The following is a 53184-nucleotide window of genomic DNA, read 5'->3' as shown; positions in this document are numbered from 1 at the left end:
AAAGCAGCCACAGATGAAGTACTTTTTGAAAAATGTGACCCATAACTTAATTTTCCTTAAAGTTTGTCCACCGTTAGACCTGTGACTGAAGGGACCACAAAGGGGTATTAGAATTCAACTCATAAGTTATAGAAAACTGTAACAAGCAAAAATAACTCTGTAAGTTCATATAACTGAAAAATTCAGAGGTGGTTTTGACTTAAGGTTTGGCAGGCCTCAGGAGCCCATGTGACTCATCAGACCTTGGTCTCTGATTAGCTCTAGTTTTTCTCCCAGTTGACATTGGACCAGCCCCACAGTCAGTGGGACAGTTTCCTTTCCCAGTAGTTACAGCAAAAGCCCTAGGGAAGCCTCTCATTGGCCTGGATAGGATCATGTGTCTATCCCTGAACCAATCACTTTGGTGGGGGTGGAAGACTGGTGGAGAAGTGTTGTGATTGGCCAGGGCTGAAACATGTCCACCTGTAGTTGCAGAGGCAGGATCAACACTTCCCAACCTGCAGAATGTGAAGAGAGAGGGGTGGTTCCCAAAAGAAAAACCAAGGTGTTATCAAAAGAAGTCTGTGGTGGAAGGAGCAGACATCCAACTTTTTGGAGGGGCCATGTAGGCAGCCTTGGAGCTACAGTTTCCCATTCCCAGGCCTGCTTAGGGAGAGGGGTTTTCTAGGTCTTAGCAGCCTGTGTTAGTTCCCCTGAGCCAGCAAAAACACCAACAAAAAAACCAGCCTCACTCCAGAGAGCTGAAGCACCTTGCCCACAGCAAGTGAGGCAGAGCCAGGCCTCTCACACACGTTCTCCCAGCTCCTGAATCCCGGGGGGCTGGGAAATACTTTCAAAACCAGAAGGAGGTGTGCTGTGCATCAGGTCTGAGAGTGTGAGGGCCATTTGTGGGACGGGGTGTTGCAAACAAGTGCCTATGAGAGCGGGGGGAGGGGGAGCTGGTATCTCCTGAGCACTTACCATGTGCAGACTGTGAAGAGTTCTCTGCACTGGGACCCATCTGGCAGTCCCTGCGGCTCTCTGGGAGGGAATACCCTTAGCCCCGTTTGCAAATGGGGAAACAGGCACAGAGGTCATGTACCATGCCCAAGGTTACAAAACAGGTAGATGGCAGGGCTGGAATCTGAGCCTTGATCTGCTCCAGAGCCATGGTGCTCTAATACCCGCCCGCAGCCGCAGTGGAGGGGCCAGGACAAGGGAGGTGGCCAGTGAGACTTGTCCTCTGTGAGCAAACAGCAACACAGCAGGATGAAAAACAGCAGCCGACACTGATGGCCCGGAGACATCAGGCTCAAAGGCCGGCTGTTAATCAGCTGATTAACAAGGAGCTGGAAATCCAGGTTTTTAAATGCTGGTTCCACACCAGCATTTTTAAACATACCTTGGGCAAACGAGACAGGTACGTGTGGGCGGACTTCGGCCTTAAGACTCTCCAGCTGGTGCGGGGGATGGCCGGTTTTTGTGGACTGTGCTGCCACCTGGTGGTGGAGTGAAGCATGTGGCAGCGCAAGGCAAACGGATTTCTAGTTCAAGGGAATGTCCTGCCTCGTCCTCGCTGGAGCACCTGCCCCCAACTTTAACCACCCCGACTTTTGATAAACCTAAAATTTCAAGTTCCCCTCTTAAACATTATTTTGTAATAGTAATGCATGTATAAGGTAAAGAATGAGAATCAAACAATACCAAAGGGTCTAGAGCAGAGAGGTCAGCTGCTAGAAGGCCAAATTGGGCCAATCTGTTTTTCTTTGGTGCGTGAGCAATTTTTTAAGTTGGGGGAAAAAAGATTTCCTAATACATGAAATTCCAATTTTAGTCTGAATTCTAACCTTGTGTTGGCACACAACTATACCCATCCGCTTGCATTTGATCTGACTGCTTGTTCAGTACAGCAGCTGAGAGACCAAGCGGCCTGCAAAGCTTGAAATATTTACAATCTGGCTCTTTACGGAAAAACTTAACCAACTCCTGGTCTGGAGCAAAGACTAAATTGCTCCCCACTCATGCTCCCCGAAGCTCCCATTCTCCAGAGGCCATCGTTCCCACAAGACCCTCGCAAGTCCCTTGTACAGGCGGAGAGGCATGTCTGTCCACTTTCTCAAAGCAGGTAGAGTATTAGAGAAACACAGTTCTGGTCTGCACTGTGCCTTTTCTCACTCTGCTTTGGAGGCAGCGTCACATCAGTGCTGCCTTACTCTGTGTAGCATTCCAACTTCAGGATGGGCCTGCCTCTTTAAACTCACCTCGTTGGATGTTGGGTCGTTTTCAGTCTTGGGCAACACGAACTGCTGCTGCTGTGTGCACCAGAGAACGGATGTCTTTGCCCATAATGGCCCACAGACCTGAGGGGTGCCCCCTGCAGAATGGCTGGGTTGAGGGCGTGTGTTAGGTTTCGAGAGTTCACGCCACATTCTCTGCCTTCCACCAGGGCCACGCCCATTTAAACTCACGCAGCTGTGAAGGGCGCCAGTTCCCTCACTCCCTTGCCAACACGGGGTGTTATCGCGTGTTTTGTTCTTTGCCAATCTGATAGGCGGTTTTAATTTGCATTTCTCTTACTGTATTTCATTGAATCTAAGATATCATTGATTATTAAGATGCATCCTGATTTCATGGAGGTTTGAATGTAAAAACTGGCCCTTCAGAATCACTGAAATACAATATGTTAAATGAGACGGGGTATCTTACCTAATTTCCTTACTCTGTACATGTCCTCTTCCTGTTTTTCTTGAAAGGCAGGACAGTAATGGTTAAAAGTTTGGGGTCAAATCCCAGCTCTGCCACTTACAAGCTTGTGACTTTGGGCAAGTTACCTAACCTTTCTGTCTCAGTTTCCTGCTCAGTAAGATGGGATAATGACAGTACCTACCTCATAGGGTAGTTGTGAAGATTAAATAAATCAATATGAGCTAAACACTATGTTTCTGGAGCATACTAAATGCTCCTTAACTGTTTGCTATGATTATCATCTTTCTTTGGGGTTGTTTATCTTTTTTTCTTAATGAGTTGCAAGGGCTCTTTATAAATTTATGAACCTTGTCCTTTTTTGCTTTCCTCCCACTCCAGAATCCTGGTCTCTGATTCCTTTTTCCCTCACACAAAAGTAACAGCTGACACAAAAACTGACATTACAGAAATAAACTGTATGGGAGGAAGCCAATGGAAACAGCCCAGATGCCTGGCAATAGAGTGAGTGAATGAATTGTACGACTCCCTGCCCACCCACTCCAATCCTTTTCTGGCTGTATATTTAGCAACTACATGAAACATTAAAGTATCTCAATGTCATACTTCAGACACACCCCGGGGGGACATAACTCCACGGGTGTGCCATGAAGTGCCACTAGCAAACGTGTCACACACCCTACCAACCACAGACCCCTCTCCAGGTATCCTACCCTCTGTCTCCCGGGTGCCCATGCCACCTCCTGCAACAGTTCATCGCCTTTACTTCTGTAGTTTGTGTTGTAAAAGCCACGGCATGAGTTGGGGGGCTTCTTAACCATAAATTGGAAATATAAACAAAATTATATAACGTTGGCCACAACCTTGCTACTGCTCGAAGTGTGGTCTGCAGGTCAGCACTGGCAGCCCCTAGGAGCTTGTTAGAAATGGAGAATCTCAATCTAGTTTCATGGAACCAGAATCAGCATTTTAAGAAGATTCCTGGTGATTTCTGTGCCCATTAGAGTTTGAGAAGTACGCATTGCTCTAAAAAATAATACTGTACATTTTGTGAAGCATATTGCATTTTTTATATTTTCAATATGCTTTTTCAAACTATTCGGGCCTTGCATATCCCGGAGGTTCCAACACTGCCCTCAAGTTTTCCCACCTCACTGAGAACAGTGTTTTGGAGTGAACATGGTGGAACAGTCTATACCCACGGGTCTCTCTCTTGACTGGAGCACTGAGCCAGCTCCTTGTAACCATTAGGCTTCCTTTTGGCTACACACAACAAAAACCAACCTTTCCGAGCAACTGCCCCAACTGGGTAGCTCTGTTTATTAGAGTGTCATCCCATACGCCAGGGTTAAGAGTTGGATGCCCAATCGGGGCATGTACAAGAATCAACCAATAAGTGCATACATACATGAACAACAAATCAATGTTTCTCTCTCTAAAATCGGTAAATTAAAAAAAGAGAAACTTAAGCAATGAGGCACTTACTATCTAATGTCTTAAGAAGCCTATAGGTCGGCAGCCCCGGGATTCATGCCACAGCTCAAGTACCTCATCCAGGTTCTTGCTCTTGTCACCTTTCTGTGCTGTCATCTTCAGTGTGTCGCATTTTGGGCCTTAGGGTCATGCCTCGTGGTTTCATCATGATTGTGACAGCTCTAACCATAACAACCCCATTATAGCAGAGATTTTCAGCCAGTGTGTTGCAAGAGGCACACTGGTGCGCCACAAGAATTTTTAAAACATGCAATACCTATTTGGTCAGGAGCACTAACCTCTTTTCCTGTCTGGCGTAAAAGAATCAAAATTATACCTTTTTTCTCTTTTGTCAGATAAGCAAAATATGTATATATTTTGGGGTGCCCCACAGAATTTTAGTAATTAGTTTATGTGTGCCTTGAGAAAATTGCTGTGTCATAGGAAGAAAGAGGACAAAAAGGCTATTATTGGGGGAGGAAAACTTTCCAGAAATGTCCCCTCCCCAACTCATTGGCCAGAAATAACTAGGCCACAGGCACGCCACGGGATCCATCAATAGCAAAGGAGATGGCAGGGCCCACTTCCAGCTTGGATTCACACCTGGCCCCTGGACCTTCTGGCCTCCTAAACAAAACGGAGCTCCCTTGAGCACAAAGGGACGCGGTGACTGGACTGACGATCATTGGTGCCCAACACACCTCTCAACTCCCCACCTCCAGTCTTGGCAGCTGCCCAGTTTGGTCTCCCGGAGGCCGTCAGGGCAGCACTCGTTAAAAACGCAAAGCTGCCCACGTTTTAGTTAAAACCTTCCCAAGCTCCAGCTCCCTCACCAGAGGCAGGTGCCCCAGGACTAAGAGAACTGAATTCTAAGCCTGATTTTACTCCTTCCTTGTTGTGTGGCTCTGGGAAAGCCATGTAACTCCTCAGAACCTCAGTTTCTACATCTGACAAATGGAAACGGTAGTGGCTACTTTTCAAGGGGCAATATGGATTAAGTAATATAATGTTAACTTAACATATAGCACTCCCTCTGTGCCAAGCCCTTTTCTAAATTCTTTAGTTCTATTGACTATTTTAACCTACCCAACAATCCGATAAAACCGGACTCTCTAATCCGCATCAACTGAAGTTATCTGCTCAGCAGAGCCGAGCGCCGGCTCAGGCAGCTGGAGGAATCTTGCCTTGGGGACTAGCTGTGACCTCAGGGGAGGGGGCGGAGCCTCTCCGAGAAAGTGTGAGCAAGGGGCGACTACAACTCCCAGAAAGCTCCGCGACACCGCAGGACTACCATAACCAGCATGCCCCGGGCCATTCTGAGGGATCTATTCCCTCCTGCGCGGTTCTTTGCATAGAAATATGCTTTATTGTCGATTTTGCTTGCCAGAAATTCCCTACGAGAACGAAGGCATCTATGCAAGTAAACATTTATGAGCATCGTGGATCAGAGGCTTGTGTTTTAATCCTTTCTCCATCTGCTAGCTCAGACTCGGTTTCTTCATCTCTAAAATGGGGATACTCCTATGAGTTGTCACCTTGAGTTGTGAGGATATAAAAGCTGGATATATCTTGGTAAATATCAGTTCTCCTACTGTCCCCTCTTCCCAGTGTGCCAAGCATTTTAGCAAAGCATCTTTATTTGCACAGCTATCCTCTGGGGATGATTTGCTCATCCTTCTTTTCAAAAGGGGAAACTAACGCCAGGTGAGGTTCAAGTCTCTTGTCTGGTCACGCAGCAAAGTGAACGGTGAAAAAGGACTCGAACCCAGAAAATTACACACCAGAGTGGGGTCCACCTTAGAAGCCTAAATGCTTTCCCACTTACTCTCTGATGCTATATAGTGACCCAAAGTCCAGGGCAAATGTTTCTGGTTCTCTTCAAGGTAAACTTGAATCATGTGGTACATGGAATAATGTCAAGGTAATCATGTGTGGCCAGTGATGGGAAGGAGATACATGACTTCCCGAGAATCTATTATTCAAATCTGAATTTGACCTCGATTGTCAAATTCACGGCATGATGCTATGAGAACTGGAGAGTGAAAAGAGCACAGTCCAAGGCCCTGAGGAGGGAGGAGGTGTTCCAGAGGCCTTGAAAAGGGGCAGTGTAACTGGGGAGATCAGCCAGTCTCAAGAGGCAGTGAGATGGAGGGGGGGAGAAGCGCCCAGGGTGCAGATTTTAGGGAGGCACTCATAGTGTTGTGCAAGTGCAGTGCCGGGGCTTCAGGATGAAAGCCTTCTTAAATTTGGTGCCTTAGACATCTCCCTGGCCCCAAGTGCAGGGTTATGGATAGGGCGGCCATCCATCCTGGTTGGCCCCGGAGAATCCTGGTTTCTCCTTGTTGTCCCTACAAGATTACACTAGGCCAACTATCATTCTAATGATAGTCCTTGTTGCGTGATACTTCTATGGTCACCTAATTTGTAGTCTGAATTTTTATCCTGAGGGAATAGGGAACCATTGCAAGTTTTAGCAGAGGGGCTTGAGCAGACTCTGGTACCATGTAGAGGACAGACCAGGGAGGCAGGAATAAAAGCCGCCGGGGTCATCTGAGTGGATGACAAGGGCGGCCTACCCTAAGTAGGAAGAGTGGATGGAGTTGAGAAGTGCTCAGGAAGCACTGCTGTCAGAACAAGGTGATGAACCGGATGTGCTGGGTACAAGGGCTTCCAGCTTCCTTGTTCCTCTCTACCGAAGGTTCTAGTCCTTCGTCTGCCGGTGTTTAGCTGTGTGACCTTGAAGCAGTCCCTTCACTTCTCGCAGCCTGTTTCCACAACCATATAAAGGCTTCTCAGACCATTTACAGTAAAGGAGGAAATATCTACTCTGGGCCTGTAATCAAACCGTTTCCACTCCACCTCCTCATCATTCAGGTCTCCCTTGAACTATGCGCACCTCAAGAGTCTTTCTGAGCACCCTCTGCCACCCCTTTCCTGGTTTACTCTTTATCCTATCATAATTATGCATTTTTCCCCTTTGTTTCCTTGCTCTGTCTCTGACTAGAACGCAAGCCAGTAAGAGTGGAAATTTTCTTCTTCAGGGCTGTATCTCCATCCCCAGCACCTAGCGTGGTGCCTGGCACATAGTAGACACTTAATTATTTGTTTGGATGAATAAATGAATTGATGAGTGGATGAATGAATGGTTTCCCTGCCACCTTAATGCCCTCAAACCATTTATCTGCGCCGTTGACAAGCCTCCACTGGCCCGGAAGTACCAACTCAGGAAGCAAGAGCATCTGGCCTGGGTTCAAATTCTGACTCATTTACTTAACAGCTGAGTTTAGATAAATCATTTAACCCCTCTCAGCTCCATTTTCCACATTAATTCAGACCTGGTAGAGACGTGGCGAGGATCCAACCAGACAGGAAAATGCCCGAAGCGAAACAGACGCTTTTTTACGGCTTCCTTCCCTTCTGTTTCTTATACAACTGCGTCCTCCCAAGACGGATCACTCCTGCCCTCTCACCAAGCACCTCAATTCCTCCTCCGCACCCGAACTGGGAAGGACTTGCAGGTTGCTGGGCCCTCGCGTACACAAATATTTCCTCTCTCTAAAAAGGCAGGAAAAAAACCTCTTCACCGCGTCGGGTCGCGTGGTCTGCGGAGCGGGCGTCCGCGGCGGCGTCTGCGCGTTCGCGCACGCCTGCGCAGAAGGGCCCAGGAACGGGTGGGGGGTGAAGAAGGGGCCGGCCTTCGAGCGACAGCGACGCAAGATGGCAGCCACCACGGGCTCGGGTGAGCGGGGGTGCCGGGCCCGGCGGGTTAAGGGAAGGCGGGCCCGGACTGGGGATCGGGGACTCGCAGAGGCCCTTGCAGCGTGACCGGGACCTTGGCGCTGCCTCTGTCCCCCGGGCTCCGCGGCGGCGACCCGGCCGGCCTGAAGTGGGGAGGAGGAGCAGGCTGCGGCCGGAAGCACGGGCGGGGGCCTGAGGGGCCTGTGGGCGGCGCGGCGAGGCCCAGAATCTCCCTTGGGCGGTGTGAGGGCCCCGCTGAGAGGAAGGGACGGGCCCCGCGGCGCTACTGAGTGGCCTAAACGGGACAGTGGCGAGCCTGGAGGCACTCTTGAGGAGATCGGGGCTGGCGGCTCTTTGAGGGGGAGATCGAGGGGTTCCCCAGAGGAGGAAGAGGCGCCCCAAAGCTGATGGAAGTCCTTTACTGGGTGCTGTGGGCCCGGGTGAAGGGGGAGCCTGAGGATGTCGGTCTGGCTGGGACTTCGAGAAGCCCGTCGGGGTGGGTGGGAGGAGGCACCGAGATCCTGACCCATTGGCTGCGCGGACGGTTCCAGCGCTGGTTCTGGGGACCGGGTTAGCTGAGGAAACGTCTGTGTTCATCTGGAAAGGGGAGCCTTAGGGGATCTCTCTTTTAATCAGAAAAGAATGGGGAGCCTTGGGCTGGCCGCTTCCTGGGCGGGGGGTCCAGGGCGTCTCCACACGGTCGGTGCGCGGGGTGGGGGTGGGAAGGATCTCGGATTCCTGAGGGTGCTGGCCGGTGCGGCCGGTCGTGAAGTGCCCCTGTCGTCAGCAGCCCCTGTTTGAGGACACAGATGCTAGGAGGCAGGCTCCGGTGGCGCGGGAGCTAGGAACCTGCGATATTGGGTGAAAAGCAGGTGAACTGGCAGCCGTGAGGGTTTCAGAGATGTGTCTGTTAGAGGAGGGACATTCCCCTCCTTCGTCGGGGGAGGGAAGCTTGCCCTGGACGGGTCTGTTTTAGGGAGCCCCCTCCAGACGCTGGGAAATACGCATGCGGGGTCCGAGGGCCTAGTGCGACGGGACGTCCTGCGTGGCTGCTCGGGGAAGGGAGGCCGGCGAGGAAGCCCCCGCTTCTCCGGGATGGGCTGCAGGGACTGAGGAGTCCCCTTGGGGAGGGGGAGTCCGCCCGGCCCCTGGGAGACCAAGAGAAGCAGTGCTTACGCTGAGACGGGGTTCCTTGCTCTGCACCCCTAAGCAGCCCGAGGAGCGGATCCCGCCTCCCGCAAAGACCCGTTTCGGACTTAGCCTCCCACCGGACTTAGCATCCCACCGTCGGACCTGGGATGGTTAACATCCCGAGGGGGCGGGGCGAGGGTTGGCTGGCCGAGGTCCCCAGAGGGGCTGATTCCGGAAGTGCAGGGTTTGGGGGCGCCGGTGTCCCTCTTTTGTTGAGAAGGCTGTGCCCTGGAGTGCCTGCCGGTGAGGGTGGCGGAGGAGGCCCTCCCAAGTGGGGGCGAGCTCGGAGGGAGGAAGTGAACAGGGCCACTAGCCTGGGTCCTGAAAGCCTCGGCATTTGCGGCTGCAGCTGTAGCAGCAGCAGCAGCACCACCACCACCACCAGCACGGTTGGGGCTGACGCCCTAAAAGGAGCGGGCTGAGCGGAGGCAGTGTGTCCGGGCTGGTGTTCCTCTGGTATCCCAGGGAGCCATCCTTGTCTGGCTGTCAGTGGGAATAGGAGGCTGCGGATGGAGGGGTCTGACCAGCCCGACCTCCCACAGGCTGCCTTTTACACTAGAGCAGGGGGTCTTCCGGGAGGGTAGAGGAGACCACAGGGTCTTCCCAGTCTGTGGTTTCAGTGGAAACAGTGCTGAGCCAATTTGTCACCCAGATAGCGCTGCAGGCACTGTCGGAAGAGAGAGGCCGGGGCGGGCCAGTCTGCTGTGGGAGACTTCTCCCCAGAATGACACCCTGCCAGGCTGCTCAGAACTGGGGACGGGAGGTGCAATGTGCCCGTGGCCGCCAGCGTTCTGGCGGCATCACATCCCAGCCCTGTTGTCAGTCATTTAACACTGGCCACCTCTAGTCCGGAGTACCAGTGACCTGATCCAAAGCCCCTGAGGCCCTGCCCATTGGAGAGCGCTTTGGAAGAGCAGTGGTGGTCCGCCGAAGCGATGTCAGCTGCTGTCTGGTGCAGTGCAGGGGCACGCGGCATGGTTTAGGTAGCAGGGGTCAGGCTTCCAAGGGCCTCAAAGTAGGTTTCCCCACACTCCTCTGCCAGTGCCTTCGGCAGACACTGATTGAGGGCCTGCTGCCTCTCATTGTTAATAGTGGGTAAGCATAGCCCCTGTCCTTGCGGAGCTTCTCCGTTAGTCAGGGAGAAGGCCATTAAGGAGCAAATAATAGAGACAATTTCAGATAGCAGTAAATGCTGGGAAGGAGACCATGCCATGTGGTAAAGGGGTGGTCAGGGAAGACTTCAGAGAGGGGCATTTGAACTGAGACAAATGATGGAAGGAGCCACTGGCAGGAAGGGAGCCACAGGCAGGAGAGGGGGGAGACAGTGGGTGCAAAGGCACTGTGGCAGGACCGAGCTTGGCATGTTGAAAGAAGAAAACAAAGGCCTTAGTGTGCAAGAGAGGAGTGTTACAGATGGTGAGCTGGAGAGACCTGGCTTTGGATTTTGTTCAGTGTAAAGGGAAACCAGTGAACTAATGTGTGGTATGAAGTACAGATATTCAGTAAATATTTGTTCAATGAATAAGAGTCTGAGAAAGAGGGAATGACAAGATCTGACCTGCGCGCCTAGGCACTGGAAGGAGCAGACAGCACTAAGAGTGGAAGCTGAGAGATCTGAATTGGGCTGAACTAAAATGAGTGTACCGCCCTCTTTGCTTTCTAGCCCTGGGAAGTCTTTGAGGTGTGGTCAGGGGACCCGAGGCCTTCTTTAGTCACGTTTAGAACAGGCCCCTCCATTGATCCACCCCTGGTTGCCAGGAAACAGCTGTGAAGTCTCTGGGTTCCTGTAAGGGCTTCGTTTTTATGGTCACTGCTTTCACTTCTGGCTGCAGCCCCTTCGCACCTCCCTTCCTTCTCTGCAAGGTATGGTTTCTGCGTATATCTTGGGGGGGGGGTTGTGAAATGCCCACTAGAATCCCTCCATGCACCCGTGCCGTGACAGATGACCTTCTCCTGCCGTGTCCAGGCTTGCAGGACCTCATACCCTGGCTCCTGGCTGCCAGGTCCTTCTCACCCAGCATCCCGCAGGCTTCCGTGACTAATAACCGGAAACTGGGGGCCGGAAGAGTAAGCCCTAGCTAGGTATGGTTTTAAATTTGCATACATTGGCATGGCCTCACACACACATGCAACCTACGGAAATTTAACTGTGTGGGCAGTGGAGGTTCCATTCCATTCAAGGGTGTTTCCCAGACTGAGGTGGAGACGGGAGATGGGGACCTGTAGGCTCTTCATTGGTCTTGTTCCAAAGTGTCTCACTGTGTGCGCATCTCGTCGTGCCTGTTGTAGCCCAATGCCTTTTGTACCACGTGAGCCTGACTTCAAGAAAACTGCCCCATCCAGTGCTCAGCTGATACAACCTATTGGTTCTCTCGGAGATGGCCAAGGTTGATTTTGAAGATCATTATTTTCCCCTTCACAGTAACTTTGAAACTACCCCTTTCCACCAGCCACATTCTCTTTCTTCCTCTCTTTACTTGAATGTTGCTTACAGTAATATGAAAGTGGAATACAGAATGTATTCCTGGCCCCTTGATATTCCATTCTGAGTAATGTGAGGTCCATTTCTAAGGAAGCTGTTACTTAGACCTTACACTCAATAACTCATGCTTGTGGGGCTTGGGGACCCCCCTCCATATCATGTGCAAAGTACATGCAAGCCCTTCATACTCCTTTCTGAGCTGTACTCCTGAGGCTTGCGACAGGCTAGGTGTGGTGGTGAGTACATCATCTCATTTCTCAGAACAGCCCTGTGAAGCGGGTAACTGTTATGAGGGTGAGGAAACTGAGGCGCAGAGCCAGTGACTTGCAGAGCCAGGGTACAAAACCAGGACGGTTCTGTTCCAGGACCTGGGTTCTTGGCTGTGTTTCCATCCTTTCAGTCCCCGTTGCCTGTTCCTCGGCTCGGCATCTCAAGTTCCTGCCGCCACTGGCAGGTCTGTTGAAATTTCTGCCTTGGCTGATTCTTTCTTTCATGCACAGGTAGTGATGACCGTTAAGTAGGATTCCTTCCTCCTCGCTATGTTCTTCCCATCACAGAGCCAGTAGGTGTGACCACACAGCAGGTGCCAAGTCTCCATTGTCATCCTGCCCAGCCAGAACCGTCTTTCTCTTGCCTAGAGGACTGCAAAAGCCTCCTGCTTGCAGTCTTGCCCTTTTCCAACTGAAGGAGTGTAGATTTCAGTTTGCATGCGTTGGCATGGCCTCATACACACACGCAACCTACGGAAATGTAACCGTATGAGCAGTGGAGGTTCCAAATTTCCTCTGTCCTCTCCTTCTCTTACTGTCCCGACACCCTTCCCACGTCTTATTCTTTGTCTCCACCCCGTCAGAGGAAATCTGATCTTTGGCCTTGGTGTCCCTCGCAGCAAGAAAAAAAAAAGCGCAGGGTCTTGCATTTTTATCATCAGTTGTTTGTTGCAACATTACGCGGACTATGAAGAATGATTGTCACCGTTTCTTCCCTTACAGCAGTGGTTCTCACATGAGTGTGCATCCAAATCACCTGGAGAGTGTATCCGCTCGCTGGGCCCCACCCTCGGAGTTTCAGATCCGAAGTTCTGTGGTATAGCGCAGTAGTCTGGTGTGTGGCCTCAGAATTTGCATTTCCAGCAGGCTCCCAGGTGATTTGTAGGTGCGGGCCTGGGGACCATGCTTGAGAACCCTTGCTGCAGAGGAGAGAAAAAATGTGCTCATGGCAGGCACTAACCAGGCAGCCAGACCACACTTGCCAGTTGCTCAGAAATAAAAGTTAACTTCCCCTAATTTTATATCCGCTTCTCGGGAACATTAAATCCAGGTGCATCGCGTTCTAGGCCTCCATATTTTCCAGCCAGACTCCTAACTCAATGCACTGTCTTCCCTGAATGGCCAACCAAACCAGTTTTAGTTAGCGGCTTTCTTTCAGGAGAAACCTGTGAAGTTCTGCCATTTTAAATCAAGACATAGGCCAGGCCAGGTCTGTGGGACAGGGGGTGTGGGAGAATGGGTGAAGAGGTGAGGAGATTAAGAAGTACAAATAGGTAGTTACAGAATAGCCAGGGGCATGTAAAGGACAGTCTAGGAAATGGAGTAGCCAAAGAAACTACACATGGCCCATGGACATGAACAGTGGTGTGAGGGGGGCTGGATGGAGGAGGGCAAAGGGGGAAAAGTTGGGACAACTGTAATAGCACAATCAATAAAATACAATTTTTGAAAAAGATTGGCATGCTGTAATAGCTGCTGCTTTGTAGTCCCGATTTCCCCCAAAGCTATTTCACAATCCTTTTTGCACCAGAAATATTTTAACCTGTTGCTGTGTTTCAGATGACTGCATTAAATGTTACACTATAAATAACTGCATTCCTTAAAAAAAATAAATGCTATACTATGACATGGCATAAAACCCTATCAAATATTCATGCTTCTTCAGCCTACTTGTCATACATGTATTTTCTTTGTAATATCCTGCAGCTGCTGACTTTGCAGTTTCTATTCAGCCAGGAGGATAACTGGCTGGCTTTTGATGCCGACACAGATCCAGGGAAAATCCTGGAAAGAAGCATTCTGAAGTAACAGGAACAAATGTTTTCTTTTTTTAAAAAAAAATCTTGGATTTTCTGTGATATTTTAGCACCTTGGTGAAGTAATCTTCACGTTTTCATAGTTAACTTTGTAATAGTTAAAGTCTATCAATTAGCAGCAATCTACTTTACCTCCTCTGTGTCCATCACCTGAAGTGTTTCTCTAGCTGCCTTTTAGGAGTCAGATTCACGCGTTAGTGTTGGGGATCTTAACATTTAGGTTGATTCCGTGGATGAAAGCGCTGTAGGAAGAAAAATATGTCCGTGTGTATTTGATCTGCTATGCTTCTGGGGTTTGGCATACGTGGATTTAATTATTCAATATATTCACGGAAGCCTTTGTTAAAATTAACGTATCATAGTTTTGAGCTTTTACTCTCCATTTGGGGTGGAGTGGAACCCTCACTTGTGCCTAACACTGGCAGGGTCTCGGTCTCCAGGGTCTCTGAACTCCACCGGTGTTTGGGTTTGTGTCGCTGCGGTGCCTGTGGGTCCCAGAACGAGGATGTGGTCGGGCCATTTGGAGTAAACGCTCTTGCTTTGTAGAAAATAGTGATGCGTTAACTTTATATTCAGTTTCTAAATGGTTTGGAGTACCAGGAGCATCCTTTCATATGCATTTTATGAAACAAAGTTCATTTTACAGTGAAGAATCCTTGGTTTTATGGTTTGAATGAAAACTCACTTTTCCCTCATTAAAAAGTAATTTTCCCAAAAGTCTCGATTATACTTTAAAAAAAAAACAAAACTAAAAAAGATGAAAAGAAAACTAGTTACCAAGTAATAGTCACCTCAAGCCAGAAAACAGTCTCAGGGCCCGGTGTGCACAGCAGACCCCATCCGCATGCGCAGTAGGGACAGAGGAGATGCCCTTAGCCCAGGAAGCACGTATTGAGCACCTTTCCGAGCCAGACAGCACGCCGGATTCTGGGGCGGGCAGGATTGAATGAGTCACACCTGTGCTTGAGAAGCTCAGAGAGTGAGTCAGACAACACAAAAGAAAGAAAATAAAATTTAAAGAAAGAGAAAGTACAGCACAGAGACAGTATGAGGGTAAGGGTGTGTGGGGGCAGGAGGGCTCTGAGAGGACCTCTGCAGACTCGCTTCTAGTTTAAGATTTGCATTTCTTTATGAGATCATTGTATTCAAATTTTAATATATAACTTTTTTCAGGCTGTTTAAAATTCAACTAAGCCTGTTTGATGATGTTTATAACATTAGACTTCTTTTAATAGTACTGTGAGTTTCCTTGCTGTATTTTCAGAAATAAACCAGAGTTAGAATTTTGTGACATTGAGCACCATTCTGAAATATTATGCCTACGTTAACACCAAGTCACTCACTCACTCACCAAGCGTTTGAGTGCATACGCTGGGCAAAGCACTCATCAGGGTATTGAAGTCAGCAGTACACAAAACAGGTGAAGTTTTACCCTCATGAAGTTTATGTTCAGATTCGACAGACAAATTAATGCCAAGTGGTAGAGAGTGCTGTGAAGGCAGAAAGCAAGATAAGGAACAGATAGTTACACCTTAATGAGGATTAAGGGAGCCAGCCAGCTACTTAGAGCTCTGGACCGAGAAATCTAGGGTGAGGGAACAGGAAGTGCATAGGTGGAAAGGCGGTTTGCTGATTCAGAAACTTAAGGACGATATGGCTGAAGAAGGCTGTGGAGCAGGGGAAAGGGTGGCAGGAAGTGGTGTTGGAGAAGCAGGTGCATCACTGTAGGGAGGTTGGGAGTTTGGGTGTGTACTGTGTGCAAGGGGGGGCGCTGGGGAGGGCTCTGAGTAGGAGAGAGGTAGATCTAACTTACCTCTAAAAGGCTCACTGTGGAGAAGGTAGACCAGGTAGACCAACAGGTATGTGGAGGAAGCATGGACTGCAGTGGTCACAGTGCAGATGGGGAAAAGGATCACATTTCGGGTGTATTTGGAAATGGGTTGGCTGTGGGATGTAAGGAAAAGATTTCTTGTTATGACTCCAAGGTCTTTGGCTAGAGCAATATGGTTAAGCGTATGATGCACTGAGATTGAGGAGTGGGTAGGTTTTGGTTTTTGAGTAGTATAAGGGGTTTTGGACGCGTTTTAAGTTGGAAAGATCTGTTAGGCATCTAAATGGAGATGCCTAGAAGGCAGTTGTTTGAAAATGTAAATTGAAGAGTCATCAGCTTCCCTAGAGCAGACAGAGGAGCCTGGTCTGTAGGTTGTGCCCTGAGGCCGGCAGCTAGTGTTGGGAGGTTAGGGAGGTGGGAAGAGAGCCTGGAGCTAAGGGAAGAGTTACAGGGGGAGTGATCGGGCGGGCGCTGCTGAGAGGTCCAGGAGCTTGGAGTGCAGACTGAGGATTGACCTCAAGATGTTGGCTAGAGAGTACTGCTTGGTACCCCTGACAAGAGCAGTTTGGTGAGTGACTAGGTAGAAAAGCCTGATCGAAGTAGGTGCAAGTAACACGAGGAATTGAAGGCAAGGAAGCTACACAGCCCTTGTGAGGTTTTTTTTGCTAAGAAGGAACAAAGAAATAAGATGGTAGTTAGAAGGGGATAGAGGGTCACAAGAGAGTTTTTTAAATCTTATAGTGGATAATACAGTGCTGATGGAGGTGGTTCAGTAGTCTGTGCCAGGTATTGCACAAGGTGCTTGGAAGGTTTCCCTTCATTCCTTTATCCCGCCACCTACAGGGGCAGGAGGTATTGAGATCCTCAGTATTGCTGAGGCTCTAAGGTATTGCACAGTCTCACAGCTAGATTGCTAGAAAGTTGTGGAGCAGGGATGTGAGCCTGTGCTTTTAATCCTCTGCTGAGAAATTAAAGAACTTTCTCTAAAGTGTACTACACTCTGATTCTTATTTGTGAAAGATAACTTAGCCATTACCCTGACCAACCTTTTTAAAATGGAGTGGTAGATCAGGTATCTTATTTGTGGTCATAAAAATTATTTAAAGGTCACCCTGGCCAGTGTGGCTCAGTTGGTTGGAGTGTGGTCCTGTTAACCAAAAGGCTGCAGGTTCAATTCCCTATCAGGGCACATGCCTAGGTTGCAGTTCGGTTCCAAATCCAGGTGCCTAGCTCCCCAGTCATGGCACGTCCAGGAGGCAGCTATCCAGTGCTTCCTGTCGCATCGATGTTTCCTCTCTCTAAACAGCAGTGAAAAAGTGTCCTCAGGTGAGGATTTTTACAAAAGTATCTAAAGTTCATTTATGTGAGTATATACTTACACAGAAGCCTGGGTTGACTTTGTATAGTCTTCGTATAAAAGATTCCCATCTCTCTTAAAATGAAGTTTGCATATCTTTTTATCCTTTGCTTTTTTTTTTTTAATTTCAACAAATATTTATCTGAAACCTATGCCACATAGTATAAATGGCATCTACCCCCACGGTCATTCAAATTAATATGCCCTGCCTTAAATCTCATAATATTCCTTCTGTTTTCTACCTCTCTAGGCCAAACAAAGAAGTTTGTTAACTTGTGCTGTCAACAGTATTTGCTGATGCCTCTGGTTTTGGAGACTGTTGGTATTACAGTAGCACTTTGCTAATATGGCCTCTAGGCCTTCCAGCCCATGGTGAGCGATACCCGGAGTCTGGCCTTATCTCTCATTTTACTCAGAGCCTCTGCAGCTCTGCACTGATCACCTCCAGGACAAAGTCCAGTCCTTACTAGTAACGGGGCCCCACCTCTTTGGCTTTCATCAGATTCAGAGGGGTCTACAGCCCCCTTCAGAGGTTGAGAAATATGGCCCTGTGATGGATTATGTTTTGTCATATATTTTAATAGTCCTGTGTTATTGAACTTGGTGTGTGTACATCTTGTTTCCATAGTGAGACCTAACCTTCTGATTGGGAGGCCCCGTTTCCATTTCTTTCACGGCCCCTCTGAGGTCTAGCACCGTGTTGGGTCATTACTACACGGAAAGAACATGCGTGCGTGTGCGTGCACATGCACATGTGTTACTGACAAATTTACATAAAGGGAAATTTGGACAAGCAGGTTAAAAATCCTAGCAAACTTTTTTTTATTGCAGTTCTGAAATGTGTGGATTTTTTGCCTGTAAATGTGAGATGAGCTTGTATTTGTACACGTTAAACACGGCAAGCCCTCAGACGGCCCCTACCGAGTTGAGTTCAGTACGCCGGCCAAACTGGTGCTAGGTAGCACCTGCTGTTTCAATATCAGAAAAGACTAAATGAATCACTTCATACTCTGTAAATTTTTTGTAATTCCTTATTTCTGCAAGGTGTCTGGTCCCCACACTTTGCTTCTAGTGGATATTTGAATGAAAGTAAAAGTTTATGCCTTAGAAAAATGAATTAAAAAATCAGTCTCCTTCATGCTATCTACTGTGCGAACTTAAATTCAAGATTTAGCCCAATAAAGGTTCACAAAGCACCTAACGGCCTGATGCTGAACCAGCACAGTGCTTATCAACCTTTATTTACCCTTCTCACAAAAGGAAGGGTTTAAAAACATCTGCTGAGCCAAATCTAGGATGTTAGAATTGAAAGGGGTTTTTGAGAACATAATTAGGTGACCTCAGAGGCTGCAAAGTGTTGACCGTGAGCAGAATCTCACCTACAGACATTTGGCCAGAGAGAAGGCATGGCTGTGCCCTTTGGACGGGACACGCGTTCTCCAGCTCACCTCCGTTCTAAACATGTTTTAAGCCAGACATGAGAGAAATTTGCAAAGTCATACCACTCGTCTCACAAATTTTCCTTTGTTGTTTGGAAAATATAAGATATGTTATTTATCTTAACACACAGTGGTTTGTTGTGATTAGTTTAAATGAATTAAATAGTTTAAAAATCTGTTTAATTTCTAACTCAGTATATATTAATAGCTATAACCCACATCAACAGAGAGGCTCTATAAAATCTTTAGTAATTTTTAAGCATATAAAGGGGTCTTGAAACCAAAAAAGTTTGCGAATTACTGTTCAAATGGAATAGATGCTCATTGTAATTAGTCAGTGTATATAGTACAGTCGTGCTGGCGTTTAAATGTATATTCCAACTCTTGCTTGGAGTGTTTCGAGACTCTGCCTAGTAGGTGCTGAGTTAATGAGATGGGGAATCTGATCCCACAGAAGTGTCTGTTGGACGTATAGGGTTCATTACCAATATATTTTCCCCTACTTCACAAGTAGGAGTGAGATATCAGAAAAATACAACTTGAATTCATCACCTGTTTTGAAACTAAAAGTAATGAGCTTGTATTTGGATTGGGATGTTCTAATCAGATCTGGTTGTTAAATGAAGAGGTAACATTTTTAGCTATAAGGATGTTCTTTGCCAAAGTTTACAAAGGAGTATTATACCAGAAATAATCCATCCTGACTTAAATTTTTTCTGATACAAGGAAGTAGCACGTTTATCTTGCCCAAAAGAGCAACTTCCATTCAGTAGTGAAGGACCTAGCTACTGTTGTACTTTGCTGTTGTTCATTTCACCTAACAAGTGAAAAAACACAGTCACTTAGGCAATACCATTAAGTGAGATTCCCACTCCCTGAGAGCCTGTGGTCCTTATTGCAGTCAGGGGTCACAGAACTGGAGCCCGGAGAAGGGGAGGGGCCCCGACTGACAGATGTCTGGGGAAGAGAGTTCCAGGCAGAGGGACTGGCAAGTGCTGAGGCCCAGAAGTAGGACCTGCCCACTGCGTGGTTGGCGTGGGTCCTAGTGTGTTGTTAATGTTTTGTTTGCCCTGCAAATAACAAGTAGTAGAAGAAATCAGAAAAATACAGAAAAGGGGAAAAATCACCCATAATCTCTGTACCCAGAGATAACCACTCTTACTACCTTGATCTCTATCCTTTCCAACTTAAACTGAAGATGTCACTCAGCATCCGTACTAGCTGACTGGGGCTGCCGGAACAAAATGCCAGGCGGTGGCTTAGACGGCACATTTACTCACTTGTCAGAGTTCTGGCACCTCGAGGTCAGAAACTCCCAAGTGCAGGTAGCTGCCTGCTCACCATGTCCTCACACGGTCGTTCCTCCATGCACGTGTGCATCCCTGCTGTCCCAGTGTGTCTCAGCTTCCTCTTTTTTAATTTAGTTTTGTTATTTATTGGGGTGATATTAGTTTATAAAACCACACAGGTTTTAGGTTGACAGTTCTACAGCACCACACCTGTGTATTGTGTTGTGTGTTCACTCCCCCAGGTCAGGTCTCAGGTCACCGTTGATCCCCCCTTCACCTTCTACCTCCCCCAGGCGCCTTCCCTCTGGCGGTCACCGTGCTGTTGTCTGTGTCCCTGAGTCTGTCTTTCTTTCTTTTTTTCCCTTAATCCCTTCACCCTTCTCACCCAGCCCCCACCCCTCCCCTCTGACAGCTGTCAGTCTGCTTGTTCTGTGTGTCCAGGAATCTGTCCAGTTTCTGCTTTTTGTAAGGACATCAGTCACACTGGATTAGGCGCCACCCTGGTGGTCTCAGTTTAACTTAACCGTCTCTTCGAAAGCCGTGTTTCCGAGTACAGTCCCATTCTGAGGCGCAGGGGTCGGGGCTTCAACAGGAACAGGACAGAACGCAGTTCAGCCGTTGCTCCACCTGTGGCAGGTGCCCCAGTGCCTACCGGTCTTCTATCAGTATGATCTGTGCTCCTGGAGTCTTCATTTTTATTAGTTCTGGTTTTTAAAGGAACTGATAGTGATGCACAGTGATTTTTTCCCCTAAACCAAATTAATTAGGGTTATTAAAGATTTAGATTTACCTCTTTCTGAACAAAAGCTGTTGTATTCTCTGGCTTTTTGCTCATAATGTCGTCAACATCCTTTAGTGTCGTGTTTGTTGGAGAGATTTAATTCAGAATCACTGAAGAATCCAGTTGGCTGTCCTGTGGATAAAAATGCCAGTGTTTCCCAGACAGGCCATTTAAGTATGCGTTCAGGTTTTGCTGTGCTGTTCGATATTTTTTCAATCAACTGACTCTGGTGCTTACATTTATTTTACTTTATTTATGTCCTCCCCTGAGGACATGCTTGTTGATTTGAGAGAGTGAGAGAAACATCGGTCAGCTGCCTCTTGTGTGCAGCCCAGCCAGGACTGAACCCGCATCCTGGGCAGGTGCCCTGATCGGGAATCGAAGCCACGATCTGGTTTACAGGACGAGGCTCCAACCAGCTGAGCCGCACCAGCCAGCGCCTACATTTCTTTTAAAAAGGAGAATTTTACCATCGGCGTAAATGGGATGTTAGTATATATTACTTGCCCTGAATCAGTAATTCTTAAAAGTAAATACGTTACTGTAAAAGCAAGCATTCACTCATGTGCCACCTAAAATCGTCTAAAGCGTTGCTCAAACCAAAAGCCTGGGAGCCATATTGACTCCTGTTTCTCTCATGCTCCACAGGCGGTCTGACCGCAAATCTTACTAGCTCAGACCTCGAAATATCCGGGATCGTGTGGCTTCTCACTACCTTCACTGCCGTCATCCTGGCCCAAGCCAGTGTTCTCTTTCGCAGGATTCTGACAAGAGCCTGCTAGCGGTTTCTGCCCTCACTCCCCTCACTGTGTCCATCACACAGCAGTCAGAGGGATCCTGTTAGAAGCAAGTTGGGTCCTGTTACTCCTCTGTTTAGAGCCCCGGTGGCTTCTTTGTGTCACTCAGTAACAGGTGGAGTCCCTAGTTTCCTGCTGCAGCTAAACTGGCATCTTTGCTGTTCTTGGATGCTGTGTACAAGGTCCTGCTTCGGGCTTTTGCACTTGCTCTTTCCTCTGCCTGGAACACGTTCCCTGCGGCTCTCTGTAAGTCAGGCTCCCCGATCTTCAGGTCATCAGTCATGACACCCGGTTGTAATACGACTTTTTTGATCACCCTATTTAAAATTGTAAAACCACCCCCCTCGTTACTTTATGCTTCAGAACACCACCGTCTATCTGTACTAGATAGATGTGTATTTTGTGCCTTTTTTTTTGGCCAATTATGTGTGTCCCACTAGAATGTAAGCTCCTTCGGGGAAAGGCATTTTTGTTTTGTTCGCTGCTTATTCCCCAGTGCCTAGAAAAGTGCCCGAGGTAGATGCTTAGACATGTGGCCAAACTGAATTAATAGTAGCTTGCACCCCACACTTTGGAAATACTGAGACATGCTGGGAATGGGCCTTCTGTTGTCTTGAGTCCCTCCAGGGGATCTTTGGTCACAGTCACATGTTAGGGCTACTTGCCTTCAAGATTCTAGCCAACTGGGGGCTCAGCACTTAAGGCCAAGAAACCTCACCGTTTGCCTGGATCCTGAGAGTTAGCCAGAGGAAATAGGCCAAATGCCAGAGGAGGAGGAAGGCTCGGGGGGCTGGGACAGCAACCCCCAGAGAGTTGCCCTGTGCCCTCCCACAGCCTTGTCCCCTCTCTGGCCCCAGGACCGAGGCCCTGTTCTAGAAGGCCCCCAGGAACAGCCCAAGCCTCAGCCTGCACTAGGGAGGGGTGGCTAGGACCTGTGAGATGTGGTACGTCGTTGTTATTTGGTACAACCAGGGCAACTCTTCCTCCTCAGGCAGCTTGAGTCGCTCCCCCAAATGAGCACGCTCGCCCCCTCAAAAGTGTGTATTAAGAACAAAACAGATCGCTCCTCTTCTTCCAGGGCACTTTGTTTGTTAGCACTTGATATCGATGGTGTTCATCTCAAATCAGTGGACCCAAACTAATCAACATTCCACATGTACACGCTTGACCAAGTTTGTCAAAGCCATGGGGGCGGAGTGGGGTGTCTTTCTCGGTTTGGGCCTCCAGCCCTGTTCCGGGCATCCCTTCACCTGTAACAGCACCGTGTGCTCCTCGCTGGTCGTGCCGGTCAATTATAAGTAGCTTCGGAAAGCAGCGAGTTTGAAGCACAGCGACTTTCGGCGATTACCTGCATGTTAGCATCTTCATCCCCAAATGGTTGTAATGAGCAAGTAGCTCTAGGTTTACAAGTTCCCCTGGAGTTGCTAGTATCTTGAATTTCTTTCCATTTATTTTAGGAGTAAAAGTCCCTCGCAATTTTCGACTGTTGGAAGAACTCGAAGAAGGCCAGAAAGGAGTAGGAGATGGCACAGTTAGCTGGGGTCTAGAAGATGACGAAGACATGACACTTACCAGATGGACAGGGATGATAATTGGGCCTCCAAGAGTAAGCGTCGAGCTACGGCTATAAATGTCAATGTCTTAAATTCACTGTGCCTCCTTTTAAAAATAGTAGCCTTATCACGGAAAAAGCTCACCAATGGTATATTTTCTGAAATGTGGCTATTCTTTTTTGACCAGTTTCAGTTTATATATTTGAACCTCCTCTGATGCAGTTTAATCTCTCTAAATGGTAAGCAAAAACCTGTTTAGACTCATAGTGTGAATTTACATGACAACATAGATTAGACAGTGAAGGTTGAGGTGATTGTACCCTCGGATGTAGTTTAGAACAAACTCCTGGGCTTATCAAATAACCAGGCTGCAGATACAGCCAACGTTCCCGAATACAGTGTTGAAATAAACCTTGGAAAGCCTTCCCGGTTGTGGTTTTTATTCATTGTTTCCCAGGTCCGCCATGCCATCTGTATCCTGAGTTTTGGGGCCCTTTGACGAAGGGTTGTTATTGCCTACCTGATCCGCTCTGGTCCATCTCAGGCACCGTTAGGCCCAGAGGCCTTTGCAGAAAAGAAGCCAGTGGAAAGCGACCTCTCTTTTAGCACTTTGTGTGTGATATGTGAGAGTTCCAGTCTTCATAATGCCAGCTAACCTTTTTTATGGCACGTAGTAAACACCCCCAGAAATGTCATTTCATTCTCACAAGAACCTCTGGTGAAGGTATCAGTTGCATTTCATTGAACTGATGAGGAAACAGGCTCAGGGAGGCAGAGTGACTTGCTCCGTGGCTCATAATTCCCAAACTGGTCTTGCCCCCAGAGACAGTGCTCTTAACCACTTTGCCACATTGTGTCCCTCCTGTTTATATTTTGAGTTTTCCTCTGTCCCCATTATAGAGTTGCCCAGTGTTAAGTGGTGTGAAGTAGGAGTGAAGAAATAGATTCCCGTACTGGGACACCTTTTTCAGACACGCAGTAGGAGATTCAGCTTCCGTGCAGCGGGGCCTCTCCTGTGTCTGCTTGTGCCTGAGGATGCCGGTGTTCATTCTCCGCGCTGCATGCGAGGCCCTGCGCCCTCTCTGGGGGCTAGAATGTCCCAACCAGAGCCCGGAAGTGTCGGCGCACAGAGCGTTCGGACAGTCTGACATTGATCTTGGACTGCCATAGACACTCGGCAGATGGCCAGCACTGCTGTCTGATGTTACTTCTTGACTCATTTTTTAACATTATAGTGTTGTTTGGGTTTTGTTGGGGTTTTTTTTAATACCCAATTTGCTTTTACTCATTTCTTGATCTTTTTTTAAACCTATAAAAACCAGGGTTTTCTGGATTTGTTACATACTGGGGAAACACGATCTGGAAAGCTCGTTCCTTCGTGGAGATGGTGGTTCTTGCTGTTTCTGAAAGTCTGCTGGGTGGTGACAGCTCCTTTCACTCCTCTGCTTCTCTTTCTAAGAGTAGTTTAGAGTTCTGGGGCATGAGAACTAGCGTTCCCTGCTCCTCCCTCTGCAGAGCTCCTGGACATGACCCAGCGTGAACGGGCTCACTGTGCAGTACATTTGTTCATCAGCAGGCTGGTGTTCGGGTTCCGACACCTTGACAGTGAGCCGGTGCCAGCGTCATGGGTGCACTCGGGACCAGAGTTGCCGTGCTTCCCCACGCACGGGCAGTGCCCTCCCACGTGCAGTGCACATCCACATTCTTGGCCCAAACTTTCATGGGAAAAAGTCTTTTAATTTTTTAATTCAGCGTATTTATTTATTTATTTATTTATATTTAGATACTTGTTTTTTGTATTATAAAGGAATTTGAGCATCTTTTTTGAACATATTATGGTACAAGAAATTTTATGTAGCAAATAATTATAAAACACAGGAACAGATATAAGGTATTTCATGAATAATGCACACCCTTATTTTTCCCTCAAAAATTTGGGCAGCAGAAGTAAGTATTATACACTGCAAAATACAGGTATGCACTTAAATAAGTGAACGAGTAAAATAAACCACTAAGGTCTGTTGAAAATATCCCGTTCTGCCAAAACACTTTAGATCACCTCGAGTTTTAGTTTCTCTCTTTCCGAAAGTGGCCAACATTTCATGAATGACCTCAGTATGCAAGGTGCTTCCCATACAGCCTTTTAAAAAAATAACAGCTTTACTGAGATGTAATGCACAGACTATAGAATTCCCTTACCATAGAATACTTTTAAAATGTACAGTTCGGTGGCTTTTGTCATACTCAGAACTGTGCACCTACCACTAATCCTGAGACATTTTCATGACCCAGAAAGCAGAGACCCCGCCCCCCTGGCAGTCACGCCCACTCCGCCCCGCACCGCTCTCACCCTTGACAATCACCGATGTAATTTATCTCTGTGAGTTGGCCTCTTCTGGACATGTCATGTAAATGGAACCATATATGTGGTCTTTTACTTCGTATAATATTTTGAAGGTTCATCCGTTTTAATAGCACTTAAAATTTTATGACAGAATAATATTCCATTATATGGTATACCACACCACATTTTGTTTATCCATTAATTAGTTGGTGGACATTGGGATTTTTTCCACTTTTTGACAATTATGAAAGACGCTGCAAACATTCGTGTATAGACTTGTACATGGACATACGTTTTCAACTCTCTTGGGTGTCCGCACCTAGGGCGGACTTATCGGGTCCTTTGGTAACCCTGTGTTGGGCATTTTAACGAACGGCCCCAACTGTTTTCCACAGTGGCTGCACCAGGTTACAGTCCTACCAGCAACACAGTAGGGCTTCAGTTTCTCTGCAGCCTCGCCTGTTCTTGCTGTCGTCCCTCTGTGCACCCCTAGTTCTGACTGCCCTGGCTCCCCAAGGTTAGAAGCAAACTGATAACAGGAACTGTCTGCTTCTAGGTGCTTCCTGTGGCCAGTCTGTGTAAGATGAGTTTACAAAGTCCATGCCGTTACTGAAGCATCTAGATAGAGCATTCGAGTAACTCATCTCCCTATTATAGTTCTGTTACTGTGTTATTCAAGAGACAATCCATCAAAATTGAAAAGATGTATATACCGTATTACCCCGAAATTCTGCTAGGAATTTCCTCAGCTTTTCTTGAATGTGTTGCCCAAAAGCAAGATTAAAAAGATTGGAAATCTCCTCAGGGTCTTTGGGTTGACAGTACTGTACACTGTTTAGCTAGCTATCCAGATGAAGAAATAAATGTATGTGTGCTGAAGATGGGGTGATCTCCATGGTATTTAAGTGGAAAGAGTGAGGTGCAAAGCTGTATACAGAATATGCTACCACATGTGACAGGGAGCTGCGGGAGGAAGGGAAGAGGTCACACGCAATGCACGTGCTCTTGTGTGCTTAGGGTACTTTGGAAGAACAGAACAGAAATTGATGATGATGGTTGCCTTCTTCAAAAGGGATCTGGCTGGGTGGCTGGGGCCAGGATGGTCATGGGACTTACTTCTTACCATGTGTACCTTTTCTTTTTTTTCTCTCTTTTTTTTAGATATTATTTATTTACTTTTAGAGAGGGGAGAAGAGAAAGAGAAAAAGAGGGAGAGAAACATCAATATGAGGGAGAAACATCAATCAGTTGCCCCCTGCATGTGCCCCAACCAGGGACCAAACCCACAACCCAGGCTCGTTCCGCAACCCAAATCCAACTGGCGACCCTTTGCTTTGCGGGAAGACGCCCAACCAGCTGAGACACCCCAGTCTGGGCTACCATGTATCTTTTCGTACTCTTTGAGTAGGCTTTAATTATATATGTACGTTAGCTATTTAAATGCCTTTTTTTTTAATGCCTTTTTTTTAAGAGGAAAGCAAGTTCCCTAAATCCAGCCCATCCAAGTGCCCCTTGCTAAATTTGGGCAGATGTTCAGCTGTCCACAGCATTAGGTGTGGAGTTCTCTTCGGACTACGGAGTATTTCTGTCTAACCTCTGGGCTCTGGACCTCGTGCTGGGTGACACTGACAAACAGGAAGCAAGTGGAAAGGAGCGAGCGCCTTGCTTCTTTAGCAGTGTGGTGTGGTTGGCTTGACAGTCCAGTCTTTAGCTTGTAGACTGTTGCTGTGGCCCTAGGGTTGAATTAGGGAAATGAGTGGTTGCTGTGGCCTCTAGATGGGTCCCCTGGCTCCCTCAGAAGGATGCCCTGCCTGGCGGAGAGAGGGAGAGTTTCTGTACGGAGCAAGCGGTGTCTCATCACTGTCTAGAGAGCATGCGCGGGTGCTGGTGCGTGGGCTCCAAGCCTGCCTTTCCCTGCTCTGCTGTGGACCCTGGGGCTAGCACTCAGCAAACTACGTTTTTCCTTTGTCAGCTGGCTTCCTGTTAGGGTTCACCACTCAGGACGCAGGGGAGGACCCAAAAGGCAGAGAGAGGGGACTTATTCCTCGGGGTTTGCCGGTTGTTCTGTCTGTGCCACTCTGGTAGCACAGCCCTTCATTCTGGCAGCAGCTACCGGCTCCAGCCTCCAGCTTTGGGGGCACTCCCAGCACTGACCTCACAGCACCCCCTCCTCAGAGGTCATTGGTCAGCTCCTGAGACCTCTCCCCTGAGCCTCAGTCTGACCAGCTGCAGCCTGTTCTCTTTGTTCTCCCAACCTTTAGGGTTGCCACCTGCTCCCTGCTGTTGTCTGTGTTCTGGCTCAGGCCCCCTCTTGTAAGCTTTTTAATCAGTCGGTGACACAGGTGTAATCCACTCCTCGCACTAAATTCTCTGTCACCGTGCCTAGTGTGGTGCCTGTCCCCGGCTGATCCCTCACTGCCACGCTCCCGTGTTCCTCCCCAGACTCACTGCAAGCCTCTGATCGACCTGCCTGTCTGCACCCCGAGTCAGCGAGATCTTCGCAGGCTCTGCACAGTTTCACTTTGACAGGGTCCACCCTTCATTCTGACACGGCGTGAGCCCACACGAAACACAGTTTTTCTGTAACTGCACATGATTTGGGTTGAGTGGCAGTTGACGTTTAGTTGACTTCATGTCACCATTTTATTATACATTAATTTAAATTTTGCCATTTTCTTTGCATAAATTAAGTAAATACTTTTTTCTTTTTTTCTTATTATACATTTTTCAAATAAATTTTAATTTATATTAGTTTTACAGGAAAGTTACAAAGGTAATATAGAAAGTTCCCATTCCCCCCACACCCTATTTCCCTTATTAATATTTTATATTAATGTAGTACATTTGTAAAAACTACTGAATATCAATACATTATTATTAACTAAAGCCCATCATTTATTCAGGTGTTCTTAGTTATTACTTTATGTCCATTTTCCGTTCCAGAATCCTACACAAGATACTACGTTATATTTTGTATATAATATTTATATACATATATATATTTATATTTGTATATAAAACCATGTATATTCAGGTTTTCCTTTGTTGCCCTTGACAGTTTTGAGGAGTACTGGTCAGGTATTTTGTAGAGTATCTCCCTTTTGGAATTTGCCTGATGTTTTTCCTCATGATTAAGCTGGGATTCTCTCTCATATATATATATATATATATATATATAATTTTCAGGTCCAGGAAGAGCTTGTAATCTGCAGGCTCTGGGCCTGTTCTGTCTGGTGGAGAAACAGCCTGTGTGCACTTGAGTGTCCCAGAGTTGGAGGCAGGCCTCTGTCTGTGTCTGTACATTGTACGTGTTTTGCAGCTTGCTGGCTGCACCGCCCGCTCTGTCGTGGTAGTGTGTGCATTTGTCTCCGCCCGCAAAAAGGCCACAGCATGTCTGATTATATGCATATGCCGTGTTTGCGGGGTCAGTCCCTTGCAGGCAGACATTTAGATTGTTTAGTTACTTTTTCTGAGGCAGACGATGCTTTGCATTTTTGTGTACAAGTGGGGTCCACCTGTAGGGCGCTCCTAGCAAGGGTCTGGCCGGGTGGGGCAGGCTGCTGCACGTTTTGGTGGGCACCGCCGAGTTGTCTCCTAAAGCTCGGGCCCCATCGACGGTGTGAAAAGTGTTTATTTCAGTGTCGAATAATGGATCTTAAGAACTGTGTTCTTTACAGAGATGGAATGTTCTAACAATTCTCTGTCAGGCACATTTCCTCTCTGCCACGGAACCTTTTAATCAGATCCCTAGAGCACTCACAAACAAAAGAAGAAAACCAGAGCCCTGTTTTCTATAAAAATCTTCGGGCTTTTCAGTTACCCTTCAGGGGTCTCTGTTCACTTGACCTGAGGCATTTTTAACTGTGTTTTAATGAAATTCCCAGTGGAACATTATCAGTCAGAATTCACTGTTTATTTTTTCTAAGAAGTGAGTCATAGCATGGATGTATTTAAAAATTAGATTTCATAGTGTCAAAGTGATATTAATGTTAAGGTCTAATAATACATGTAGTGGTCAGAATTCTGCCAGTGAGCTGCCCGCCTTCTCACCCGTTTTTATGCTATTGTTAATAGATGTCATTGAAGTTTTATCAGCACGGGTAAGCCACATAACAGACCAGCAGAGGATACCTGTAAAATGTGGTATCGAAACACTTTCAAAGACTTTGTGATTTTGCAGTTACCTCAGCTCATCCCCCAGGGACTTTTTTATGCAAAATATTCTGTCTTTAAACTGTATGGCGGACGAAGCCATTGAGTGCACATGCGCACAGGAGGGAACTGGAGCCCACGCACTCAGCAGATGCTGGTGGAGACCGTGCTGGGTCCTGAGGACAGACCTTCTCTGTTGTCCGTCAGTCTGTACAGACAGCACATCTCCCTTTGCTTCCCACTTGTTTCGTTCTGAGTGATTTTTTTCCTCTGAGGAAATTCCTTAATGGCAACAAGCTCTTTGTTCATTTTAAATTAACAGGAAGGGCAACATTCATTCATTCAACAAACATTGAGTACCAGTTCTGTTGAGGCCCCTTCCCTCCTTGCTCTGTGTTGGTGGGGGGACAAGGAGACCTTGGGAGCTGCAGGGTGCAGAGGAGAGACTGGTTTAGGGGCCCCAAGAGAAGAAAATTTGGCAAGTAAGAAGACCAGAGCACCTGGGTGGGGAGGCGGAAGAATAAAAGGAGAGGAAGGCAGGGGTGCACAGGGTCTGATTGGGAAACTCGGACTTCTCGGGTCATTGGGAAGCCTTTGGAGGGACGGTTTCAGGATTGAAAAGGCTGGTCAGGCTGCTGTGCGGTGAGCAGTGCAGGGAGCTGGAGAGAAGCAGACTTGGGAGGTTCAGATGAGGTGCCACAGTAGGGGAAAGTGGGTGGGTGCAGGGTCTCTTCTCGGAGTAGAAGCTGAGACTGGTGATCAGAAGGTAGAGGAGGTGGGAAGAGGGAGTTGTGGCTGGCTGCTAGGCTTCTGCTTTAACGAACTGCTGATGGTGGAGCAGGATGAGGACAGGTGGAAATCCCAGGTACAAGTTTTGGTTTTGTTATAGTCGGGGGTCTCTGTTAGGTGGGTGTGAAAGATTTCTACGTTCCAGTTTTATTATTTGTAACAGGTAGGTCACAGACAGTGTTTTCAGGGGGTTAAGTCACATCCTCTGTCATTTATTTTCCCAAGGACCACCAGATGTCGCTGTTTTCTAAGAAGCAGTTACTTGTACAGCAGGCGCTGAGGAAGGGGCCCAGGTGCCTGAGGGGAGCCATAGGGGGTGGCCCCTGCCTTCGAGGGTGCCAGTCTGTTGGGGAGGCATTGCCACAGTGCGGTCTTCAGACACAGGCGATAACAACGCGGTGTGATAATAGGACAGCTGGGGACTAGCCCCCTGCCCTACACAGTATTGGGACTGGGAGGTACTGTTTGAAGGGGGTGTGAAGGGGATGTGATAGGTCGTTCAGGTGGGGACAGGTTGCTGTAGGCAGAAGGAACAGCCTGGCAGTGGTGGCATGTTTGGCTGCCCAGTGGGCAGATGTTACAGTGACAACGTGGGGAATTGGACTTTCCCAGTGTTTACCAAAAAGGGCATGGGTGGTGTTTGAAGAAGGAAAACATTTCGTGTGGGCCTCCTGTTCTTGGTGCTCTCCCCACCCCCCTCACACACTGAATGTCAGTCTCTCAGGTCATCGTAAGGACAGCAGGCTGGGGTTGGAGGTGGCACCTACCAGCTGAGATCCCTTGATCAGGGCAGAGCCCCAGGTGGCGAAGGGGGAGGCAGCTCTCGTGTCTACACCCCAGCCCCACCTTCTGCTTAAGTTTGAAATTCTCTAAAGAGATGCCTGTTCTGTGCTTCGGACATAGGGACATTAATGCACTGGCTAATGCCCCTGGTATGTGCAGACCTTTGGTGTGGCTACTCTGAGTGGAGAATGCCTCTTATGCACCACCTCAGAATGTCAGGCAGCTCTGCAGAGGAAATTAACACAAGGACAAGTCCTGATCGCATTTGACAGTACTAACTTAAGACTTTCACAGTGCTTTTTGCCTTTTCTGTTCTCCCAAGGCCAGAATGCACGGCACTGGTGTAGGGGCTGATCACCACTGGCTCATCAAGCATAGTGCGTACATCTGCATAGTGGAAGCAGGGGCACCGGTTCTGCAGCCGGGTGGGGGGTGGGGCTTCAGGAGGTCTGCCTTAAACTACGTTTTTGTAATTGCCTGACATCTCTGTACCCTTCTCTTCCAGACAATTTATGAAAACCGAATATACAGCCTTAAAATAGAATGTGGACCTAAATACCCAGAAGCACCCCCCTTTGTAAGATTTGTAACAAAAATTAATATGAATGGAGTTAATAGTTCTAATGGAGTGGTAAGTTGTTATTTCTGCCCCTGCTCGTTCCTCAAGGTTGAAAATGCTTTCCGCTTTATCTTCAGAGATACTTTGGCCTGATCCTGTGTGTTCCTCAGTTCTCTGATGATGAATTAAAAAGTATCACAAGTACAAACACGTGCAGATTTGGGGTGCGGGCCTGTTTCCCAATTGTATCTGACCATCACCCATACAGCACCTGCTCAGGCCTTGCGCTCTGCTGGCCACTGTGAGGTATGAGCGCCCTCGGTCCTCGTGGGCCTGACCTGTGGGCCACTGGTATATCCTATATATTTTTAATCAGTGGCCTGGCTTCTTTTAAACTTAGTTTTACTACCGTAAATGAAAACTAGTCTCACTTGTCATAAGGTGGTAATGGCAGCAAGAAATACAACCAAAGCAAAGCACAGGTAACAGACTCTTCCTCCTACTGTTGCCAAAGGCATGGAGGCTGTGAGGCCTGCTGTCTGTTCAAAGGGGAGGTCAGCAGGTGTTCGAGGGCCTGGCTCACATGAGCCCCGCCTGTATTTTGAGGCATTCCAAAGAGTTGGGGGGGAAATTGGAAAGAATCTCGTTACTGTATGTTCAGGGTTCAGTGTTGTATCTGAGTTCCACCTACAGTCTAGAAGTCAACCCACACTTTTTCGAGAAATTTCTTTCAGGGAATGCTGTGTTAACTTGAGGAAGGATGACTCTGAGGCAGGCCCTTGTCACTAGAGCTTGGGTCCAGGCCACCCAGTTTTTGGTCTTCCAACTACCCTGCACATCTGTGTCATCTACCACCTAGGTGCGGGGTCAAGAAAGGATGGGCCCCGAGCGGCAGCCGGCCCACAGGCAGGTCATCGTTTTAGAGCTGCTTGTGTGGCATCTTGCCAAGTGTCGGCCATTTCTCCAGAGGTGGCTTTACTTACCCCAAAGTTCCTTCTTCCAAGCAGTGAGGTTTGGGTCACTGCGAGAGAAAAACAGACGAGCCTGGCGGGAGGTGTCTTGCAGGTACTTTGCATGTCAGGTACCACTGTGTGATGGGCGTGTGCGACTTGAAAAGACTTGCATTCTACTCGAGTCTGCGTGGCAGCGTAACTCCAGTGCGCAGCCGCGCTTTGTCCGGGAGCCTGCAGTGACTCGTGTCTGTTTGCCTTCTTTCAGGTGGACCCAAGAGCCATATCAGTGCTGGCGAAGTGGCAGAACTCATACAGTATCAAAGTCGTCCTGCAGGAGCTCCGGCGCCTGATGATGTCGAAAGAAAACATGAAACTGCCCCAGCCGCCCGAAGGACAGTGTTACAGCAATTAATCAAAAGGAAAACCACAGGCCCGCCCCTCCCCCATTCGATTTAAGCAGTCTTCATTTTCCACAGTAGTAAATTTTCTAGATACGTCTTGTAGACCTCAAAGTACTGGAAAGGAAGCTCCCATTCAAAGGCAATTTATCTTAAGATACTGTCAATGATACTAATTTTGTCCACCTGAAATATATAAGTTGTGCTATAACAGATCATCCTGTCCAGTGTAACCACTGTCCACATAGTCGAACTTCTGGGATCAAGAAAGTGTATTTAAATCGATTCCCATCATAATCGGTGGGGCACATCTAACTCAACTGTGAAAGACACATCACACAATCACCTTGCTGCTGACTACATGGCCTGGGGTCTCTGCCTTCTCCCCGCCCCTCCCGCTGCCCTCTCCTTCCCGGCAACAGCCCTCCAGCTTGGGGTGGCTTATTGGAGTAGATGTGAAGGTTTCAGGTCACAGCCTGTGGGACTGCTGCTGGGTGTGGGGTGCTTCGTCTGCACCCCTGGTTTCTTTTTTTTAAGTCTTAAATGATGTCCCCCTTCCAAGCCATCGCCCTTCCCCACTCTCTACCACCACCCTTGGCCGAAGCATAGATTGTAACCCCCTCTGCTCCCCTCTGAAATTGGCCTTTGGCGAGGAATTCAGGGCTTTCCCCGTATCTTCTTCTCCCTCCCCACACCTTCACATCGAGGGGTGCTGCTTTCTCCTTACTCCTCCTCAAGTCCTCTCTTCATGGTTACACCCAACACTATCTGTGACGCTCCCTAGCTTTGGCCGGAAGCCATCAGGTGAGGTTGGAAAGAGTCTCTGACCTCCCTTGTTGAGTTTCGGAACCATGTGGATTTACCCCACCAGCCTAGGAGATGAGTGTCGGGTCCTCTGCCTGCCCCTCTGCTGCCGCCATCAGCTGACACGTTTCTTTTAGCTCAGGAAGGCCACAGAAGACACTTGCAAGCACACATGATCCCTCTGAATGGTTTTTTTTTTCTGTCCCTATGATTGCTTTTGCTTTTACAAATTGAAGTTTTAAACAGGGCTTTCATTTGGTCATCTTTGCCACCCATTCGGGTCTAGTTGGGAATCTGACAACTGGAACAAAAAGAACCTTGAACTCGGTGCATACTTTGGTGTTGGTGCTGTAGCTTCTTGCGGTCCTCAGCAGGGATTAAGAAAGAGCTCGGTGTGCACGCAGAACCCCAAAGTTGGCGGGCTTGACTTCCTGGCTAAATGCTCCGATTTCCCGCTTTTCTGTTCAGGACCACTAAATGCTAAGATGTGGGTGCATACGAAATAAAAACAACTCATTGTGTTCTGAAGGGGTTTTTTTGTGTGTGTAATTTAGTGTTTGTGTAAAAACCACCTTTTAAAGCAGCAACTATCCAATTGGAAAAGCACCTGATGTTTCCATTAATCTTTTTCTGGGGAAAACCTTAGTTGTAAGGATTTAACGTCCTGTAAGTAAAGTTTAACATAACAGTATTCCATAAGCAGCCTTTTTATTGTCAGACCATTGCCTGATTTTAATATAATAAAAAAAGTGTGCGTTAATATTTAAGCAGCTGTGCTCTTCTTCCTCTTGGCTTGTAACGGGGACAGAATTTGATGTTTTAGATGCTTTGGGTTTGCCCTTGATGTCCCTGTGCCGGCTTAGCAAAGTTTTCCCCACAGAGCCAAAGTCAGTAAATGCTAGGCTTTATAAGCCAAAGGGCAAAATCAAAGATAGTATGTAGATATTTATAATGAGAGAAAACACAATTCTACAATTTTTAGTTGATGAAATTCAAAATACTGTCATCGAGTATAACTTCTGTAATGTTACGGGCCTACTAGTGAGAAGAGGGGAATTCTTTTTTTAGGGGAGAATGTTTTGCTTCACCAGGATACGGAGTAGCCCATTATCAAATCCGTTGCACGTGTTCGTGTGCAAAACTTGTTATCCATTTGAGGGGTCGTACAGAGGCAGGCAGTGGGCCAGATTTGTCCTGGGGACCATGGTCTGCCAACTGTGTCCTAAAAGACTAGTAAACAGAGGGGTGGCGTCCTCTGGTTTAAGTTGCTTTGTGTGACTCAGTAAGTCTCTAGAAGCTATTTATTGGCTGGATTTAGTCTGTTGGGAGGGGGAAGGGTTTTCACACGTATTTCTGGTTTATGGAAAGAGACTCTGGACCTGCCGAATGACAATCTGTCTGCCATTCACTGAGGGGTGGAAACATCTGTGGCTGTTTTTACCCAGAATTTGAACTTCCTGCTGTGGACCCAACCTACCGGCAGGCCTCAGTGTCCTGTGGCAGGAACCGGCCATTCCCTGTGGTGGGTGGGTCTGGCTTGGGGGTCTGCAAGGAATTGGGTTGTTGCTAACAGGCCGCCCTCCAGAGAGCACTGCCTGGAATTCTGCCCACTGGCCGCTCTCGGAGCCCTGAGAGGTGAATTGCTGCCTTTCAGCTTCCCTGCAAGGGGCCTGGGCCAGGGACATTTGTGGGTTCTTTACCCTCAGTCAACTCTGCAAAGGGAGAATAGACAGAGGTTCTAACATTACTTCAAAATGCTGGAAAACCTCAAAGCAAGTTCAGGGCTATGTCGTTGCTGGTGAGTTTACAGGCGGTAAAGCTCACGGCTGGAGTTTAGGCCTAAACTTGGGGTCAAGAAGAAGCGGGTGGCCCCCCTGGACTGCACTCCTATCCCCAGCTCCAGCTGCTCTGCTCCTGAGAGAAGATTCTTCCCCTGTTGCTGCTCCTTGTGGATCCAGCGGGTGTGTGGGAGCTCGGAGCATGGCAGCACCACGCGTGGCGGGGGCGGAGCGTGCCGCAGGAAACAGATCCATGACTCACTGAGGGCGCTGCTGCCCGCGGTGAGAGGCGCCTTCCGTAGCACAGGGTGAAAATGTGCCAGTTATCCGTGTAAGACACGATGTTAAGGAACATCCCAGTTCAGGATCAAGGTGGGAAAGAGTGTCCCTTTTTAGAGCCGGCGAGAGGCAGGTGTATTTGCCAGTGGTGATAGGGATGGAGACGGCGGCCACCCTGGTAGGGGAGCACAGAGACCACGTCACAGCCCCTGTTCAAATGAATCTGCCCCTCACACCCCGACGGTGGGCAAATCGGAGCTGCACACCCAGTCTCCTTGTTAGTACACGGAGAACCCATGAACCTAGAAATGATTGCAAACAGCAGAAAGGGGATCAAACCGAGTTCCCTCCTGCTTCTGGCCCCACCCTCCTCAGGTGGGGAGGGAACTCCCCTTTCCTCCCACCCATTTTTTTTAACCTAACTGGGACTGTGGCCTCCGCTTTGCTCTTCTCTGGGTGTTTCTTCCTTCAGGGGCCTCTCGGGGTCCCTGCAGAGCAGCCCCCAGGGGGCTGCCATCGCCCAGGTGACCAGGCCCTGACTGATGGGCACCGAGGTGGTTTTTTGCTCACTAGCCTCAGGGTGTGGGTGTGTGTGCCTGCACGCGCACCCGCGGGATAAAGTCCTGGAAGTGGACGTCTCTATCCAGGGACAGGGCCATTTTCAATTCTGTCATTTTCAGGTTGCTACAAAGAAGCATCAGCTTCCCCTCCCACCCATGGGGTAGGACAGGCCGCTTCCCTCCCTCTGTCTGTGATCACGCTTCTCTGCCTGGCCATCTGGCAACTGAGTGCGCCACTTCCTCGTCTTCATGTGCATTTCTAAGGTGCGAGGCTGGGTGTCCTTTCTCACGTTGAAAGCCGTGTTTTTTCCTCTTAGCTAGGACCTGCGGGGCCTGGGCGGTGATGAGGGAAGAGCCTGATGGCTGGGAGGCCTCCTGCAGCCCCAGCCACTTCTCAGTAGATGAGGGGCGGACAGCAGGGCAGTAGGTTGGCTGGTGGGGGGACAAACAGATGGACTGGCCACGCAGCGTGGCAGTTCCAGGGGAGGTCCGGGAATGCGTGGTTGGACGGAAGGACAGACACACACGAGGGAGTGAATCGGGTGAGATCTTCAGGTATTTCTCTGCCTCTCTGCGCCCCAGCGCAGAACCCAGGGTCACGCGGGCCATCCCAGCACAGAACCCAGGGTCATACAGGCCAACCCCACCCAGCATGCCCCGGCAGGTCCGTAACCTGCCCGTGCCTTCCCGTATGCACTTCACAGAGTAGTTTCAAGGAAAACGTGAGGTTTTACGTGACTGGGATCCTCACAGCCCTCGGGACATACCGTCAGTAAACATTAGTTAGCTATTGTTACTATCCCATTCCCGGAAGAACAGAGGGAACTCCCCAGGCCTCTCGGCGCTGGCGCTCCCGGTACAGGCTGCGGCCTGCGAGCCCGTCGCGGACCAGCAGGGGGCGCTCGCGCGCCGCAGACCCACCTGGTTCAGCCGTGTCCCACGTCGGCTGCCTGTTCCGCTGGCAGGGTTGGGCGTGGAGCAGGCGACAGATGTGGCCTCTAGGCGGAGAGGCACCATCTCTGAGCGGGGCTCTCTCGCATCTGCCTGTGTGCGTTTGACGCAGGGGAACCTGCAGAAGACCCGAGGAAGAGGGTGCGTAAGGCCACCCTACCGCCATACCTGGAGCAACTCTACCCCTACCTCGTGCACCAGCCACGAGCGCATTTTCTACGGAGGCCCAGGAAGGGAGTGGCTAAGGCCCCGAGCCCAGGTGTGCAGAGCTATGTCTGAGTGCGGGGGTGGGAAACTCAAAGCCTCACTTGGGACGGCCAGAATCTCAATTTTTTGAGAGGATGACATCAGAAGTTAGCAAAAATCTCCATGTTTACAGTGGCAATGGAGTCAAGTCTTTTTAAAATTTTTCCATCACCAGTTGCCACCCCTGAGCTGTACCTCCCTTGGAGAAAGGCATTTGGAGACAAAACTATCTCCCTCCTTCTTTCTCCCTCCTCCTTCTTTGCCTGCCCACCCGGTCCCCCTCCTTCAAGTCCCATCCTGCAGCTATCCCAGGGAGCTTTCACCCACTGGCTTGCCATTCATTCTTCAGCAAGCATTTATGGAGCGCTGTGTGCTGACCCCTGGGTCAGAACAAAACAAAATAAAAACCCTACCTTGTCGGAGCCCATCTGTGAATGGAGAAGATGGACAATAGACGAAGCCAGCAGACAAAGTGACATGTGAAGCATTTAGCACATACCCAACAAATAGAATGAGAGGGCAGCTCCGGGCAGGGAGGGCCTCCCTGAGGAGGGGACTTCAAGTGTGTGGAAGACCTGCTGTGCCCAGAACCTAGCACAGCAGACAGTTCCGGGCACAAGGAACTGCAAGAGCAAGGGCCCTGGGGTGCAGGTCACACTCACATTAAAAGCCCACAGCGCCTGGGACAGGTGGATAAATGAACACGGCTGTGCTGTGCCAGGCTGGGGTGGGGAAGCCAACACCTGGTGCATGGATGAAGGAATGAATGAGTCCAGGATTTGCCAGAGCCCAGCTTTTGCTGCCCTGGTTTCATCAACTTGATCCCAGGCCTCTCCCACACGTGTTCTGGTTCATCCACACAGCCAGCTGGGAATGGCTTTCCAGTCCCACCTCTCACTGGAAGGGGCCCTGCACAGCCCCAGACATCCTTCCCAGTCTGGCCTGGGCCCCCTTGTTCGTGGCCTAGAAACTGGGCGACAGTGCAAGTGGCTCATGCAGGGGTGCAGGGTGGACAGGGAGAGCCGAGCCGATAGCAGGTCTCCCTGGGCCAGGTTGGGCCGAAGGTCCCCGCACGCCAGGCTTTTCCTCAGAGGCGGGCAGCGGTCCGAGGGCTACAGAAGCCCACACTCCACCCTTGTCCTGGGCCAGAGTCCAGTCTGGAGGAAATGAGACCTTCCCTGAAACGTGGCCTAGTTGGCACATCCAGTCCCAAGTGACACAGAGAGAGGACACGCCTCAAGACCATCATGAAAGGGCCATCAGTTCTTTTAGGTTCTGTCTGCAACTTGTCACATCAGCAGCCCCCTCTGTTGACCCCGTTGCCCCCACCAGGGTCTGCCTTTGGGAACAGACACCGTCTGGCAAGAGGTAGCAGCTCAGCCACCTCCAGGGTCCCTGAGAAGCACCGCAGCCCAGAACAGGGGCCTCCCCTCCCCAGGAGATGTGACCTGACTGCCCTGCCCCAACCACTCACGGTTTGGGAGGACCCGGTGGGTGCTGAAACTCAGGCATCGCCACCACCTGCCCAGGCCAGCCCTGCCCTCCCCCGTTTCACCCCCACCCCCACCCCCACCCCTCTGTGTTGGCTCCAGCACCAAAGCCGTGGAATGTGATTATTTTTCTTCCCAGATAATTCAGGCCAGAAGACTGGGCCAGCCACTTCCGGCCTCGCTGTCCTCACTGCCTTCCTGACCCTTGGCTCCACAAACTTGACACTGTGGTCAGAGGCCTAAAGCCAGACCCAGAAACCCCCTTGCCCTGGCCCCTGCTCAGCACCCAGCTCTGGAATCTGTAAACACTTCGGACCCTCCACTGCCTGTTTCCAAACTCCAACTGGGAACACACTGACTCAGCCATGGCACCCGGCGAGCACCGCAGTCCACAGTTTATGGGCAGACTCCAAATCTTAGGGCTCCCCAGAGCTCCCCATTGACCCAGGGACACGCAGTAGCATCTGCACTTCCAGATTCATTCATTCAACACACATTTGATGAGTGTCCTTAGGAAAAATTCTAGTGATAGCATCAGTGGCTGAACACCAGCCACATCCAGGGACTGGGCCACCGTGTCACAGAACGTCACTCCGGTCACCTTCTCTACAACCCCTTAAGGGAGAAACTGTTCTTAAACCCCCTTTGGCAGAGGAGGAAATTGGGGCACAGAGANAAACTCCAACTGGGAACACACTGACGCAGCCATGGCACCCGGCGAGCACCGAAGTCCACAGTTTATGGGCAGACTCCAAATCTTAGGGCTCCCCAGAGCTCCCCATTGACCCAGGGACACGCAGTAGCATCTGCACTTCCAGATTCATTCATTCGACACACATTTGATGAGTGTCCTTAGGAAAAATTCTAGTGATAGCATCAGTGGCTGAACACCAGCCACATCCAGGGACTGGGCCACCGTGTCACAGAATGTCACTCCGGTCACCTTCTCTACAACCCCTTGAGGGAGAAACTGTTCTTAAACCCCCTTTGGCAGAGGAGGAAATTGGGGCACAGAGAGGTTAGGCAACTTGCCCAATGTCACACAGTGAGGAAGTGGCAGAGCAGGGATCAGAACCCTTGCTGTAGGACCCGAGTCCCCACCATCCGGCCGCTGGGTCCCTTCATCTTTGCTCACTGCCTCAGACATCAAGTAAAGGGGTTTGCAGTTGGGTTTTTCCAGTTGTCTTCTCTAACACTTGAGATGGTTACATCCTTGCTGGGATTCAGATCACTGCTAAAATGACAACTGCCCACATGCCCAGCCGTACCCTTCTGCCTGGGCCACAGAAACCCTGCTTTACGGTGGGTCCTAAGGTGGGTCCAAGACTGCTGGGAAGGTCACGCCCCCTCTTGCCCTGAGCAACTTCAAAACCCTTTGTTTCCCGAGCCCTGCTTGGCTTCCAGGCATTTTATGGGCATGAAATCTAAGCCTTGGTCCCTCTGAAGGTGCTGAGCTCCTTGGGGGTGGGGTGGCCTTATGGGGCCACTGGACATGCCACGGGACAGGAGCAGGGCTTTGAAAGGCTCTGAGGCCAGGAAAGTCTAATCCCACCCCCTCTGGATCCAGGGCTGTGTCCCAGGAGACTGGGACCGGGGCCCACACGTCTCAGTGAACACCTGTGGGCCAGGGGCTCCGCCGACCCTGGCCAGCTTCGTCTCGTGGTCTCACGGCAGCTTCCTTAGGGAGGGGCAACGGTCTTCCGGTTACAGGCAGAGAAACTGAGGCTCAGAGAGGAGCAGCCACTCACCCACCACTCAGCACAGACCCAAGTTACAGGCTCTTTCCCCTGCACCCCGACACCTCCCCCTCCCCAGAGGCCACAGCAAGAGCAACTAAGGACCATCAGCGTCGGTGGGTGTCAGGCCCTCAGAACCCCGACCCTGGCTGTCCAGGCTGGGTGTGGACATCTGGGGACAGAGGTGACAACTGTGGAACCTGATCTCCTTGCCACCTCAGCCGGATGATTTCAACAGCTCTTCACACCCAGCGTGTCCCTGGCTGCACCGCCTTCCTGTCATGAGGGATGGGGGCTGTCCCCTCACCCATGCCCGACCCACGCTGAAGTCACACTGCGGCCCGTTCATTCCTCTGCTCACATGTTTGCCCACAGGAGTGAAACCCGTATGAGCTTCCAGTGGCTGTTGTAACAAACTGCCACCAACTTGGTGGCTTAAAACCAGACAAATGTATTCTCCTCCCACAGTTCTGGAGAATTTTGAAATGGAGGCGTCAGCAGGGCTGGCCCCCTCTGTGGGCTCCAGGTGAGAACCAGGGATCCCTGATGCTCCTTGGCTTGCAGACACACCACAGCCCCTGCCTCTGTCTGCACACGGCCTTCTCCTGTGTGCCCCTGTGTCCTCTCCTTATAAGGACACTGGTCACCCCAATCCAGCATGATCTCATCTGAAGAGCCTTAACCAGGGACATCTGCAGATACCCTGTTTCCAAATACGGTCACGTTCTGAGTTTCCGGGGAGACATGAAATTTGGGGGGTACTTTCAACTCACTATGAACACCTACTATGTGCTCCAGGCCCCTGGGAACAGAGCGGTGGCTGAGACGGGCTGGGCTCTGCCCTCATGGAGCGCCAGCTCAGCGGTGGGCTGGGGAGAGACAGAAAAACAGGTCACTACAGAAACGACAGCACAGTAAGTGCCACCGAGAAACATCGGACGAGGGGACACCCGCAGCAAGAGGCCTGGCCTCCAGCTGGGCTAAGCGCCAGACCAACTGACTGGCTGGCTGCCCCCAGGTCTGTCTGGTGGCCTACTTGGGTCTCTCCTCCCCACCTTTACCCCTGCCCTGTGAGTCCTGGGGCCTCAGCTCAGAACTTGCCTCCTCCTGGAAGCCCCCCCAAATTTAAAGGAGCTCCCTGGGGGTCCCCAGGTTCCCTGAATGTCCTCCCAGCATTGGCGGGTGAGGGGACTGTGTTTTTTCATACTTGGGGATCCTTCGTGGCTATTTATTTACACAAAGAAAGCTTTCTGTAGAAAGAAATGTTTTAATTAAAAGCATCGATAGAAAAGTGTGCGGACGCTTTCCTCTCCCTAAATCCCCTGTCTGGAAACTCTCTCTCTTGGCATGTAGATGCCCTCAGCAGAGCCGCTGGTACACAGTCGGCGCCCCACAAATGTTGCAGCACATGGTGGCCGTTGAAAGGCCCTGCGGCAGGGACACGACTAAGTCACTACCCTGACCCCCAGGAGTTCACTGAGGTGCAGTCTCTATGCCGCCCAGTCCCAAGTGGGGCAAACAGTCAGTGCTCCATAAATGCTGGCAGTGGTTGGGGAGTTGCCCGTGGCAGCCTGCCGTCTTTGCTGCTGCCCTGGGGGAGGGAAGCCCTTGTCCCAGCAGGAGGCTGGTGCGGTGGCCACTGGGTCTTCTGGCTCCAGCTGCAGCCTAGACATCAGGATCTTGGGGCGAAGGGTGAGGGGTCCACTAGTCCATCTATTGGCATTTATTGAGTACCTACTGTGTGCTAGAGGCTGTGTAACCTGCCCAGCAGTGAATGAGACCAGCCCTGTTTCTCCGTCAAGGAACTTGAGACAGCCGGCCCGAGTGCCAGGGACAAAGGAGGCTGAAGCGCTCAGAGAGTGGAGTGGCCGGTACTAAATAGGGAGGTCAGGGAGGCCTCCCTGGGGGAGGTGACACTTGACAGGGTCAGGAGGGGAGGGAGGGAGTGTTGGATGTCTGGGAAAGAGAGTTTGGAAAAAGCAGAGGGAAGGCCTGAGACAGGAGGAAGAGGGAGGCACGGATGTGGCTGGAGCTGAGTGGGGGAGTGGGGGAGGGGAGGCTGTGAGCACCTCCTCGGGGCCCTGTGGTCAAGAAAGGACCCTGGCTGTTCTCTGGATGACATGGGAGCCGTGGAAGGTCTGAGCACAGGACGTCTGTGACGGGACTTGGGTCGAAAGTGAGTTTCTCAGGCACTAAGGACAGTGGAGCAGGATCCTTCTCTGTTCTCGGGACTTTCCTGTGCACTGGGAAACACTCAGCAGCACCCAGGGCCTCTGCCCGCCAGGAGCCAGCAGCGCAGCCCTCCGCCCGTTGCAACAACCTAAAATGCCCCAGACATGGCCACGCTCCCCCATGGGTGGAGGGCAGCGTCGCCCTGTGAGCCAGTAAGGAGAAAACTCTTTACAGTCTGTCAGGGAGGAGCCTGGGAGCAGGATGACCCTAGAGGAGGGGCTGCGATGACCCCTCCAGAGAGGCTGGTGGTGAGGAGGCTCCATTCTCTAAATCTGCAATTTGTGTGTTTTCTAAAGTCTTTGAACAAGTGTCTCCTTTGCAATCAGGCAGAAAAGGTTTAAAGCTGCTCCCGTTCACCGGTAAGAACAGCTGACCACCTCTGTGCCTCAGTTTCCTTGTGTGTGGCTGCATTGGGGGTGGGGCAACACAAACTTCAGAAAGAGCGAGTCGGCAACGGCTCTCAGAAGAGTGAATACGTCCACCCTGTGGTTCTGCTTCTAAGAGCTGATCATCTAGAAAATACTTGCCTGAGTCCCCAAAGACACGTACAAAGGTGGTTCATCTCTTCGGGGTCTGCGGGAGTGAACATGGGCAGAAACGTAAACGTCCACCAAAGCGAGCCTGGAGAATGCAGCATGGTAGCAGCCCACCGTGGAATACTATGCAGCCGTGAAACCCGAGGCTGCACTGACAACCAGGTGCTGAACAGCTCATACTTTGATACTATGTGTAAAACGAAAACAGAATAGGAAAGAAAATAGGTGGGTTTATTTGTGGCTTCTCAGACAGTCCCTAGAAAGTTCCAGAAGATGATCTTCACAGGGGCCAACAAACACGAAAAATAACATCGCCCCTGCCCCACTCGAGAGAGAAAATATTACCGGCGGAACGGAGCCGCTGTGAGCCCTCCTAGTTAACTTTCCTCCCTGCCATTCTGCAATTTACCCTTCCCGTGAGCGTTCTCATTTTGGCTACTCACGTAGCATCCCTGGAATTTTATTGAGTTTTGCACTTTTTTTTCCTGTGTGGATTACCTTTCGTCCTCAGGGATGTAAAAAGCAAATTAAATAGACGTTTTCTTGCATTGTCACCCCTCCAGATTGCTCCTGGAGCCTCAGCTTCCTGGGGAAGGGGGCTGCTCCCCTTGCCTGGACGCCCTGAAGACCCGAGGGAAGGAGAGGAGATGGGCTGGGAAGCAGACGAAGACCTGGGCACAAAGGCCCGAGTGCAGCTCGCTGGCTTCTGCAAGCCTGGGGCTTGGAGCCAGCAAGCTGGAGCCAGGCGGCCTCCCGGGCCTCCTCACAGCCGCTTTTGATAAAGCCCCTCTGTGCACAGGGTGGGGGGGCCCGGCCGGCTGGAGCCAGCTCACATCTGGAGGCCAGCACAGGCCCGGGGCAGCCGTCGCGGCTGACAGCGGCGCCACCCCGAGCCACACGCCCGGCCCTGGGTAAACACGCCTGCGCCCACCCAGCGGCTCACCTTTCGCCCACAAGGCTGCCTTTCTTCTCGGACCCCAGCCGAGGCCACCATGAACATTCCTCCTGGCACAGGGCAGAACGGGCGCTGACCTCAGGGCTGGGCCTAAATCTGAATCCAGGCGCTGGGCGTTGTAGAGGGGGCTGTGGGAAAGCACCTACTGTGTGCCGGGCACTGAACTCTTTTCAGGCTCACTGCTGCCCTGGGAGTGGGTGCAGGTGGTTGAAAGTATGTGGCCTGGAGCTAGAAGACCAGGGTTCAATTCCACTTCCAGCTGTGGAGCCTTGGGCAAGGCACTCAACCTCTCTGAGCCTCAGTTTCCTCAGCTCTCAAGGGGGCATAATAATAGCCCTTCCCCCAGCAGGTTAAGTAAATATGAAGAAAGTTGCCATAAGGTCATTGTTCAGAAGAGTGATGGCCCCTAAGTTCTCCATATTGTGACTACTCATTCATTCATTCAACAAAGCGGTCCTGAAGGTGTCCTCGCAGGGCGAAGGAGTTAAGACGGTGAAAACCGGGGCTCAGCCACTGAGGATCTGCGTCCTTGCTCAGCTGGGTGGAGAGAGGGGACCAGCAGGGGAACCCCTGAGAGCAGAGAGCCCCCACCTTGTCCTCCAGCCTGCTCCCCGGTAACGAGGCTACTGCCCAACGCAAGGACATCCAAGGCCAGCCTGGGAGGGAGCAGGGAGTTGGGGCAGGGCTCCACACCCCTTTCCCTGGAAATCACGAACGGGACCAGACTGGGTTGGCACACCTGGGCCCTCGTGTCCCGGGACACCACGTGGGCCCTCAGGTTGGTAGGAGGGGCCAGAGACGCAGGCCGGTCTCCTATCTTCGGACCAGGTGTTGTGTGACCGACCAGCTCTGCCTTTTCCTGGCGTCCTGCTACTTCCCTGACCCCCGTTTCCTCATCTGCAGGAAGGGCAACAGTCTGGGGACCAGTCGTGCCACCAGTGTTGGGGAGACTGTGAGAGAGGCCATGGGAAGGGCACGATGCCTGACACAGAGGGCAAGGTCTGGATGGAAGTCAGGGCGGCTTCCTGGAGGAAGCCATGGTACTCCAACTGGGGGAAGTAGCAGAAAGAGGGAGAACTGAGCCCCTGCGGTGCAGGGAGCCGCATCGCTGACCCTTCCAGGAGGCGGACAAGGCCTGCACTCAGCCATTCCTGTTTCACAGATGAAGAAACTGAGGCCCGGAGAATGAAGACCATTTATTTCTGAAGGGAGTAAAAGCCAGCAGCAGAATGTGAACCCAGGAAGCAACCGTGCCTCCCTCCCTTCCTTGGGTCTTCGCCGTGTGCTGGATTCAGAGACGAAGCCCAGTGTCAGCCCTCAGGAGCCCACGTCTCTGTCATTAACCTTGAACCATTCCTTGCCCCTTCTCAGCCTTAGTTTCTCTCCTCTGAGCAATGGGTTCAACCTCTCCAACCCGTTCTGGCTCAGTGTTCCTGACTCAGGGCAGCGAGGAAGAGCAGCAGCAGGGGCCTCCCTGCCCCCTCGAGGCAGGATGGGGGTCCTCCACCTGCTGCCACCCCCCCTCCAGTCCCCCGTGAACCTGCTCGCCAGGCTGGAGCCGGCCACCATCTGGAGCGACGGGCTGTTTATGGAGCCAGGCGGCGGCGGCCCTGGCCCTGACCCGGCCAATCTGGAAGCGATTAGCGGCTAAGGCTGGGGAGCATTTGGAGTTCTCATCAGTTGGTCGGGACACCCCCCCAGCCCCCACACCCTCCCCCGCACCGCCTACCCCCCCACCGCCACCACCCGGAGCTGAGGCGGCTCTGGGGGTCTCCAAGGAGCCCCCTTTCTAGCAGGGCACTCCAGCTCGGACCTGCTCCAAGGCCTAGAGCTCTGCAAACCAGCAGCGGTGAGACGGGGCCACACACAGGCCAGGATGCGGGGGTGGGGGGGGGCGGAGATCTGGGGCCTTCCCAAAGGAAACTGCTTGCAGAGTTGCTTTCTGGAGGGTTTGGGTTTTTTTACGGACAAGTGCATGGGGAAAGGCGCCCCCAATGGGTACCTCGGACAACAAAGGCGTAAAGGGCACAGAGTAAAAAGTCGCTGCCGCCCCCCCCCCGCTGCCCCCCCCCTGCCATGTCCCCACTCCCCGCACCGGAGGAAGACCAGTCAGTGTCTTGGATCTCCCGAGATGGTATGAACATCTGCACAACAGCATCTAGATGTTCTCGCCATTTTCCGCAGGTGGCAGCCACTTCACATCCTGTCCTGCCCCTTCCTTTTTTGTCCCATGGGTGAATCCGCATTTCTGTCACTACCACCGCTGATACTCAAGGTCAATAAGAGTGATGGCACAGCAAAGGCCTCCCTAGGTCTTACGATGTGCTGGGCACACTTCCCAATGCTTAGCGTGGATTAATTTATTAATCATGGGGTGACCTGATCCCATTAGGGGGTTCTATTATCCTCGTCCTCCCCATCTGACACATGGGGAAACTGAGGCATGGAGTGGTAAGGCACCTGGCCAGTGCCACACAGCAGTGACTGGTGGGGCCAGGATTCAGGCCTAGGCTGTCGGGTGCCCAGGTCTGTGCTCCAAACCTCTGCACCTCCTGCCTCTCCCAGAATGTTCCAGAATACTCTGCTGCCTGGATGGATCCCCGTGAATCTGACTGGCCCTCAGAGATGCACCACTGGGCTGTTTCCATCTCTTGCTGGTGCCGTCTGGGTGGGGAGCACCCTGGAGGGACTCACGCAGCATGGCCTTGGGGGAAGGGCGTGTCCATTCCTGGGAGAGCCTGGCCAGTCACCGGTCACCAGACTGGCCTGAGGGCCCGAGGTCACTGCCTAACTGTCTTCTGTGGCAGAGGTGCTGCTGACGCCTGATCCCGTCCCCTGGGAGGAGGGAGGAAGTGCCCCCCACAGCCACATCCTGGGCCTGTTTCCTAGGAAACCCAGGCCTGGCCTGGCCGGTCTGAGCTTCTCCCTCTGCACTCAGCCTGCCCACTGGTCTCCTGCGCTGGGTGGACAGGATTCCAGTCTCCCCTCAGGTCTCCCCACCTCCAGCCCCACCCCTGCAGTTTGAACTCTGCACTGCAGCCAGAGCAAACTTTATAAAATCTAAATCCAGTCAGGCCTCTCCCAGCTTAGCCCCATCCTCACCCTCAGGGCCAGGTCCTATCCACCCCCTCTATCCAGGCCAAGCCATAGGCAAGTCCCCAAATTGCCATGCCCACCTCAGCCCCAGGCCTTTGCACAGGCCAGTTGCTCCATCCGGAGCCTCCTCCCCAGCCTTCACCTGTCTAACTTCTCCTGCTCCTTCCCATCTGAGCTCACAGCCTTCCCCAAAGCCCCAGCTGGGTTGGCTAGGTGCCTCCCGGGTCCCCCCTGCCCAGGCCCCAATGAGTCTTAGCTCAGGTCCCTCTTGTCAGATGTCTGTCTCCCCCGACAGCAGGTCGGCTCCAAGGGGGATAGAGGTTTTTGCCTGGGTTACTCATTTCGGGATCCCTAGAGCACAGAGCATAGTCTGGAGCACAGTAGGTGCTTAAGAAACTGCCTTCAATGCACGCATGCAGGAATGAATGTGTGGATGTGTGAATGAATGAATGAATGGGTCAGTGCGGAGCCCAGATTTGTCGACCTAATGGCAGCCCAGAGGCCAGCGGGTGTGGGGGCAGGGGAAGGAGGGGGTACAGCGGAGAGAGGAGGAAAGAAAGAAGAGTTTCTAAAGCACCCCGTGTGCAGCAGGCCTTTCTCATCCTGTGCACTGCGAGGCCCATCAGACAGAGGAGAGGTGGGATCCCCCTTCCTTTACCCCACACGCCCATCCCATGAGTCTCCAGGCCCTGGGATGGGAGCTGAAGTGACAGCAAAGAGTAAGCAGAGCTGGGCCCTGGTTCTTCAGAGCCGATGGGGACAGCCCACCCAACAGGAAGTGGAGTGAAATGAAGCAGAATCCGTGCCTGAGCACCCCAGGGACACCACGCTCCCAGCCGGCTGCTGCTGCGAATCCTGACGCTACCGTGACAGCTCGTTCAAAGGGTCGTGTTCTTGCCACCAGTGATGTCGGTCCGCGCCCTGTTCTGGGGGTTCAGTAGCAATAATGAGCTCGCTATGCACCCGGCCCTCCTCTCAGCCCTTTACGCACATGAGCTCATTTAACTCCCACCAGTCCTCTGGGGGGGTGGGGGTCGTTTATCATCTCCATCTTACAGATGAGGAAACTGAGGCCCAGAGAGGGTAAGTGACTTGCCCAGGGACACACAGAGGCGGACCCAGGAAAGTGGCACGAGATTACACAGGATGAAGTCGCTTCTGGAGGGAGGGCGGGGGAGGCGCGAGGATGCCTGCCACGTTTCATTTCTTGCTGGTCGTGGGAACACGGACTCTTCAGACACTGTTTCTCAACTCTTTTTGCAAGTCAGAAATAGTTCACCCCAGCACATAAGCCACGGAGGCACATTACGTGGGGTGACTAAATGTTGACACGGGATAGGCCTTTGACCCAGCTCTGTCTGACTCGGGGGCCCCCAGCCCCACCCCTCTCTGTCTCCAGATTCTCAGTGACGTAGCTGTGGTGGAGTTTGGCAACCCAGCTGCCCACAGTTGCAACAGCACCTGCCTCTGCCGGCTGACCCCTCCTCTGGCAGCCCAGCCGAGATGCCCAGATGCCCTCTCTTCCAGCCCCTCCAGCTGTATCTTTCCTTAGTTCATTACCACTCTCCTCCCCAGAACTGGCAGACAGTTGGCACTCAATAAGTATCTGCCGAATGAACAAGCGAAAAACTGGATACGTGAATTGCAACCCCTCCGTCCCTTTCTTCTTTCCTTCCTTCTTTGCAGAGATCGTTATTAAGCCCCTACTATGTGCCAGCCACTGTCCTAGGCAACAAAGATACAATGGTGAACACACCAGGATCTCTGTCCTGACATTCAGAGAGGATGCGGTCAACAAAGCAGTCGCCCCACCCACAGAATGCAAAGACGCTGCAGCCAAAAGGGCTGGGAGAGCCATCCCGCATGGAGGCTGACCCCCCCGGGGAGGAGGGTGCGCGTCCCCCACGAGGTGACCCTGCAGAGGCCCCCACACACACTGCTGGCTGAGGCGGCTCACCTGTGCCTCCCGGGAAACTGGCAGAGCAATGCGAGTGAGAAGGCATGTTAGGAAAGAGGAAACCGTTGGTCACCGAGCAGGAGTGTCAGGGCCTGACCTCGCCCTCCAGCCCGGAAGCATCCCTGAGGAAGTGACGCCTGTGCAGTGCCCGGAACACTGCGCTGAACCCAAGTGGCCGGGGAAGAAAATTCCGGGCAGGGGCACCAGCCGGTGCGACCAAGGCAGGAAGGTGACCACATCCCTCGGAAGCTGCAGGCTCTGCACGGGATGCCCTATCTGTGGCCTCAATTTCTCCTTTGTGAAAAGGAAGCTGTGCCCCAGCCAGGCAAGGATGCTGGAAGGTTCTCTGGGAGGCTTTTAGGGGCTGGGCAAGGCCCTCAGTTTAAATCCTGCAGGTGACTTTACCCCGAGGGAGAGGGCCCAGCACAGCGTGCACACAGCAGGTACCCAGGGATGACATGAGCCAGTGCCCTCAGTTTCCTAATCTGTGTGATGGGGAGAACACGGGTATGGCCATGAAAAAGGAATGAAACGCTCTTTACACTTTCGTGCTCTCTCCTCTTCCCACCTCCTGGTGGCAGCTCAGGCCTCTCTGGACTCCTAAGTCCTCAGAAATGACCTTCCCGGAGGGCTGGGGCAGGGGGAGATGAGACTGTGGACGGAGCAGTTCCCCAGCCCCAGACTTTGAGGCAGGATCCTGAGGTGCCTCCAAGGAAATGACAAACAGCCTCCATGACAATGGAAGGAAACTAAGGTACAGCAACGGTAATAATAAAAATCGAAGGCTTACCGAGCACCCACCCCAGGCCCCGAATCTGTTCAACAGTCATCGCTGTGGGAAGCCAGTGCCCTGGCCCCGCCTGTGTCAGCCAGGAAGTGAAGACTCAGAAAGGTAAGTCAAGGCCACACCAGCAGCTAATGGGGGAGCTGGGGCATGAACACAGGTCTGGCTCCAGAACCAGAAGCTGAAACCTCATACTTCATGGGGGTGGAGGGGGGGAAGGATGATGAAGGACCCCTGGGAGAGGCAGGAGATGAGTCCTCATCCAGGGACCAAGTTCTATGGAATAAATAATTGCAAGAGTGAGGTGTCAGGGGTCAGCCTCATGTTCTTTCTATCTTGGAACGCCCAGGACAACTGGGGGAAGGGCCAACCTAGCAACCTGGAATTACCTCTGCTTCATTCATTCATTCATTCATTCAACCGATGGACCGACCGATCAGTCAGGCAACAGGAAACAGACGCAGGATAACTCACAATCAGACACGACCCTGTAAACGATAAACGTAAATGGGTTAAATGGGTCTATTAAAAAACAAAGGCTCCTACTAGATCAAACTTCACTCATTTATTTGTGGGACAAATATTTATTAAATGCCTAAAATATTCTAAGTACTGTTTTAGGTTCTAATGATAGAACCTAAGAATAAAATTTTTGGTAAAGAAGAGAAAATAAGGGAAGAAGGTGATTCGAACAGAGAGACCCGTAGGCGCAGGTGCTGTGAGGCTGGTGTGAGCTCGGAGAACCAAGGAACGGAGAGGGGGCTGGTCCGGCTGGAGAATGGCAGGGGTGTGGAGTGTGGTGGGGTGACGTGGGACATGCCAGGCACCGAGGATGTACATGTGATGCAGGCTGAGGCCAGCACACCAGCCCCAGGGAGTGTCAAGATGCAGGAGATCCGGGGCCTGTGGGTCAGTGACTGCTCCTCACTCTCCCAGCAAACCCAGCCCCTGCGCCCCATGGAGCCAGGATGGGAAACGCTGCCTCCCCCTGGCTCTGGGAAGAAGACCGGCCTCAAATTCAAGGTCTGCGGGCGCCACCAGCGATGGTTTGCGTGCTTGATGAACTCACGGAGTCCCGACATCGGTTTAGTTTCCTCCTCATTTTGCAGAAGAGAGAACTGAGCCTCAGAGTAGATGGCCTGCCTGGGGCCAACAGCAGGTGTGTGTGGGGGGTGGCACTGCTGGGGTTTGAACTCAGGGTCCCCGGCACTGTAATGAGCCTTCTTGACCCTGCATAGCTGAGTCCTAGGAAGTGGCAGTGGACAGAGCTCAGCTGGCCGCATTCTGACCTCTGGGCCTCAGTGCTGTCTAGTCTGAGACACTGCAAGGGAACTCTGGCGCTCCCTCCAGGCAGTGAGGTTCCCGAACTGCGGAGCTGGCGGTTCTTGTTTCCCAGTGGCTCCACTGGACAGAGGAGGAAACTGAGGCTCAAAGCAGGAAGTGACTATGCAACCTCATGGCCTCAGGCTCTCCTGAGGACCTGGGACCTGGGTTGAGTCTGCTCATTGGATGGTAAGAATGGAGACTCGACAGTGGGGGTGGGGGAACAGAGACAAGGACACGGGGACAGCAGGGATGGCAGGCCTAGAATCCAGGACACGACCTCCTCCCAGGCTTCTGCCCTTCACTGCGTCCTGGGGAAAGGTGGAGGCCTGGCTCCTGGAAACAGGAAGGGGCCACAAGAAGTGTCCCCATATCTCCCTGCTCAGGTCATGTCGTGGGTCCTGCCCGAACAAACAGGAAATGCCAGGCAGTCCCCTCACCCCCCACCCCAGGGCGTGGGAAGGCTCCCCCTGGATTCCAATGATTCCAGCACTAGCCCAGCCTCCGTGGGGATCTGGGCCCTTGCAGGCCTACGTGACCTCGGGCAAGGCCCTTCCCTTCCTGGGACCTCAGGCTACCCTTCTGTAGCCATAGGCTCTGGGGCAGACAGAACTCTGCCACCTCCTGGCTGTGTGACTTCAGGCAGGTGTCGCTCCTCTCTGAAGCCCAGGTGCCTCTTGTGTAAAACAGGACACAGTGCACAGGGCATGTGCTCCACTCACCGAGCCATTCGCAATTAGCCCAAGTAAGGGTGTGATGGAGAAGGCTGGCCTTTGGGAAGACGTCCTGGCGGCCTTGGACTCAGGACCACTCTGGGCACCTCAGTTTCCCCATCTGTAAAAGGGGCAGAGCATGGCACAGGCTGGATTGTAGGCACTGAGTGGCAGGAGGAGAACCAGGGGCAGGTGGGAGCAGGAGGAGGTGAAACGAAGTAGGTTCAGTGCATAAAGCGGAGACTGTGGCCTCCTGGTTCTTCACATCCCTTTCCCAGTGAGAAATATCGTCCAGAAAAGGGCTGGGTGGGACAGGTGAGACAGGACAGGGCTGCATCTCTTGGGAGCCTGCAGAGTTTTTGTTTTTATGATTTTATTTATTTGAGAAGGGAAGGAAACACCGGTTGGTGGCCTCTGGTACGCACCCTCACCGGGGACTGCACCCGCAGCCCAGGCATGTGCCCTGACTGGGAATCAGACCAGCGACCCTTCCCTTTGCAGGATGTCATCCAACCCATCGGGGTGCTTGCAGAGTTCTAATGGGGGGCAGGGTGGGAAGGTGGCGCTGTTCCCTCCTCCTGTTCCTTCCAGGCAGGAAGCAGGTGCTCCCAGGCGCCAGGCCCCTGGTGCATAGTCCTCACCCCTCTGGAGACTTGGGCTCCAGATCCCAGAAGCCTCCCAGCGGGCCATGACTCCATGGAGGCATTTGTGCCTGGCAGCTCAGAGAGGCACAGCAACCCACCCTAGGCCACACAGCAGAGCTACCACTTCTTCAAGCCCTCTCTGGAGACAGCGGGACCCCAAGTGCCAATGGGAGAGAAGCCACCCACCACTTCCCTGCTGGGGGCCAGCATGAGCCCCAGACCCTAAAAGGGCTTGGGGAAACTAAGCACCAGAGAGGGTCCCCTGGCTTTGAAGCACCAGATGTGCAACGGGCCCACCCACCCACTGGCGCCAGGCCTGTCCTGGAGCAGGAGAACCTGGGAAATGAGCTCAAGTTCCCTCATTCCAGTTCATAACAGGCACAAAGTTACCGCAGTTCTTAGAAGCCAGGGCTCTTTGCCGTG

At 51.1% G+C, this 53184-nt stretch overlaps 1 protein-coding gene and 1 long non-coding RNA gene across 3 annotated transcripts; one reads left to right on the top strand and one right to left on the bottom strand.

Moving 5' to 3' along the window:
• Positions 1-4164: 4164 nt before the first annotated feature.
• LOC118996487 (uncharacterized) lies at positions 4165-13876 on the bottom strand. Its single transcript, XR_005068491.1, has 3 exons — positions 13867-13876; positions 5260-5265; positions 4165-4432 (listed from the first exon to the last, which is right to left on the bottom strand). It is a non-coding gene; the product is annotated as an uncharacterized LOC118996487 (long non-coding RNA).
• Positions 7787-34248, top strand: UBE2V1 (ubiquitin conjugating enzyme E2 V1). 2 transcript variants are annotated; one of them, XM_037059887.1, is made up of 4 exons: positions 7787-7894; positions 22604-22752; positions 31273-31398; positions 32545-34248. In XM_037059887.1, the coding sequence occupies exons 1-4, from the start codon at positions 7873-7875 to the stop codon at positions 32689-32691; spliced, it is 444 nt and encodes a 147-aa protein (XP_036915782.1). In that variant the 5' UTR covers positions 7787-7872; the 3' UTR covers positions 32692-34248. The 2 variants fall into 2 exon arrangements, with proteins under 2 accessions (XP_036915782.1, XP_036915783.1); XM_037059888.1 differs by lacking the exons at positions 7787-7894; positions 22604-22752 and adding an exon at positions 22795-22938.
• Positions 34249-53184: the final 18936 nt, after the last annotated feature.

The sequence above is a fragment of the Sturnira hondurensis genome, unplaced genomic scaffold (assembly GCF_014824575.4).
Source record: "Sturnira hondurensis isolate 20B ecotype Veracruz unplaced genomic scaffold, ASM1482457v3 Scaffold0011378, whole genome shotgun sequence".
Classification (NCBI taxonomy): Eukaryota; Metazoa; Chordata; class Mammalia; order Chiroptera; family Phyllostomidae; genus Sturnira; species Sturnira hondurensis.
The sequence above is the reverse complement of the archived record's forward strand: the minus strand, read 5'-3'. Positions and strand labels throughout refer to the sequence as shown.

What these genes read in the sequence shown, in the direction of transcription:
- UBE2V1 (XM_037059887.1), top strand. Translation starts at nt 7,873, where the DNA reads ATGGCAGCCACCACGGGCTCGG. An exon ending in GGCAGCCACCACGGGCTCGG is followed by an intron (nt 7,895 to 22,603) that starts GTGAGCGGGGGT and finishes CATTTATTTTAG; the next exon opens with GAGTAAAAGTCCCTCGCAAT. An exon ending in TTAATAGTTCTAATGGAGTG is followed by an intron (nt 31,399 to 32,544) that starts GTAAGTTGTTAT and finishes GCCTTCTTTCAG; the next exon opens with GTGGACCCAAGAGCCATATC.